Consider the following 72089-nt stretch of genomic DNA (forward strand, 5'->3'; position numbering starts at 1 on the left):
AATGTGAGCACTCAGTATCACACCGCAAGGAATTTACCGTTGGACTACACAAGGTAAGAGAAAATTTAGCAGATTGAATAATATCGTGCAAACACAACACCACAGACGCCGCACGAGACTTAGCGAGGAGTCAAACAAAAAAGAGAACTGTAGAGCGGATTCATAACGGCTAAAATTTAGAGAACGCATCTGGCGAGCCTCGTAGTTAAATTTTGAGAGAAAGCAATCACAGATTGTAAGGGGATGGTCACTGCTGATTCCATTTTCAATGGTCGCCGATGATGAGACAAGGACTCCAGATTTCAAAAAGGTCAGATCAAGAGCTGATGAGTACTGCCCGCGCAGGAAAGTGATGTCACCAGAATTGTTGCAATGAAGGCCATTGTCATCAACCCACCCACAACTCACTCCATCAAGGATCCTTTTAAGTTGACAGACCCCACGAATTATGCTCAATGTGTCAAGTTGAAATACCAAATAGGAGAAAAGTTTGAGGACAAGGAGCTTAAATGCAATCCAACTGACGAGGGCAACGAACGCCGTTTGCAAAGTATACTCGTTGGCCAATGTGAAAAGGGGCACAAGCGGGCTGCATTAACACCAAAATAAGAATTTGGCAGTCCGGACAAGCCAATTAAAATGAAGCAGGAACCATATGCTAATAGTTTAGACAACACTAAAGGCAAATAACCCACCGCCCTACCTAGGCGGTCTATCGATACGCAAGATTGCTGTTAAGGGATAAAAACCAAGACTGTTGAAGTAAAATAATGTCAAGTTAGAAGAACAGATAAGCGATGGTAGTAAGGGTAACAAATTGGATTCCATGGGAAGGCAAGCATAGCAGGGGGCGGAAAGTTGGGTGTCCAGATGAGTTTAAGAAGTTTTCAAGGGTCAAATGAATCAGCTAACACGGGAAAGAGTTAATTGGAGGGTCATGCCCCTGCAGTGCCCCTGACCTGCAGTGGTATAGTCCGGCTGATGATGATGATAATGCGATCATCGTAACCGGAATCTCGTACTTGAGCAAGCGACTTCGTAGTCATCGCGGTCCCAGGCTGCTCGCAAGAGTCGATACAAACGCGGGACACTGTAATCACTACGGTGACGACGGCATGCCGTACTAACCATGTGATCCTAATGCTTGGAAGCAAATGTTCTTGAGTGCTTCTGTTACGCAGAAGCCGCGTTACTACACCCTGCGAACTCCTCTATGGTAGTTCAGTGGTCAGGCCACTGGGCACGTGATCACAAAGATGCGGGTTCGATCACGGCCTGGGGGCCGCTTTTCAATGAAGGCGGAAAACAAGTCGTCCGTGCATTGCACGATGTGAGTGCAAGTTTTAAAAAAATGCTTAGAAGGTCCAAATTTCTGAAGGTCTTCACTACGGTGTCCATAATAGGCTGAGTCGCTTTGGGACGTTAACCCCATAAACCAAACCAAACTAAACAAACTATTTCCTACAACTACCTGATGAGGGAAACCAGAGTTACCTCTGCCAATCATCAACTGCATAACACAGAGTAACCACCTCCTCGCACACAAACGCTTGCAGAATGATCGGCTATCAGAATGCGCACTTCATGCCAATCAAAGTATCTACATTTAGTATAGAGCTTTTTTGTTCTGTTTACGCTCGAAAACGAAATGCATTCATAAAAAAGCTTCTTTTGGCAACCTGTACATTTCAAAAGAATTGGCTCTAGTGTTTTCAATGGGCTTAGTATTATTTGACCATAGCTGGAATATCACAGAAACTACCCGCCTCTGTTTAGCGAAAGTACCTAAACTTTAAATAGTTAGGCCATATTCCAGACGCTTATAGATTACTTATATTCAACGTTATTGCCTGAGAAGAGTCGCTGACTAAATTCATGGAAGCACCATCGGTAGTCTATGCGTGCTAGGGCACATACGCCGGCACGAATTGTACAGACCTTGAGAATAGCTGTATCAAACAGTTTAAACCATATAATGCGTGTTAAGACAAATGGAGCGATCGGGTAAGCACTATGCTGGACTTCGTAGTCATTCGCACCTTGCAACTTCGTGATCCCGTTGAAACGGCTTTAACCTTTACGTTGCCTCGCATTGATCGCGTGAGGCCGGTTGAGATATCCTCAGCGCACATGTGAACTCCGATTACATACAGCTAGGTAGAAATTTCAATACCAGGCACCATATATCTTTTCCTATCAGCAACTGGCTTGTGATGAGCTGTGGCAGGCAGCGAGCGCGTACAACGCCCTCTCCAGCTATTTAGGTGCGGTGTGCGCTCGCGAACTGTGTGAAAGATGAAATATGATCTGACGGCACCAGCCACACAGCGGGAGTTCATACACGCCGTAGGGTGCCTCGATGCGCGCGCGCTCACACGCCGCCGCTTGCCGCGCGACTGGTGCCGAAAAAGGGAGTCTTCATAAGGGAGCAGCGCAACTTCCGTGCTCGAGAGAGAACGAGTCGTTTACGGAGGAGAACTACAAGGTAACAAAGTAGTTTTCAAAGTTGTCACAGCTTTCTATCCGCGACGCCGCTGGCTTTAATGCAAAGAGGGTGGTTCGTTATTTCAAGTAAAAATGTTAATTCACCAGCAGCAAGAACCAACGCCAAGTACGCAGCCAAGTTAGAGTTTTCCGTCCCCGATCGTATTGCTCGTTGCGTGATTTCTAACAGCTGTTTGGTAAAGTAAAAGAAAAGGATCACCATTTGTATCTACGTACCTAGTGCGTTCGTGTTGCAGCCGTTTCCTGCATTATTTTGTTGGTCGACACCCGCCCTGCTTTTCTGGCTACCTGTCCTCAAAAGCCACTGCGAGTGATGCGATGATAAGGTTCACACCTTGGACAATTCCATGTTCCGTGAGCTTCTAGCGTGTCCCTTCCGATATTTGTGGATATTACTGATGCATTATTCCAATGCAACGAACTAGTAAATGGTCGTTTTTTATAGTGGTCATAGTGGTTAGTATTCATGCAGGCTACGACGCCACGCTTATTCCTACTGGTCGAATTCACATTTTTTTTTCAGAGCAAATCGTACGTGACTTGGGAAATGAGAAGTGATAATTGCAGCTTCGCTAATGCAGACAAGGGCATTTGGGGCAAAACATTAAACAACAGAAACATGCTTGAAAGCGGTGGAGCACGTGATGTATAAGAATATGCCAGAAATAAATATTGCCGTATACCACTAAGTGAATATGAAAACTTGCAGTCGTAGAAAGTTGCTGCCGTACAAAGAACCCATAAACTTCGCCTGTTCTTAGGTGTCATTAAGACCGATGAGCACCACAGCGGTTATAGACCGCCAGAGATCATCGGTCGTCCACATACTGGGTGGACAAGACGCAGTCTCGAAACCTGCTGCCTTCTTCATCGAGAGCTACCAGCCGTGCTGACAACCAAATATCACGCTCGCCTTATCCGCTCACCGCTGAATCTCACAGTTTAGTTGCTTACAGTTTTCCACCGCCTCCGCTGCCGTTCACTTCTATACGCCCACTCTGACGTTTCTCAAACTTTAACGTTGTCTGGTGGCTACGAAACTGCAGCGCTAGGAACCGTCGCGTTAGCCTATGTATCTTCTCGGTGTGTCTACTATTTTATTACATCTGCATTTTAGGTCGTTATACTTGAATCATGTTTTGGATAGATCGCGTTCGCATTCGCCCGCGGAGCAGGATTAGGAAGTCGATCCCACATGCTTGAAAACGTGACATTCTGTTTTGTATACAATCTCTATGAGAAACGTTAGAGGAAGTGGACGAATAAGTTCTCATAACAGCAACAGAACTGAAAGCATTTGCTGAACATGTCTTAGGTTATAAATATTTAAGCAATGAAATTGTGCAAAATGAATAGAAAGCTTTTTTTCTTATTTCTGGGAGCTGCCGAGTAGATGTTGAAGAAGTGCGGCCGTCCTTTACGCTTAGAAACGGTAATCTTCTGCTGTTGGGAATACTAAGGTGAGGAAGGTCCTCTCTGTCAGGCAGGATGTTTTCGAGTAAGCATACGTATGCCCAACGGGATTATGAATTACAATGCGGTTATTTACAAGATGCATGCCAGCCGTCTGGAAACTACAAGCGTCAATTAAATTGTGTTTGTAAATCATGGAGGCCGCTTAAATATATTAGTGTAGTGCGTTCTCCCCAATGCAAACATATCGTTCCTCCACGCATTGTAAGGAATGTTACTGCGGTACGACGCGCGAGGCTTGAGCAATCCGCAATAGACGGTCGACTAGAGCAAGCAGGTCATGTCATTGGGGTACTTTGCACGGTAATGCCACAGATCATAGGGGGGGGGGGGGGGGGATAATGTTTACTGTGACACTCATTAGGCCTCATTCTACATGTGCCAGCTGGTAACGAGCATGAATTGTGCAAATATGAAGACGACGTACTGCCGTGCCTCAAGCTAGTTAGCTTCCTCGAGTGGCAAAGGCCAGATGGTTGGTTCCCTCTCCCTTTGCTCTGCCTACTTTTGTTCTGCCGATACTCGAGACGACTCAGCATTTGAACCGCGCCCCTTCCTTTCCCAATTCACTGTGCTCGTTAATATTATCAGTTGCAAAACTTCTTTCAGGACCCATGTATAAATAAATGGCGGTCAGTATAGGTCAAAATTCGGGTATTTGCAGATTGTAGCCACACTCGCAGTCGTTAAATTAAACTGCCCACGTTGCAAATTGCAAACAAGAATTGGTTAAAAATATGCTTTAGAAAACATTCATAGATATAAGTCTAAAAGAATTAAGATGTAAGAAAAGAAACGTTATTGAGAAGGTAATGGCGACAATATTGGCAGTTTTTATTGGCCGCTTCTAGACAGCCTTACAATTCGTTAGCATCCGAAGAGTGCCTACTAAATCGAGTCACTTTTTCAAGCCGAATTCCTTGATTTATCCTCAAGCATCATACACTCTTACCCTAACAGGCATCCTCCCTGTGCAGGTACGCTCCCATCTCCACCTTGACCTCCTCCCACTCCACATGAAGCATGAATTGCAGGCTAGCCGACTTAAGGGCCACATTTGCTAACTTTGCAGACAGTACTGCAACAATGACACGGGGGTATATGGACGCTACCTCCTACCCTATCTCCTCTAAATACGCTTTCGCGTTTATTGATCACTTCTCTTCCCCCTACCTTGCTGGATCCTTTGAGGCCACTGACCTACTGCAGTGGAGGCTGTTGCCATCGTACTTGTCATCAAAGCACAGGAACAACAAATACGAAGCTGCTACATTACCCCTGACTCGCAGACTGCGTGTCTGGCCTTCGCCAAGGGCCAAGTCTCTAAACTGTCCTTCACATTTTAGGCGCCTCCTCCTCTCCCTCCCCATCCCCCTCCCGCATAAAATCATGTTATCACCTGGGACCTCAGTCACGAAGGTTTAGAAGTCGAAATCAAAGCTGATACCCTAGCTCGTGATTGCACCAACCATCTGAGACTCATAGGTCACGCATGTACCCCATTTCTACCCACTACTCTACGCACATTAGAAACTTGCGACTCAATCAACGCATCTGCGCTCTTCTCACAAGCACTTTTCATTGCCGGATGCCTACACACTCCGCCGAATATGGACTCACAATTTTTACACCTCCACCATCTGCAACGCCTCTATCCAGCATATATATAAGGATGCACGCTATGATGCAGCGACACCTCTACCTTTCTTCATATCACAGGGACGTGCACTTGTGCACCACATCATCTAAAGTCGTCCAATGCAGCCTTGGATCAGTGGAAGGGGCAGCTAATCAGCGCCACTCTGGAAGCCCAGGAGATACCCATCGCCATTTACACAGCGTCGGCTCGAACCACTATAGGTTCGTGAACTGAAAATTTAACCTTCGGCTCCAACCACTCTATTCATCCAGCAATAAATGTTTGTTCATTCTCTCCCAGCTGATAAGATCAAAGATCTACTCACACTCATTGACCAACTCAGACGTCGCCGAAGGTACGTTCATCCCGGAATCAATGGCCTTTCTAGAAGCAAGCATGGAGGATCCATGTTCAAGCTTTCGGCTGACTTTCAAATTTGAATCGAGATCTCGTCCATGGAGGCGTAACCTCACAGAATTTCATGAGCGCATCTTTGAGAGCAACAAAGACGAACAGTTGGACGCGGAGATGCCCTCAAGGTCAGATATCACCATAAGATCAGTTTAGTTGCTTTACACCTTCTCGCCGTGCAGCTTGTCTCACCAGCCGTTATTACCATCGAATCACCAACTAACGCTGAGCGCGCCACAAAGTCGGTGAACGCCCAAACGCAGTCCCTGAGCACTCTGGAGTTCTGCGGAGCCCTCGATCTACTGCGTCACCGAGATCTTCAATGTCAATGTTCTTCGAAGATTTCTGAACTGGGCAAAAAATTCTTTTTGAGAAGGAACTGCCAAGGAGTATTACAAATATCAGCAAGCCAGCCGCGTATCTTCTAGACGGCGCATTTGTAAAACAACAGCATTAAAAAATGTACACACACATAAATCGTCCTAAGAAGTAACACTAATGTCAGCATCTCCCGATGCTCTATAACTACAGCACTATAAAGCACTATACAGTACTATAATTATAACAAGCAAGAGAGCTGCGCGGCCAGAAACATTTCAGGAGTTCATTCCAGCAGCGCTCTCGTAATCACCAAACAGAACCGCGCCAGTCGTCAAAAATACTCGATGCACTACGTTAGCGAGAATATGACACAAAGTTATCGTGACTCAAAAAGAAATAGGCCCGAGAAAAGATTGGATGGCTCAGCGTCTCCAAGCAGCACCCAGGTAGACACTTGAGTCAATCTTCGTCACAAAAATATGCATACGACACATTATTTTGCCTTCCTAGCAACTTCAAGCAATTGTTATAAGTGGCTCGACTGGAAAAGAACAATTCCTTTATCAAGCACTGTAGACCCATCAAGGCAACTTCGCAACGTCAAGACCTGCAAGTGATTTCAGAGAGCTCCGAATCTCATTCGGCTATCTTCTTGGACACATTCTCGAAGGTCCCTAGCGCTGAACCGGTCACCCCAAAAAGTTAGGAGGACGCTTTAAGCTTATCCTAAAGATAAGACGCGATAGCGCCTTTAACACCACCTGTTCATTTCGCAAATTTTCTGAATTGGATTGCTGGTGCAAAGGGAAGGTACAATAGTGAACCGTCAAGGTAAGTCAATGTATAATCACTCACATCACACCGTTAAACGGTACCTGCTGCAATTTTCGTTCTGTGAAAGGAACAAAGCATACCAACTTTGTTGTTTCAAGTTCGCGCTGATTCTTTTTTTTTTTCTATTAACCATCGCCGCTACTAACTCCTTTCTTCGATGTAGTTCATTCTTGGCTCTTGAGAGAGCGCAGGTTTAGACAAAGGAGATTTCATAGATCACTGCCTTGTCGTGGCGGAGGGGCTTGCGAAACTCGGTGAAGTCGTGAGCTCTGCTGTGTAGGGCCACCCAAGATAGACCGGTCACGGCACAGAGTTCTGATAAAATGTGATTCACTGGAGAAGGTAATGGCAACCCACTCCAGTATTTCCTGCCAAGAAAACCCTATGGCCAGTCACAATACCATTAATGATATGGCGCCGGAAGATGAGCCCCCCAGGTTGGAAGGCGTCCCACATGTTACTGGGGATGAACAAAGGGCGATTCCTAGTAGCTCCAGGACGAATGAAGCGGCTGGGCTAAAACCAAAAGGACGCTCAGTTGTGGATGTGTCGGGAAGCCACCGGAAAGTCCGATGTTGCAAGGAGATATATCGCATAGCAACATGGAATGTAAGATCTATGACGCAAGGTAAACTGGATGTCGTCAAGCGAGAAATGAACAGATTGAACAATGATATCTTGGGTATCAGCGAGCTCAAGTGGACCGGAATGTGAGAATTTAACTCCGGCGACCATTATATCTTTTATTGTGGGCACGAATCCAAGAGAAGGAATGGGGTCGCTCTCATAGTAAACAGAAGAATGGGCAAAGCAGTGCTAGGGTACAACCCCAAAAACGACCGAATGATTTCACTTCGGATCCAAGGTCACCCTTTCAACATAACAGTTATCCAAGTCTATGCACCCACCACTACTGCTGAAGAAGCTGACGTTGAGAGATTTTATGCGGACCTACAATGCCTTTTAGACCGCACCCCGTCATCAGACGTCGTTTTTCTCATAGGAGACTGGAATGCTAAGGTCGGGAGTGAATAAATATCCGGAATTATAGGCAAGTTCGGTCTTGGCAAGCCAAATGAAGCTGGGCAGAAACTAGTAGAGTTTTGTCAAGAAAACAACCTGACCATAGCGAATACTCATTTTCAACAGCACAAGAGGCGCCAGTACACATGAACTTCACCAGACGGTCTGTACAGGAATCAGATCGATTATATTCTTTGCCGGCATAGATGGAGAAGCACTATATAAGCAGTAAAAACAAGGCCTGGGGCCGATTGTGGCACGGATCATCAGCTTCTTGTTGCCAAAATTAAGCTTCGATTGAGGAAAACGCAGAAAACTAGAAGGACTTTCAGGTATGATCTGGATCAAATTCCATTAGAATATGCTGTGCAAGTGAGGAATCGATTTCAAGAATTAGATCTAGAAGACAGAGAACCCGAAGAGATGTGGACTGATGTTCGTCATATAATACAAGTTGCTACTAAGGTAGTTCCAAAGCAAAACAAATGCAAGAAAGCAAACTGGTTATCTGAAGAGGCTTTGCAAATAGCTGAGGAAAGGAGGATGGCAAAAGTTATGGGGGAAAGAGAAAGATACAAGGTTCTCAATGCGGATTTTCAGAAAAAAGCAAGGAGAGATAAGAATGCCTTCCTGAACATACAGTGCCAAACAGTTGAGGACAAAAGCCAATTAAGGAACACAAGAGCTCTGTATAAGACAATCAGATATCAAAGGAAGCTTCTGTGCTAAGCTGGGCGTGATAAAGGACAAACGAGGCAAGGACCTCACTGAAGCCTCAGAGATAAAGAAGAGGTGGCAGGAATACACAGAAGATCTGTACAAGAAAGACCCGAATGTGCAAACCCAACATAAGACGGTTGTGATTACTGATCTCGAGCCGGGCATCCTGAAGAGTGAAGTTGAATGGGCCTTAGCTAGCCTTGCTAAGAACAAAGCTAGCGGAATTGATGGCATTCCAGCTGAGTTGCTTCAAAACCTCAACCATGACGCTGTTAACATTCTGCATACATTATGTCAGAAGATTTGGACAACCCTGCAGTGGCCACAGGATTGGAGGAGGTCAGTTTACATCCCCATTCCAAAGAAAGGCAGTGCCAAAGATTGTTCCAACTACCGCACGATCGCGCTTATTTCGCATGCTAGCAAGGTGATGTTGAAAATCCTCCAAGGTAGGCTGCAGCAGTATGTGGATCGGGAGCTTCGGGACGTGCAAGCTGGGTTTCACAAGGGCAGAGGAACTAGAGACCAAATTGCCAACCTTCACTGGATCATGGAAAAAGCAAGAGAGTTCCAGAAACCCATCTACTTCTGCTTTATTGATTATGCGAAAGCGTTTGACTGCGTAGATCACAGCAGATTGTGGCAAGCTTCCTAAGAGATGGGAGTTCCAATTCACCTCATCTGTCTACTCAGGAACCTGTATGAAGGGCAAGAGGCCACACTCAGAACTGAGCATGGTCTTACTGATTGATTTCCGATTGAGAAAAGAGTGAGGCAAGGCTGCATACTGTCGCCCTGCCTATTTAACCTATATGCAGAGTTCATCATGAGGAAGGCCGGCCTGGACAAGTCTTCAGCTGGAGTGAAGATTGCTGGAAAACGTATCAACAACCTTAGATATGCGGATGATACCACTTTAATGGCAGAAAGTGAAGTGGAACTCAAGAGACTTCTGATGCGCGTACAAGAAAAGAGTGAGAAGTTCGGGCTTAAACTGAACATTAAGAAGATAAAGATCATGGCGTCTTGCCCTATCAAGTCCTGGAGCATCAATGGACAGGTAGTGGAAGCTGTGACAGATTTTCTCTTCTTGGGCTCCAAGATTACCTCGGAAGGAGACTGCAGCCATGAAATTAGGAGACGCCTGTTTCTGGGAAAGAGAGCAATGGTTAGCCTTGACCGCCTAGTAAAGAGCAGAGACATTAGTCTGCCAACCAAGATCTGTATAACTCGTGCTATGGTCTTTCCAGTTGTGATGTATGGATGCGAGAGTTGGACTGTGAAAAAGGCCGACCGCCGAAGAATTGACGCGTTTGAATTGTGGTGCTGGCGAAGACTCTTGAGAGTTCCTTGGACTGCCAGAAGATCAAATCAGTCGATATTGTCGACCATAAACCCTGACTGCTCATTGGAGGGTCAAATTCTAAAGTTAAAGCTCAGCTACTTTGGTCATCTGATGAGAAGAGAGGAGTCGCTGGAGAAAGATTTGATGTTGGGAAAGGTTGAGGGTCGCCGGAGAAGGGGTAGGCAGCGAACGCGATGGTTAGATGGCATCTTCGAGGCACTGCAGATGAAGTTATGTAATGTTAGGAAGATAGTGAGAGACCGGAAAGCGTGGCGTGACATGGTCCATAGGGTCACGAAGAGTCGGACACGACTGAACGACTGAACTGATTTAAGGTATGGCAGCTCCCCCCCCCCTCCCCCGGTCTCATATTGTAGGATACCAATAATTTCCGCCCAACATTTATCAACACAACAATTGTGGCCCCTTAACTATTTACAGTCCTAGCAGCTATGTGAGCCTTTTAGATCCATTCTTCGCAGCGAATCTCGGTGTTATTTGCTTCGAAGAATCAACAAAGTACACAAACTCGTCAGTTGTTAGTCGTTCGCTGTCATAAACAGGCAAGTGTCGAAACGCGCCTGCAGGCCTTTGTTTTTCTTTAGATGCGTTCAACAGCATCGCCTTAAATAACGGTGTACTATATTTCCCGACACACGAGACACTTTTCCGGTCGACACATTTTCTCATCATGAAGCTGTTGAATCATTACTGTTCCTCAAAAGGGCAATAAGTAAGCACTGTACGCGTTCAATGCGCTTGACGCGCGCAGTATTCCCAAATCCTTACCGAATGTTAATATATCAGGGAGGTTGCTGCATTTTGCTGTGATATATTTACCCTCCCCTACCGATGCACTCAACTTTGCAAGAGCCCCATAGCAAGAAAAACAAAAAGAAAGACAACTCCCGAGAACTGTTTCCAACCTGCGTTATTGCTTCGATACTGCAGCGGCGGCGCGGCTCGTATCCAAGTTGGCAGGAAGCTGAGGAGGTCAGGTTGCGCCTTTAGGTCAATCAAAAAGGAAATTCCAAGCTCTTCAGAACATTAAATCTGCGATAAAAGCATTATGCACGAAATAGACAGCTGACAATCCGCTGATGGGCGCAGCCACGGCACGACGAGCGGCGTGCTCCGTCCTACGGACGTGGCCATCGCTGTTGGGCTTGGCAGCACAACAGCGATGGCCACGTCCGCTCATCTACGTCGACTTTTTGTTGCGCAGGTTCTGGTGCTTGCGTTTGCGCCGCTAGGTCCGACTGATGGTCTCAACACCGGCATCACAAGGGCCGTGGGCGCCTCGGTCCTCCAGGCGCAGGTGCCCGTAAGTGTCGCCGCTCGGATCCACGCCCATGCCCGGCTACAACCGCCTGACCTGGCTCAACGCGCCCAGTGCCCTCGGCCTTCCCAGTTGTCCGCGCGGCCTATCTTGGACCGTTGTATCAGCAACGACTCTGCTATCGGGCTGGATGTGGCGCATGCGCACCTCGAACTGCTCCCTCCCCTCTCGGCATCATTCTCCGGCGTACATGCTTCAACGTCACCAACCCGTGAATGGCATAAAAGGACCACACCACTACCCGTCACTTTTTATGGGCTTGGCAGCACAACAGCGATGGCCCCGTCCGCTCACCTACGTCGCCTTTTTGTTACGCAGGTAAATTACTGCTACCCACTGTTTACAAAGCGTACCGGTTACGCTGCGTTGCTTGTACTGCCAAGCCTACAATGTTGTTTAACAATTGCTTATGACTGTCTCAGTGTCATCCATCAATTACTAATCTTGGCAGGTGACGTCGAGCAAAATCTCGGGCCTCCTCATACCCGCTCTACTGATGAAATAATGGAAGCCTTGAACGAATTACGTTCTGGACAAACAGATTTGTTTGACGAAATGAAAGGCATTCGTTCGAAATTAACTGAGAATGATAAAACATTCGAAGAAATTAAAACAAGACATGTCAAAATTGAAGAAGATTGTGCATCATTTACCGCAATTCGGGACGATATTAGCGATGTACGAACACTTGCGGAGCAAAGCTCGGGTGAAATTGCAAATCTCTCTTGCAAAATGGCTCATTTTGAAGATAGATCACGCAGAAATAATTTATTATTTTTCGGCTTGTCAGACACTGACAAAGAAACATGGGCCGAATCTGAAAGGTTGATTTCAGAGTAATGTAGGCACAAGCTCGACGTCACAATCAGCCCAATGGATGTTGAAAGAGCGCACAGGCTTGGAAAGTTTCAAAGCGACAGGAAACGGCCGATTATCGTTAAATTCGCTCATTTTAAAACTACAGAGAATGTTCTTTCCTGTGCTAAGAAACTAAAAAACAGTGACTACAGAATCCCGGAAGACTACTCAAAACCTGCTCTCTTTCTCAGGAAACGATTACTAGAATTTGCAAAACTTCAACCAGAAACATGCAAACTCCGCCAAGATGAACTAATCATTGGTAACATAGTCTATATTTTCGACCATTCCGAACAGAAAGTCGTTCCCCGCCACCCTCCACGCCATAGCTACTGCGTAAACCCCCCGTCGGTCCGAAGCCCTGCTCCTTGTCCTTCCTTTACACTAATATCCGAAGTCTCCTGCCCAAACTTAACGCCCCTGTAAGTCTTGCGCGCACAATTGATAGCTCCCCCCCCCCCCCCAACATACCCATACTCATTGAAACCTGGCTAACATCATCCGTACATGATCCTGAAATACTTTCCGTTTTTCCTAACTACACTATTTGCCGTCGCGATAGAAAAGATAAACGGGGAGGAGGCGTGCTAATAGGAACCCATGATTCGCTTCTCTGTTCTGAAATTAAAATTCCATCCTCTCTAGAAATAATGTTCATTCAGTGCCATGCTTCATTTCCTCCCGTAATCAATGGTGTTTGCTATCGTCCACCAGATTTAACGGATTCTTTTGTTGCTAATTTCCACGAAGCACTTCGCGTGATAACCGCGGCTCACCAACATACTCCGATTGTTCTTTTCGGCGACTTTAACATCCGTCAATAAACTGGTCCGTGAAGATAATGTAAAGATAGCATTGAAAGCGATTTTGTTAACACGTCTAACCTTTGGTCTATCCCAGCTGGTGTCAAACCCGACAACACAAAGCAATCATTCCTCCGACATACTCGGCCTCGTCTTAACTTCCCACCCTGATAACGTTCCGCCACTTCTTCATTTGCCAGGACTCAGTGATCATTCCGTAACTCAAGCCACGTACTCCTGCCAGTTGTCATGCACAAAAACAAATACGAAAAACATTAACAGTGTAAGATAAAGGCAATTATGCCGCCATTCCGAACTAACTGATTTCTGCATGTGGTTTCTCCAACAATTTTCAGAGCGATCAATTTAAGATATCTGGTCCCGTTTAAGAAACAAGATGCATCAACTTATTGATAAACACGTATCTACTATCACCGTCACTGAAAACCCATCATCGTCATGGTTCAACAAAGAGCTGAAACGCCTCAGAAACAAAAAGAAAAGACTTTTTCGATCCGCAAACCGTTTTGACACCGCATATGCATGGGAAAGATATTATTCTGCAGAAAAAAACATTGTTATCCGTATCAGGCAAAACTAAACGTACATTTTTCTCTTCTGCTATACCTTCTATGTTGCGCACTAACCCCCGCAAGTTCTGGAAAACTATAAACCCATCACATTATAAGCCTCTAACATTACATCACGACTTCAACAACCTTATCCCTGAACGCGAGTCTAGCCATGCTCTTAACTTTTTTTTCTTCAGTTTTTACAAGTGAACCGGACGGTGACCTACCAGAATTCCCAGCTCTCGGTCACCCAGTTATGCCACTGATTACATTTGATTCTAATGGCATCATGAAACTCATTGAATCATTGAAACTTACTTCTTCATCTAGTGTCGATTGCATAAATCCTAAAATTCTAAAAAATACTAAAAGCATTAAAGTGTTATATTGTGCCACCTCTTTCAGCAGTCTATATCAACAGGTGTCCTTCCACAAGATTGGAAAGTTGGTAAGATCATTCCGGTCCCCAAAAAGGGCTCACCTATTTCATGTAAAAATTACCGCCCGATTACCCTCACAAGCGTTTGTTCGAAAAAAAATGGAACATATTATTTATTCGCACATAGTCAAATTCCTTGTCTCCGTAAATTTTTTTCATACTAACCAGTATGGCTTACTGAAAGGACGATCATATGACTCCCAATTGGCTCTCTTTATTAACGACCTAAGCTCAAATCTAGACCAAAATCTTCCTATTGCACACTCTCTTCCATGATTTCGAAAAAGCTTTCGAAAAGTACCACACAAAAGACTGCTACTAAAGCTATCGTGCCTAAATCTTAACCCGTTAGTATTGGAATGGCTGTCTAACTCCTTGACTAACAGAAAGTAATTTGTCTATGCTAACAATTGTTCTTCCCCTCGTAGCCCGGTCATTTCAGGTGTTTCACAGTCCTGGGACCCTCGCTTTTCCTGATATATATTAACGATCTTCCTTGCAATATTTCCTCTACTATCCGCTTATTTGCTGACGATTGTGTAATTTACCGCCCAATCACTAACAGTACTGACGTTGGCATTCTTCAACAAGATCTTAACCAAATCGAAGCTTGGTGCAAACGTTGGCTAATGTCTCTTAATATTCCCAAAACATGTTTGATTTAGTTCAATCGTCGGCAGATGCATACTCCTTCTGAATACGCTGTTTTTGGTTCTGAAGTGTCGTCCGTCTCTTCCTGTAAGCACTTGGGTATTACTGTAACGCAAAGCCTAACATGGTCATCTCATGTCATGAACATCGCTAACGAGGCTAATCGTACCCTTGGTTTCATACGGCTCAATCTACGTTTTGCCACCCCATCCATCAAGTCATTAGGATACATAACTTTTGTCCGTCCTAAACTAGAATATGCTTCATCAATATGGGATCCTCACCAGTCTAACCTTTCTTTAACATGAGAAAAAATACAAAATCGTGCTATCCGTTTCATTTATTCGGATTATTCATACTACACTAGTGCGCTAGGTCTCCTATTTCGATGCATGTTGGCAGAAGTTTAAGGAGAACAAATGTTATCTAAATCTGACTCCTCCCAGAGAAAACGTCAAATATATGGAGAGAAAGCGATAATAGAGAAAAATCAGGAAGCACCTGCAACGTGTGCCAGAGCCACGATCAGCTCACGACAGACGCGTTCTGTTATGGTGGTCTTTAAATATCACTTATGAGGAAGCACTCACAATATGTCCAGTTCTCCATCACTTTATGGGTAGAATAAGGAAGACATTGCCTGTGCAATCGAAATTGCTTATGCGTGATGCACAAGCGCTTTGTCACCTCATGATAATAACGCCGGCGTCTGGGTCTAATTTCATGCAGACCCACTATCACACATTTGCCTAGTTTCTATTACTGGTTAGGTTAGCACGCGAGTATTGTGTAGAGCTGTGCACGGGCTCGGGCTGGCCCGAAAGCCCGTACCCGGTCCTGCCCGCGGACTGGGCTCACGCCGCTCGAAAGCCCCCTACTTCGGTCTCGGTCCGGGCCCGGGACAGAGCATATTTGGTCTCGGGCGGGCGGGCTCGCCCGGGAAGACAGGACACCACAATCTCGAGCACAGCAACTTTTACGAAAACGTGAATATGACCATGGTGCGATAGGCGTCTAGAATGCAAACCATTTCCTCGCGTTTTTCCCATATGATGGCTTCCGAGTTCTCTTCTGATGTCGGCGCGCCTTTTCGCCATGCCTCCAGCGCAGATGTTCAAATATCCATTTCGAGATTTGCGTCATGATGTCGCATATTACGTGTGTCTGTTGTGACTGACGTGGCCTCGGCTGAAGTGGTACGTAGCTCAAAGCATCTGCAGTGCTTGAGTATCGTCTTGTATCTTGGGGCTGGCGTGAAGTGGCGACACCATGAGAGAGGCACACGTCAGGGAGACGAGCTCACCGAGTACCTCGCCTCAGAATCAACCGCTTGTTTAGATTTTGAGCTAGCGCCCTTTTGGGAAAGCAAAGGAGCCGCTTACCGAAAACTTACCTTCCTCGCTATGAACGCGTTAGTCATTTGAGACACAAGTTATAGCATCGAACGAAACTTCAGCGTTGCTAGATACATCAATTATTTGCGCCGCAAATTCCGCAAGCCTTCATTTATGTACTGCATGAGCTGTGCATGTATATAGCCGCGTTTATACGAATGCGACAAGAGTGGATCGCATTAACTTTCAGGCGTATCGCCCTCATGTAAACCGACACAATTCGCCAGGAAAGCGCATCGCATTAATTCGCCGGACTGGGCTAGATCGAGAGGGGGAAGTCGACTTTCGCGGGGCATGTAAACAGAGCGGCGCATCGTATTGCGAATGGTGGAAAGGCACGCCAGTGCTCCCTTCCGGTGAAATCCGGCCCGCGGCGTACAGACGAGCATATGGCACGCAGGATGTTGGAGGACGGGGCGTGCGCTGGACGTGTCATCTATCTCGCGAGGAAACAATATCGTTTCTTGCAATCGGAAGTAATATTAACATAGGTCAGCTACTCAATTCAAGACAGCAGCGCAATCAAGCGCATTTTCTAGTCATCTAAGAGAAAATGAAACAGTTCGGCTGCAGCGTTCCGGTTGGCGTACGTGCATCCCGTAACCTCCACAGCGCTTCTAACCACCTCTGTGGCTGCAAATTTTGGCTACGTGTACCCCGTTATTACTTGCTATCGCTGGCGCCGGTAAGCTGGCACGTTTGCCTTTACGGCTGGTGTATGCCAAACAGAACGCTACCGTGTGATGCAGAACGCGTGTGTCGATGGGCGGGCAGATACCGGCACATTTGTCCAGGGCTCTGAAGCGATGAACTGTCGGTCTAAGAGAAAATCTTTTTAAAGCAGGTATTGTTTTAACACTTAGCTTCCTTCACACAGCCGGGCATTATTCGAGCGCTCTGGGCACGCTTGTGCAAGCCTGCACTGTATTAAAATCCATTTTAAAATCCACTTCTTGTTTTAAAATCTATTCGTTGCCAGTCCACCCTGCAGCACGTCCAGTAGTACGCAAGGGCGCTTCACTGCAGGCTGTCGTATCCGACGGCAGCGCTGTAGTTGTTGTCTGTAGGACGCGGTGTATAGCTAGGACGTGAGCATTAGTCTATGCCACTAAAATAATCAAAATGGATAAACGAAATGCTGTGGTAGAATGCTCGACGCAGGTATATTCTAGGTAATATAACGCAGGTATCGCATGACCAAGAAGAAATGCCGTCCGCTTCAGCGGGATGCACCGTGGTGCCGTGGGAACGCAACCAGAAGAGTGCGATCAGTTTTGCGCTCACTCAAAAATGCGACGCTGAGCGGCGCCACCGACTTGACGCGGCACATGTAAACGATAACGCATCGTCTTATCGAGATGCGCTAAAAATACGATGCGCTACCTTCGCATTCATATAAACGCGGCTTATATTCTACAAATGTGTCACCTTAACATTGAGGAATCAACATTTCAAGATCGTAGGTAAGCTTATCATCCTGAAATTATTTTTCTGTGTCATATCCATTCAACGGCTTTTTTATCCGGTCAGTGCCGGGCCCGGTCATGGCCTTAAGACGGAGCACCGGGCCAGGCCGAGCCAAGCTCAGGCCCTTTCAGTGTCGGGCCGGGCTCGGGTGTCAAGTTGGCTGAACCTTCCAATGCAGTATTCGGTTTCACCTGTCTCCGATCACAGCGATTACCAAATTGGTGGAACCGCGAACGCACGGCGGACTCTCGGTGGCTGCTCTATTGATGCCGGCGGCACCCATCGCTGCAGATCGCTCGTTCCGCCCCATCTTGCCTTCCTACCATAGATGACCATTCCAGTGCGCAGCTTTGTGTAGTGTTATCGGTGTTGAATGTCATTTCTGTGGCCAGTGGACGTTTTTTATGTCTTCTCGTTTCGCTACGTGCGCGTCAGTGCACATGTGCATATAGCCTATTGTGAGGAAACAGGTGTACGGTGGCTAACGAGTGCGCGATAAGGCACCAATGGGTCGTTTCAGCTACGCGTGATCAGAAGAGGCGCCTGGTTAAGCTGCAGTTGGCACTAAGCGTTTGACCCATCAGCGACAGCTTTATTGTTTTTATATAAAGAACCTTGGGGGCGATTGTTTCCGCAGCATTTGTCCTGTATGCCCGTTGTCCGGAGACGAAACGTAGGGTAAGGCAGAGGTTTGGATTGAAGTCACTTCAGTGCTGTTTGTATGTTTGCTAGGGACCTCTAATTTTCCAAGTATTTGATTAGCCGATATCCTTTCCCCAATCCTTGGTTAGCTGACGGAAAGTTTTTTTTTTCCTTTGCCTAATCATCGATTGGCGCGAATTGTCTCCTAATGTTTTATTTGCAGCCGACCCCGCCAAGGGCGGATTCTAAGCGCTCTAAGCCATTGTTGATTTCGTCTAATCAGCGGTTCAGTGGTGTAAATTGTTTTTCTTTTTGCATTTTCTTCTTTTTTTAATATAAATAGGTAACCTTCCTTTCCTGTCTTGAAGTAATGTGAATGTTTTCGAGTCCGAACCATCAGTATATCAAGAACATCAATATCCTCATCAACAAGTGTTTTCCCAGCATCGCCACCTCGAAGGGGAAACTCATCTTCAGATCTGTAGCATAGGGCCCGGGGTGGGCTCGGGCTCAAAATTTTGGTCGGTCTGTCGGTCGGTCGGTCGGTCGGTCGGTCGGTCGGTCGGTCGGTCGGTCGGTCGGTCGGTCGGTCGGTCGGTCGGTCGGTCGGTCGGTCGGTCGGTCGGTCGGTCGGTCGGTCGGTCGGTCGGTCGGTCGGTCGGTCGGTCGGTCGGTCGGTCGGTCGGTCGGTCGGTCGGTCGGTCGGTCGGTCGGTCGGTCGGTCGGTCGGTCGGTCGGTCGGTCGGTCGGTCGGTCGGTCGGTCGGTCGGTCGGTCGGTCGGTCGGTCGGTCGGTCAAAACTCCTTGAAATCTGGCAGCGTCTAGAGCTAGACCGATTAGAGCTAGTTGGTCATCCAGGGTAGAGCTGCGTAGACGAGCCTCCCAGGTGCGTTGTGTGGGTGTTGGCATGTGTTGTCGTGGATGGTTCGTGCACACCTCTAGTAAAGTGTCTTCAATTGTCCTTTCATAGTGCAGCTGCCACAAGATTAAACAAACAAGGCCTACTTCCAGCGGGATGGCAGGGCATCTCAAACGTCCCTAGCGGGTATGTCAGCTTCAAGTGAGGCATCAGCAGGCAGCCAATTTTCTACAGAGCGGTTTTTCTGCAAACTCCCTGTGCCTTACTTACCCATTCAGTACTATGCACAAGCTATATCACCGAGTTATGCCCGCCTGACGATCAGAAGGCTCTCGTCACATACTATATTCAACGCTGTAAGGTTCTGTGTTGCATAACGCCTTTAAAATGACAAACCGGTGTAACACTTCTCTAAAGACTGATAGCATATACAATAAACTCCCCGCACCGTCACTATTTAGTACTCAGAAGTTTGAAAATCCGTTTCGTACAATGTTTTCTTCAGAGTTTCTAGGCGCCGAGAAACATTTGTTCCTCCTGTATAATTCCAAGCATTTCAATGTCGCACACAACATATGCCCTTGCTAACAACAGTTTAGTCCCTCTGTAATACCATGAGTCATTATGTCCATCATGGTTAGGATCGCATTAACATTTATTTTTAATACGTCATTATAGCTTATAAGCCCAATTAACTGCTTAGATGAAAAAGACGAAAGTTGAGTGATGAACAAGAATCTTCAAAACTTTTCGGTCCTCTCTGCATGAAAAATGTCACATCAACACGCATACTACCCAAAGCACGTAGCGTTAAAATCTGCGCAGCAGAGTTTGAGGAGCACTGGTTCAGCACAAAACGTTCGTTTCTTTTCTTTTTTTTTTTCGCCCAGTTATTAGAAATCTAAATTTTTCTCCTATACTACAGCATCAACTATGCAACGAATTTTTCCTTACGTTTACTCCAAAAACGAGTTTAATATTCACACCGTTCACATTACATTGCGCACACATTCCTTGCGTCCCATTCATCTTGGTTGAGAGATATTCTTGACTAAGAAATGATGCAAAGCACCCTTCTCTTCACATTAGGACGAATAAGGACAAAGTTTCGACTAGTGAACATTCAACGTAAGCACGATTGGTTGAGTGCATTTATCGTTGAACATCCTCGGTCTAAGGCCAAGGTACGCCCCGAGCTAAACTCGGGTGTTTCGGAACGGCTGTCTCGCGTACAGGACGTTTAGCGATCTGCACACTACAGTGAACCCGAAGAACACAGCTCGAAAGGAACATACGCGCTGAATTGAGCAAAAATATTACGGAGGGCGCTGACATCGCACAGCACACAGACGCCTCTTCGTTTCGCCTCCATCGAAACGCAGCTGCTGCGGTCGGGATCGAATCCGGGTACTCCGGCACAGTAGTCGGGCGTCTTACCACTGCACCACCCCGGCGGGGCACTCTTGTCTGTTCAAAAAATATAAAAAAAGCTCCTCTTTATGAAGCATGCAAACAATGACTGCTTTCCAAGTAGGAGTGAGAAGCATGGTTTTTGTTGTTTTTCTAGGCAGTTTTCTCCTGGATGAATGATCCAAAAATAATCAGCAAATTGTATAAAGAAACAATGATAATAGATTTGACTCTCTAGTTTCAACTAAGGAGGTGTTGTCGCTTATATTTCTTGGGCCTGTACACTCGCGAATGTGCTCACCCCTCTTCATGCACGGCAGGGACGACTGGCGGCGACACTTGATGCTTTGCGCTCGGGCGCGATTGAAGCACACTATACTGAGTGGATGCAATCATCCTCGCAAGTGCGTCGAAGACATAACTCTGCGGCTGCACTGAAGACGTGTTCAGAAAGGATTTCGCAAAATCGGATGCACTGCTAAAACTGTTACGACACACTGCCGAGAATAGCATTTTAAGAGAGCATCGTCTACAGGCCCAGCTTTATGGCTAGTTGTAAATTTGACACTGATGCCACCTGCTCACGCCTGGTAAGAAGATGTACCCTTCGCCTTCCAAGATTAATGATCCAAAATCTCTCACAGACATTTATTCACCGACAGCCATTTTAAATCTTTTGTCTCTAGCGTCGCACGCCTAAATCTCAGGATCGCATTTGAAATCAAGCCAGCTCGTCCCTGGACCCGCGTGGCTGCCTTACAAAACCGTTCTCAACGGAAAGACTAAGAACCCTTCTCGAAAAGATTATAAAACAAAGGTTTCTAACCTCTTCGCTCCGCAACATAGCAACGCAACTGGCTTCTTTATGCCGCAGTTCCTAAGATTTTGTCTGAAATTTTACTTGTTTGCAACAAAGGGAAAGCCATCTTTTTTGAGAACTGTTTCTCGACATACACATTTTCGTATTAAACAACGTGATGTCGCATTGCTAAGCTGCGTCCTTTATTTCTCTTGAAAGAGGGGAGTGTGAGAGGGGGGGGGGGGGGGGGTCTGCAAGGCATAAAGCTAAGGCAAGAAGAAACGGTCTTTGGGCTGTTAGCGTCATTAATAACCCTAAAACGCAATGCAGGCGCCAGCAGCGCATGCACCAAGATCCATTAATAACTTCTAGTCGGGAAGTCTTAGGCTAAGTGTAATTTACAGCACCGCCCAATAGATAAAGACAATACAATGGTACGGAGACCGAGCATTATCTCAAAAAATAGTAAAAAAATGCTCAAAAATTCAAAGAAGTCTTCATGACACGGTATGGTCCTTTTATGTGTGGAGGAAAAAAAATGGGGGCATTGAATTTCCGCAGAACGGTTCTTTTCAGCAGCTGTATTTAAGTGCATGCGCACCGCTTTAGCATGAACTTCAAGGACCTAGTGACAGCTAGTCTATAACGTTCATCTTTTTTCTGAGCGCTATGTGCGCCTGAACTACTGCTTTTTAACTGCGCAGTGGGCAATTAAAGCGATGCCTTTTTTTTTTTTTTATTGCAAACAATATCTGCATCTAAGAGCAAAACTTACTCTTCTGTCAGGTTTCCCGGTCTTGTGGGATAATGGTGACAAATGTTTCGGACGGTGATGATGTGTGGTGCCAAAACAAATAAAATAAAGATTTGCTAGTAAAAAAGAGCGTTAAAACTTAAAATCTCCGCAGTCAAACAGTGGTCCTTCAACTCAAGTAGTAGCCTGCCTTGCCACAAACAATGCACGAAGGAACGTTCAGGAATAAATTTAATTACGTTGATTATTATACTCGTTACCGAAAACGGTCGAAGAGACCCGATCTTTTATTTGTCAGCAATAAAGAATACGTACACGTCACGAATAAATTTCAGTCATTTGGCGAACAGCCTCCCAGAACTCTAATTTGTAGTTCTAATGCGGATCGAATTGCTTTAAAGGAGCACTGTACTGATTTTAATCGACTTCTTTTGTATCAATCGAAACCTGCTTGTCCAACACCTGGCTGTGGCGCTGAGCAACATGGGAGAGCGATTTAAAACCCTGATTTCCCCCAGATAGCCTAGTTTCTTCTTCAAGCACGCGATACATAGTTTCTATGGTGAATCTTCGAAACTCTATGAGCGAAACTGTAGCGCCTCCCAAGAAAGAAGCAGCGGCAGCATTGTGCGTGACATTAACCAAGATGCATGGTATATTGTCTCCAAGCACTCTAGGTGTATGATGTTAGCCGTACCAACACAACAAAGCTTGGTGCAATCATCCACCTAGCCTAGACGTTTTTGACCAATTTAAAACATGAATTCTAGTCCGAATCATGACTTCCAATCTCGTTCTTGCCACCACGCGGTGAAATAAGACAAAACATAGCAACATTTTTATAACCGTCTCCAAATGTGAACTACTACCTATAAGTGTACATTATTTGTGATGAAAGGCACAGCGTCCTAGTTCCTTTACCCCTTTACAAAAAGAGAAAAAAGGCCTTAAATTGGCTTCAGTGCACTTATACGTCTGGCGAATAGCGACACACAGTGTAGACTATTCCAACTCAAGCGCCATCACTGCATCACACTCGAGAATGGGTTTTTATGTTGATCCATTTTACGTTCTCTAATAATATGTCGATGGTTATCTTTCAAACGCGGGGGGGGGGGGGGGGGGGGGGGGGGGGGGAGCGATCAATCGCTAAAACAGCGCCTCGGATGCACTTTGCGATGGCTTGGCCACCAAACTTAGGATGGCGTCTCCCATGCATTTGAAACTAATATGGCCGGCTTGTTTGGAAGTCCACAACCGTCGTTCAGCTGCGATGTCAGTTAGAACTACAAAGCTCCCGAAATTGGGGTGGCTAGACGCACGCACCCTATTCAAAATTAAAACCCCTGAATAAACTGAAAGAAGCAGCATCTCTCCTTCTCCTACAGCAGCGCTCCTCTCGACCAGTCCTGGGAGCATAACGTAGCGGCCACCTCGGCCGGAGTAACAGCAGACGCTCCCAGAGCTCACCCTTCGGCGCGCAGCAGGCCGCATGCTCTAATGAATAGTTCATTATATTTTCGGCCTTCGCTTTCACTGAAAGCCGATCATAACGTGCGAGATTGAAAACTCAATTGCTTCAGTAACTTCCCCCATGCGCGCTGGACATGTTTTTTGAAAAATTTAGCGTTAAGGTCGCTCTGATTGCGCTGTACAAGTTGGATTGGGGGAAACACGCAAGCAAGCCGTTTTTTTTTTTTTTATTTAACGACGTCCCTTTGCCATATTGCTTGAAATTTAACGCTGCCAATCCCTTACAAAAATGAGTTTTGAAACTCTATTGTTGGACTATTGACCGCCTTTTGAATTTATTGAATTTCGATAGACATTCAACCCCAGCTGAGTGCAATCTTTACAGGGCCCACAGAATTTTCATTGTGTTCTACCCAATAGACTTTTTGTGCTATTTTTTCTATGTGCTTTTTGTTGTCAGTTTTCAACGTTCACGAACAATTAGCGTGTACTGTTCAAGCTGACCCATGTTTTTAAGTAGTTTTAGGCACAAATGATAAGAACATGATGTGACAATTTCGTTATGAATTTTTGGTCTCACTTGTAATCAACTATTGGCCACATTCTGCAAAGGGAAATATAAGAGCAGCATGCAGTTGCGTGCTCGTTCATGTTATATAAAAGTACATATTAACGGTGCACACTTAGCTCAAGCTTCGCAACACAGTGAAAATATGCCCTAAAAACTTCATGATGGCAAAGCCTCCACTAATAATGCAAATACATCGTTGAATGTCAGTCAGAATCCGTAATGAATCAGCTTCTGTATGTCGCAGAAGGTAACTTTAGTGGTAGGACATATTTTATATTTATCATAAAACAAGTTTAGTGAGTCATCATACTAACAAACAGGATCCTAGATTGAACCTACCATGTAGGGCAGGACAAAGCTTTTTTAAACCAGTTGCAAAGTTCACTATATGCTTCAGGGTCTGACATTCTGCCCAAGCCTAGGTATTTTTGCCCGTAGCTTTTGCCGCAAAATGAGGTGCAGTCTGTATTGGAATCCTGTATGTCTTTGGAGAATTTAACTGTTATTTTTTTCTTTTCCTTCCTTTCTTAAAGTGGACACCATGCTAAAATGAAGTCACTTTAAACATTGAGGGGTTCTAATAATGACGGATTGATCCCACGCATACTATAGAGTTAACACGCATAGCAAAAACATTCGCGTATGAAATAAAAAGAAAAAAAAAATAGGATTACACGCGTCTTCTATCCGCGACTCGTCTTTTCAAAGAAGCATTCGGCCACTGCCTTGCTACTGTCCACACCCATCTTTCCCCCGTGCCGCGAACGGCGCCAGCATGTCCGGAGGGTCGAGAGTTACTTCCTGTCGGCTGGGGGGAAAAAGGGGGAGGGGGGGAGGGGTTGCTCCCTCTGGGTCTCTGCTCTCTGCCTTCTCCGTGGTTTGTCTTCACGGAGATGACCTTGGCTGCAGCATAGCTCGCGCAGCGGGGGCGGCGGCTCCCCCTTTTCACCGAAGCTGTTCTTCCGCGCCCTGTTTTCTTTGCACGCGGACGCGGGTACGCTGAGTGCGGCGATGTGCCAGTTCAGTTGGCGTTTTCCCGCCACCGTGGTCGCATCTTGCACTGTGAGCGAAGCACCGTATGTAGGTTTTTCGCTGGTGATTATCACGAAGATCGTTTTGTTCAAATTTGAGCGCGAACGTACGCATTTAAGTCTTCGGAGGAATCCGCTCTTGGGTGGCAGCTTCTGCGCAAGGAGGACGTGTTTAAGAAGTTCAACAGTCGCAGGCGTTTTGGATTCTGGGCGAAAAGCCGGCACGGGCGGAGGGAGCGTCTGCACTTTGGTGAGAGTTTTACTTTTTCCTATTCGTGTTTGTGCCAGTCTTGTACAGTGTGTGCTACAAGGGGAAGCGAGCATGTAAATATTTCTAGCAGGCAAGCCAGCCTCGTCGGAAAAAAAGGAGGGAGAGAGAGAGAACCAGGCTTGTCTCTAACGCGGACGCTGGGGCCGATGGAACGCCAGTTGGGATGGCGACATTTTCTTTCTTTTACAAGGTGACCGTTTTTGACGGATTGTTCGGCACAGTGCTGTACTCTTTCGATACGCTACTCGCGCTGAGACGGACACATTATCGAGATCATAATATGCCTCTGTCACACATTGTGGATTATTGAATCTGTGCAGCTCCACCATTTTTGCAGTGTTTGTTTTTGTTTCCACTCATTTTGGTGCCTATAGTTGGTAATTCTGCTTCAAGTTTTCTGGGTAGTAATGCTTGTGACTTGCACTTTGCTATTTATATTCACAATAGGATCTTTGACGGCAGCATATATTGTTTATCAGGGAGAAATGAACGATGTGGCAGTGCTGCCGAGCTGTGGAAGCGGCGGTCGATGCCGTCTAAGCAGTGAAAGACAGTGACAACTCATTTTAGACAAGAAATTTCTTGAGCTATGACGTGGAGCAGCGCACAAATGCCTTTCCTCTATTTTTAAGTTAGTATATACCGCAACTTAATTATGATTTATATTGTTTATTTCAGCATCACATGCGAGGAGTTCCCGGACGTATCAGCGTTTTACGCAAAGAATAGCCTGGCGTCATACCTTGCATATGAATTGAAATAAAGCAAATAAACAGCCCAGCTCATGTTATGGGTTCACCAAAGATGCATATTTTTTCTTTCTCATTAACGCGCATTTTTTATTCTGTGTTCCCTTTCCGCTGCGGATTAACAGAAAATGCTGCGTGATCAACGGTTAGCCGGGAGCAGGCACGAGGTGGTTTACATTAATGCAAAAGTAGAACAGCACATATCCTTGCTGCGGTCAGTCAACACATTCTATGTTCTGCTCGATCAATCAACAATTTAGTCAGTTTAGTGTAGGTTAATGAGTGAGTAAGTATAATGGGGCTTAAAAGATCAAGATCTGTTTTGTTCTTTTATGCCTCACTATGCTTATCATTAACCAGCACTGATCAGACAGGATTGTTGATTGGTCGGGCAGAACATAGAATGTGGTGACTTATCGCAGCTAGGAGATGTACTGTACTACTTTTGCATTAATGAAAATCACCCCGTGTCTGCTCCTGGCAAACCGATGGTCGTGTACTATTTTCTGTTGTTCAGGAGTGGAAAGGTAGCAGAAAATCAAAAAGCGTCACTTGCAGAGTTTCTGAAGCATTTGAGCCTGAAATCAACAGAATTTCAGTTGCGCGAATTCCAAAAGCGCTCTTAAGAAACACATGGGCCACTATTTCATAAGCGCTCAACAAGAGGTCAACACTGCATCATCCAAGATGTTGCCGATTATCAACAGACTTTCAACAGCGTGTATTGACACAACGCTTTCGAATTTCTATAGAAACCCTACATGCATTTTTGTAAGGGATGGGTGTCACTAAATGTGCTTGGGTGTCGTAATTGGCTTTTGCCAGACAGACTTATCGTTTAATATCAACCGATGACTGGGTAACGCTTCTGAAAGAGTACTTAAATGACGCGTTTGTTCTTTCCGTCTGTTGTGGTATTTCCTGCGGAGTTGTGCATTCGTCTCAGTTTTTATTTCATTACTGTGGGGACGCCTGACATCTACTTTATATGTGGGTTTGGGTATGTCACAAGACAATAATACGAGGATCAATACGGCTGCAGTTACTTAATGTTTCTGTGTAGATCGCCGAATATCATGCCCACATTGTCCACTGTTCCACAGTTACGATAAAATATTGTGCAGTATTAAAAAACGTTATGCAGAATGAACCGAGTTGGTTGATGAATTGGGACCATGCCAACGCTTCACTTGACGCTACATCTCGAGGGTGGAATTATTTTCGCTTGTATAGATCTTCGATAATTTCGTTCACCAGGCATCAAACAGCATACGGGCGCCTTTCGTTCTGATTGCCTCGAAGCGCTGCCGCCACGGCTAGGATCGAAAACGTCTCTCTATGTCAGATAATTTTATATGGCATCACAGTATGCATTAATGGCTGATCAGAAGGCATTTAATCATATCCAGCGATTGTCGTGCTAAACGTACAGAAGGGTATACAGTCGCAGTAACTTAATCACTTTCGATCGTTCGCAGTAGCATCCAGAACAAATTCAAACGCTTTAAAACGACACATTGCATTTATTGAGTATTATCAAAGCAAAGGCGTTGGTTTCTTGAGGAGGTACCCGGAAGTGATTTTGAGTCTTCGGTGGTGATCCTAAGATTAAAAAAAAAGAGATTTGGTATGACATAATTTTATGATGAAAGATACAAGGTGCGGAAGAAAAATATCTCGTAACCTTCGTTAAATATCTTCAAAAGCATGAACAACTGTTATCATGTCCTTGTACCACATGCATAGCCTTAACGTCTTTAAGTGTCTTGAGTTCAAGAAGGCCTCGGTCAATGGGCCGACCTACGTAACAAATCGACTAAAACAAATGACCCAGACAAAATTAGACGTGCACCACGAGGAGTATGCATTAATGGCGGAAGCTCTAGCAAGGAGAACCGCCGCCTTTGTACTAGTTCATGAGCAAAGCCTAATTACGATGCCTGTCGCCCTCGCCCTCTCATTAATGCTATAGAGTTCATCTATATTATCAGCTATAAACTTATTCACAAGGAAGCCTGCTCCTAGTCCTCACCTTTCAGGTAAACCTCGATAACATCATACATGCCCATCCTTCAGTACAGTATATGCCTCATTCGGCCTCCTAACATCACTAAGCCCTATGACATCCCATTTTATACCCTCTATTTCCTCTAACAGCACTGTTAAACTAGCTTCACTAGCTAGGGTTCTAGCATTAAACGTTGCCAGGGTCAGTTTCTAATGGCGGCCTGTCCAGCGGAGCCTGAGATTCTTAGCACCCTCCACTGCGTCAGAGTTCTGACCGCCGCCGTGGTCAGATGCTCCGCAGTCGCAGGTAACTGTGGGACGGGGTTTTATAGGACCAATCATGGGAAGTTGCTTCCAATTACTGCACCAGGGAGGCCAACTCCTGTTCTGATGAGAGAGTACGTTGCCGGAAGTGTTCACATGCATCAGCTCGCAACCCAAACCAGTTTATGCAATTCCATCGACACGCGGATATTTTCTTTTATACAGTGGAGAATTGCGCGGCACCAGGATTCGAGCCACGTTCCTCTTGCATGCGAGGCGGATGCTCTACCTCTACGCCACCGCTGCACCTAGTCGCGAGTAATTGTTATTACATAGTATATAATTATTATATATTCGTCAGTCGTGAATAAAATATGGTTTAAAGATCCAATACCATCCTCTTTCCAAGACGAGGATCAAACTTGTGATTTCTCAGGGGCGTGCACAGAAAAAAGATGCTCAATGTCGCCACACTTTGCCTCAGAGCAGTGTCGGCAGCAGACACAACGGCGCTGAACTGTTTTGCGCTCCCTATAGCCTATCACAGTGCCAAGATTCCAGCATCTATTGTTAGAATGTGCTATAATCCACCGATACGGTCCCACTTCAGTTTGTCCCCAGCAAGGCTCGTCGTCCATCATCGTTGCCTTCGAGATGCATCACGTCCCATCCGCAATCTCCTTTGCCATGGTTGAACGGACCAACGTTGGAACAGACAGCAGCCGGCCTCTACATCTCCTTTCGCCAGTTCAGGCCCGTTTGGGGAAGACGCCCGAACGACACATGCAAGGACTTCATCGACATCTGAGTTCAGAGAAAAGCGGACGGGCAGCTGTTCGCTTGTTCCGATGGCACTGGTCGCTACCACGCAGGTACGCACAAGGACGACCATATGTGCCCGGCTGCTCTGCATGGTGGCGATGGCCGACACGGGCGCCGCGTGCTTCCCAAGCTTGATGGGTGGCGTCTGGCGCGAGTTGCGCAGGTCGTACAGGTACACCTGGCCCGAGCTGGCTCCGGCAACCACCAGCTGGCCGTCCGGCAGAAACGCCATCGATTCCAAGCACTCAGGAGCCCTAACACTCGCCTGCTCACTGTTTGTGTGTCGAGGCCCACAATGACCAATAGTGCCTCGTTGATGGGCGACAAGGAGAGGGCCTTGGTGGCCTGTCCGGGGTGTCTGCTCTTGAGCCGTCTAACACTGGCGTCTCACGCGGACAGCTGGCAGTCCGCCTAACAGGACAGCAGTTGGAAGCGGTTGTGAGGGGACCACTGGAGCCCCATCACAGCCTTGTCGGTCGGTTCACCCAGACTCTGGACCCGCTTGGTCTCTAGCCGGAACTGAGCCATGGAGCTATCAGATGCCCTGCTCGCCATAAAATCATCGTCCCGGCTGAAGGCCACGCAAGTTGCTTTCTTGTGCACCTTGTAAGAGTAAATAGCCTTCCCACTCTTGAACAGTTGTACCTTGCCATCTTACAGGCTGAGGCCCATGTAGTCACTGTCCCCGTGGCGAACTGGCCGCACATGCAGGCCCGCACAGCGTGCACCCGCGCGTATCGCGGCTGTCCGGTGCCGAACAATGTTAGCAGAACAACGTCTTGGTCCCGCGCCACAGATGCCAGTTGCCTTCCATCCGCGGCACCAGGAGACGCTCAAATCTTTCGGCGCCTTCACGACGTCGAACTGGAAGCATTTCTGAAGTGATGCCGAGTACCAGACGCGGACGACTTCGGCCGCGATGGCGAACACGGTTATTAGTAACCGACGCGTAATTCCGTTTCCTGAACGGTATGGTCCCACAACTTCTTTCTCCTCACTGGTTGCCTCTCAGCGGGTTAAACGGCGATTGTTATCGAGAGCTGTCTCTGAATGCAACCTAAAGGTAACATACACTGACTGAAGGCAGGAAATGAGTACGGTGAAGCTAATGGAATAGTGTTACCGTTGTCATGCCGTCACCTCGTGGCTCTGTTTACGGCTGGTTTTGTTGCTATTAAGAATTAAAAACATCACATATTGCAACCTAAACAGGAACACCCCCCCCCCTTTCTCTCTCTCCCGCCGGGGTGGCGTAGTGGTTACGGCGCTCGACTACTGTTCCCAAGGACGCGGGATCGAATCCCGGCCTCGGCGGCAGCTTTTCGATGGAGGCGAAAAGCAAGGCGCCCGTGTGCTGTGCGATGTCAGTGCACGTTAAAGAACCCCAGGTGGTCCAAATTTCCGGAGTCCTCCACTACGGCGTCTCTCATAGCCTGAGTTGCTTTGGGACGTTAAACCCTACAAACCAACCAACCTTTCTCTCTCTCTCTCTGGAAAGATATTGGTAGCTGATTTTAATGTTGCAATTTAAAAAAAACCTTCAGAAAAAAGTTGCACGTTCAGGATTCGAACATGTATTATTAGCTCAGCACTCAGGTAAGTAGAGTTAGTCCATTGCGCCGCTGAGGCAACGGGTACGCCGAGCTTAAAATGCACTCTTATTCATTTTTACAATATTTCCGCTATCTGCGTGAGGTGACACTGCTCAGAGGACCCTACCATTAAGAGAACGGAATCACGCATAACCAACACTACCGGCACGATGCACCAAACGTCTGCAGCACAGCGCACAGTACACCACAGTTTGCCTTCTTTTTTTTTTTTTTTTTTTTTGCTCGACCACGCTCTCGCGCTTACTCTAACCGCTCGTTCCTATAAGGAGAGGTGTTAGGCAAGAAGACACGATGTCTTCAGTACTATTCACAGCTTGCTTAGAGGAAGTATTCAGAGACTTGGAATGTGAGAAGTTAGGGATAAGATTAGATAAAGAATACCTCAGTAATCTTCGATTGGCTGATGACATTGCCTTGCTAAGTAACTCAGGTGATGAACTGCAAATAATGATTGATGACCTAGACAGGAAAAGTATAAAGGTGGGCTTGAAAATCAGTATGAAAAGACTGACGTATTGCTCAACCCCTCGGGAAAGGACAGCAGTTTACACTAGGTAGCGAAGCACTGGAAGTAGTAGGCGAATAGTTAGGACAGGTAGTAACCGCAGATACGCACCATGAAAGGGAAATAACAAATTGGGAAGGAGTGCATTTGGCAAGCACTCGCAGGTTGTGACTAGCAGCATACCGGTATCGCTCAAGAGGAAAGTATACAACAGTCCATTTTACCTATACTCACCTATGGGGCTGAAACGTGGAGGTTAACGGAGAGGGTTCTACTTAAGTTAAGGGCAACACAGAGGGCCATGGAACGAAAAATGGTAGGGGTATAACATTAAGAGATAGGAAACGTGCAGAGTGGGTCAGAGAAATATCTCCAGTTACGGACATTCTAGTGGATATCAAGAAGAAACGGGCATCGGCAGGAAATGTAGTGCAAAGAGAGGAGAACCGACGGTCGCTTATGGAAACAGCCTGGATTCCAAGCGAAGGAAAGCTAGCAGGGGGCGGCAGAAAGTTAGTTGAGCGGATGAGGTCAAGAAGTTCGCAGTGGTCACGTGGATGTAGCTAGCACAGGAACTGTTTAATTGCAAAAATATGGGAGATGCATTCTCTCTGCAGTCGGTATAGTCAGGCTGATGATGATGATGATGATGATGATGATGATGATGATGATGATGATGATGATGATGATGATGATGATGATGATGATGATTATGATGATGATGATGATGATGATGATGATGATGATGATGAGCAAAGCAGTCGCAGTTCATCAAAACGAACATCTCCTGAAATGCGCGCAGCGTTAAATATAGACCTGCATGTCCAACGAGCGGCATGAACAGCGTAGCTCCAGCACACTGATATAGAACTTTTTGGTCGCGAACGAATCCAACCACCACAATACCGATACACCTGGCATTACGTACTAAACGTGCACAGCGAGCAGATAGCGTGAATGGCGGGACATAAACCACGTAGACATTCGAGTCGCATCTTTCGAGTCGAGCCCACAATCGAACACCCATATTATTACACGCCGGGCAATTCGTACAATATTAAAGTTGCCCAACCATGGCGAGCATCGTCAGCAGCACAATTTCTAAGTCGATCCCCCCAATCGAACGCGTTGTCCGCGAATGAACGTGTCCAGCTAGAATTAATGGTAATTTACTGCTAAGAACGACTTCGGTCGCTCGCGCATCGCATAGAATATTAAAAAAAAAAAAAGAGAGATATTTAAGAACTGAAGAATGGCCGCTTTTTCCTCAGAGTTGCGTACCCTGCAGTTTACCTGCCAATCCTGTGTACCCAAACCTTTCGGCTGGTCCGTGGCGGTCGCCGCCACGGAGAGCTCGCTGCCCCAGCAGCGGAGCTGGTTATTACAGGGACAACGCCAACACCGACGACAACGCGAAACGCAGGAACGAGCGCCAAGGAGCTGCGCTCTAAAAATATCCCGCCTACCCGACTGTTGTAGCCAAAACAAACAGAAGCTTGGCATCACTGCGACACAGAAACGCTACCTGCCAAAACGTCTCCGCACTTGAACAAAGCGACAGCTCCGGCAATGGCGCCGACGTCTGCTGCGAGCACGGTGGAAGAAAGATCCACGTGGCTGGGAGATTAAAAAAATAGCGGGCTATCACATGTACAGGACTCCAGGGCCAACGGAAGGCTTCGTCTTCACGGGGCGCGCGAGTAGGAAGAAGCCTGAGAGTTCAAATGAGTTTTATTCAAAATTACTCTTAATCAAAATGGCAGATAGAAATTGATCCCCCGCAACTCTGGCGACATGAAAGAGAAACAAGTAAAATGACCGTTAATATGTTCTCCGAAAATGCCCGACATAGTTGATGTTAACCCGTTGCTACTCATTTTGGTGCCTGCATATCATTCCAAAATATGCCCTTAAATCCTCAACTTCGCTGATAATATGGCGTATACCAGTTACAAACCCTCCATTTTAAGAAGAAAATTATATATGAACAGCGTTTCCTTTCCTCGAGTGCGCGCTGTTGTTATCACAAGCAGCGTATTTAGTACAATAAATTGCTTTTTGAAGGAATTGAGACATCGAGAAAAATCAATATATTGACAATGTCGATTAGAACAGAAATTGTGATGGTTTAAGCATAGCTTGAACCTATTTATACTAGCGAAAGTCCTACTAATCATGGTTCTGATTGGTTTAGCATGATAGTACACGGTTTGAAGGTTTGCATAGGGGGATGCTCGAGCTTCGCCTTCACAGTAGACGTGATAGCACCTTTAACACCACCGCCTTTACATTCCGCTTTTTTTACATATGTATTGAAGTTTGTTTTTGTTGAAAGGAAGGTGGACCATCTGCATCAGTTATTGGTGAACATCTTCGGTTAATTAGGTCAAGGTCATTCGGTTACAACTAGGCGAAGTCCAAAGTTGTGGTACGAGTAGTAGAGCTTACGCTGTAAAATTTCGAGAGACAGGCGCTGCTTGAGAGTTGACGCCATAGCGCTCATGTGTTTCTGACATGTTCGGCGAATGTTGGCGCGATGACAGATCCCTACAACGGAGCTCTTTGGGTGGAACGAGTTGTATACGTTGTAAAATTGCCGGGGGTTTTACTTAGCAAATTAAAAAGTGCGAAAGCCCTGCTTGGCATGACTTGGCATAGTTTTGCTTGGCGGTTTGGCATTGAGCGACTGGCACTGAGATTACCACTGCGTTAAACGTCATTGACAGCAACATTGGTTAGACCTTTGAGGAAAAGAAAAAGCACAGCTTTTTCACTTCTCGGCAGACATGGCACACCTATGTTTAAAATAACGGCTAACAACTAGAAGTGCGCAACTTGTTTCGATTTCTTACGACAGACGAGCCTACAACTTGATTCGCAGATGAATGCTATATGTGGAGCGGTAGGATACGACACTACCTTGAACGCTGAAGAAAAGAACGGCTGCGTAAAACGTTTGACTTCATTTCACGTGTCTGTTTCTCCCTACCCATTTTTCTGAATTTTTGGTTACGGCGACCACTACGCCTTTTTGACCGAACTTGTTAAAACCTGTCGCTGAGATGTCCTCGTTGTTTTCGTGTGCGGGGGAAAGGGGTGGGAGGAAAGAGAAGACAATTCGCATAAGTGATGCCATTCGCGGAGAGTCGGCACATCATGTTAATTTTAAGGCGAAAGTCTTTAATGACTCATACTGTCGTGGAGAAAGTGTGTCTCGTTTTTGCGGTGCCTGTCGCGTGGCGTTCCTTGGCGCGCGTTCAAGTGTGGGATTGCAGATGGCAGGAACGCTAGACAAGATGAGACTTCTCAGGCTTTCGCCTTTCACTACTTCAGTAGCTAAAGTCCCTCGTAATTTTTTCCCCTTGCACTGCTCGATTCAACGATTTTTATAACGACGGATCAATGGAAGCTTCCACCGATACACTTCGTTTTCGTCAGCTTGGTCGCGCCTCCAAGTCATCTAGCGGACGCACACTGATTCGGGAGTAGCGCGATTAGCGCTTGAACGCTTTCCAACCAGTACCGCTTTTCTTCCACTGTGAAAACAAATTAGCTGTGATTTAGCTTGTGGTTAAACCTGGAGTTACGCGAAAGCTATTTGCATGGCTACGCTTAGGTTCGGCTTGAATGTAAAGAGATGGCTTTTGCACATAACGTGAATGCAAGGGTTTTGGCAGGCTGATTTGATATCACCCTCCCATAGAACAGAAGGGACCCGAGTTGGCAACTCCTGCCAAACATAATGTCAGGAAGCCCTACGTCCAGTTAGTGCCCGGCCATGTCAGCTGCGAGCTACCGCCTCCCACGACTTCTTCTTCTTCTAAATCTTCTTCTTCTTCTTCTTCTTCTTCTTCTTCTTCTTCTTCTTCTTCTTCTTCTTCTTCTTCTTCTTCTTCTTCTTCTTCTTCTTCTTCTTCTTCTTCTTCTTCTTCTTCTTCTTCTTCTTCTTCTTCTTCTTCTTCTTCTTCTTCTCCTTATTCTTCTTCTTCTTCTTCTTCTTCTTCTTCGGACAGGCACAAACAGGCACGGTAAAATGGCGAGATTGTGGCCAACGCAGCTCTCGGTAAAAATAAATGAGGTTGGTTGTTGTAGATGTATTTTCAATCATTAAAAATGCGCCTTAATAAAAAATGCAGCAACGAGTCGCTATCATTCCCTTCATCTGCGTTGTGCACGATTTGCTAACACTAGCGGCAGACATAACATGGTGTTTCAGACGTTTGTCGAGAATTAAGGAACTTATTGCGCACGGGCTCATGTGCCTTAGAAAGGAACATTGTCCTGCCTTAGAAAAGAAATGTGTTTTGCTCCAACCCTTTCCGAGACGATGTCTATCGTCGAACACTGGTCTAGATGCGGGCACGTTTGAGTACAAATAAACCAGTGCGACGGAAGTTCGGTTTTCCTGTCATTGTTCTTGCACCTACGAAGGTATACATTTTTCTGAACTGGCCATTACGCCAACAGATATTACCGCTGCTCGTGTGGCCATTGAAAAAAAAAAACTTTTTGATATCTATTGGTGACAGCATCTTTTTGACAAATACATAGTTATCACGGTTACCAAATTACTCGACTATATCTTATGCAAATAATTTTGAAATGAAAACAAAATTGCCGACAAATACGATACCTTTTTATGCAAACTTTGACCGCAGCTCATTAGTTTTGTTTTAGCTTTTCGATAGATTGAGGCAAAACATTTGAGCAAGACATGTATGTACAATTAGACACCTTTTTTAATTTTCATGCATATTCCTTCTTCAAGACGCACTCCACTAACAGTTATTGATTGTCTCGCTGGTTACCTCGCTCCTGGTTGAGAAAGAACTGGCAGAGCAGAAACTGTTTATATAGGCAGGCGGTTCGTAGTGGCGAACGGCGGTGACTATGCGTTTCGGCTAGGGTGGTGCGGGCTACCCAGCGTTGCATCGAATGCAACCAGCATGCCGTTGAATGCATCAACGTTCACCGGAGTTCTCGGCAGAATCCACTTTTAAGCAGGCAGCTGCGATGCCAGTAGACAGTTTCCTGCTCCACTCGATCAGACCTCTGCGGCGGCGACGCATACGAAGTGCCGATCTGTACCCTTCGACTCTGCAACAACAGCGACGACGCGAAGCACAGGAACGAGCGCCAAAGAGCTGCGCTCAAAAATTCTGAGAGCACTGTGGACTCTACACTGCAGAAATGCGAAAGCCGAAGCGTTGCTGGAGCATGCGGTGCATCACGTTTGCTCTCATTATATTTATCAAATAAATGCACCGTAATTATCATCGTTAATATCCTCACTGTCATTATCACTAATTGCAGCATCATTGTCATCGCTACTGTCATCCGCACGGTCAGTGCCTCCATAAGTTATCCGTGCTTGCAGCGTTGGGGGTTTTGCTCTTCGTCTAAACCTCTCCTGTTTTTATTTTTATTTCCGATGGATGGATGGATGGATGGATGGATGGATGGATGGATGGATGGACGGACGGACGGACGGACGGACGGACGGACGGACGGACGGACGGACGGACGGACGGACGGACGGACGGACGGACGGACGGACGGACGGACGGATGGATGGATGGATGGATGGATGGATGGACGGACGGACGGACGGACGGACGGACGGACGGACGGACGGATGGATGGATGGATGGATGGATGGATGGATGGATGGATGGATGGATGGATGGATGGATGGATGGATGGATGGATGGATGGATGGATGGATGGATGGATGGATGGATGGATGGATGGATGGATGGATGGAAACGGGGTGGTAGCAGTAGCTATCATGCTCATTTTTCTCCCTATATCTTAATTGTTGTTTTAGATTGGTTAACTATACCATCATTCTATTTATTAAATTTTTGTTTCTACATTACTAACGTTATGTCACTTCTCTGTTCTTAAGCCACCAATCTTCCAGTCGTTTTTTGCCAGCTTGCACCGCCGGTTTATTCACCCGGCCACTGGCATTTCTGAACCCCAGAGCTTCAGGAACACTGACTGCACCTGCATCAACTTCCTGACGGATACCATTACATTCGAGTATAATATGGTCAATTGTTTCACTGGAGCTACCACATACAGCCCATGTGTCATCTTCATTGTTAAATTTCTTTTTGTAGCTGCGTGTTGGGGCGTACGTGTGGCGCCGCCTCGCGGACACCCCGCAAAGTCATTCGCTTGGAGACGCTCCTGGCGCCAGCGGAGCAGCCGCTTGCAGACAACTTCCGCACGTTTTCTATCGTCTGCTAGCAGATTTTTTTTCTATTAACCAATAAGGAATATTAATAACCGGTATAATTGCTAAAAGTTAAATATATATGCGCATGATGAAAGTGCTGATATGTATACGTGATATGCTCTTGAGCATCGGTATGACATTTCCTTCGACACATTTGCGACTAACGCGATGTGAAAAACGCTGATACGGACATCACCTGGCTATCACATTCACGCACAGCGATGGGAACAACCACGTCGAAGAGAAATTAATCGGTACATTTTATTTTTTTTTTTTCGTCGAAGGTAACTCACAGCGCCGTGACAAACCCGAGGTAAGAATGTGCTTGCGCGGCCGTCCCTTAGGCATTCAAGCGTGGTTCAGATATCTATAGATGTCGATAAAGAAAAGCATTCGTGTTTTCAGCTGTTTAAATGCATAACACGTTAATCGGCACTCCTACTTAAAAGAAAACTGACTGACAGGGAGTGTATACATCAGAGCGAATGGACACATTTTTTCCCGTGGAAATCATTTGATTACGAGAAGCTCGTTGAACTACAGCCACAAGTGACATCTGCATACTATGTTCGTTTTACATTCATCAGCTGCTTGTTTATTTATTTCATCACGCTTGCTCTACAGCTGTCATGCACTTGTTCATTTAGCACTCAACGCACAATGAACCGTGCACTTCCAGGCCGATGCGATCAGCGGATTTAACTACGAAGCATAATTGTAATGATTTTGAAGATGCTTCGCACCAACAAAAATAAGAAGGGCTACGCACGTAAAAGCGCTGCTGCAGTGGTATGGATAGATAGATGGATGGAATAAAGGAACGTCCCCTTTGAAGCGGGTTGGTAGCAGTTATTATAATGCTTGTTTTTTTTTTTTTTTTTTTTTCATATATCTTATTGTTGTTACTATTGTTTTAGATTAGTTATAGGGCGTAACGCTAGCGCCACCTCGCGGTCGTTTAGAGAAACAGACCGGCAATCCCAAAACTGTGGAGACGGGCGCGACGCGACGCTCAGGCACTGTTCTCCAGGACGCACTGGCACGGTAGACAAGGAGAATTATGATGTTCGTATCACGATACTTGGCGTGGCGCAATCACGGAAAAAAAAAAAAAAGAAACTCGATTGTTCACATCCGATATAAGAGCATTACTACAAGTTAATTTCATGAATTTCCATCCCAACTTAGTGGTTTCTTCAAATTTTACTGACCGCGCACATTTACTATGATTTAGGCAGGAAGTTTATGCTTCAGTGCGGTTTTTGCCAGCATGGTTCTCGAATGAGTACTTATATTCTGTTTCGCGCAAGTGTCTATACAAATAATTGATAACAATGCTTTTTCCGCCACCATTGTATCGTTCTTTATACTTTGGTCTCAAGGGTCATGATGTGCTGAAGAGAGTGCGCGAAATGCCTATTTCTACTTGCACGAACACATTTTTCTTTAAATTACACATCGAAGTTCTACCTGTGAACGCATGGCTTCATAGGAAATATATTTTTGTACCTTCTGTAAACTGCCGTCTGTGTGATGTGTCTGAAACAATTAAGCAGTGTTTCATGCATTGCAAGGGCGCAATTCTCTTTTGGGACATGCCGCAAAGAACTCTATAACGAAAGATTTTGTTCTAATTTCGCACAGTTTGCGGTATCCTGCTGTTACACAATCTGATTACGAACCATATGATATGTTTTTTCCTTATTGGACTTCATGGCTTATGGAAGACACGCATCAGTGACCGCAACACTTAACCTGTTATTCCACCTAGAATCCATTCTAGCAAAATGATGCTGCAATTTAAGGACATTCATAACGAAAACGACTTTCAACCTTACTTGTTTCCGCTGGTGACACGGTATTTATGAGTGCCTGCCTATTAGCTGTGTTTCCTCTTGAGCAGCTCAGCAACGGCTGAGTGCTTTGTAAATAGTCTGTGTACATAACCCTTTCTGTACATAACCACGTGTGAAAAATACCATATCTGAAAAAAAAAAAAAAAAAAGATACTGGGCGTGGCGCAGTTAGTTCAAGCGCTTGGCTGGGGATCCAAGGGTGATGGTTCGATTCTCCGTGAAGACAATATTTATTGATTTATTTATTTATGGGAGCTCATTACGAGGACAAACGCCGAAGGCGACACACGGCGCAAAATTCAGGTACGGGCGCCAAAGAACTGCGCTCTAAAAAAAAAAAATGTGTTCTTTTTTACAATGTCTAGCCACCAGGAAAATGCTATCACTACTATCGCCCGTCAGAAACGTAACATTGACCCCTAAAAAGTGAGAACTTTAAGAACAACGTATAGCTTAGAGGCACTACAAAACAACTCGTCAAGGTTAGTAAACAGGTCACATCAAAGACGTTTACAGGTTCAAAATACCCCATTCAAAGAACCTCGACAGCCTTTTAAAAAAGTTCTAGGCGGTTTTCTTTCCTTTTCCGCTCTTCAGAATTAACACCTCGATATTTCTAATAGTGTTGGACGTTATTGAAAACTCTCCGTCAGCCCTAGCTTCAAATCATTAAGTATTTTCCTTCTAGTACTTAGTTCAGCATTATTGCATGTATTTATATAATTTTTGCTGGATGTCTGCAACTGCATTTTTTTTTCTTTTTCCAGAGAAGCGCTGGGTATTTCTTCTTGCATGAGTAAATATTTTTGTCTTATTGCACCAAGTGTCTTGTACGTTACATTTACTTTCAGATAATGCATTTCCGATTGTGAACGTATATTGTACTTCCTTTTATTTTTCTCTGTAAAATAAATTTGGAGGACGCTTAAGCTTCGCCTTTAAGAATGGAACACGATAGGACAAGAGACACCGTAGTGCACCCGGCACTGGTATACGCAACCGCTTTCATTACACGTCTCTCAAGAGCGAGCTCATGTTCCGACGCATCATGCCCTAGCGGTGACGTCGAGAACCTTTCGGCTCCAGTTCGCGAGTATAAGCGTTCCTTCGCTTACAATGCGGCTGAGGCGTGCGCTGAGAAGGGAGTCTCTGTTTCGAATTCCTACATAGAGTACCTTGATATACTCATTTTTACTTATTAATCCTTCCGGGACGTAGAAACGCTGCCAGCCACCTTGCCGAAACGCGCGGGCCTCAATTTGCAGTCGTATAGTTCGTCGGCAACATCGTGCCGATTCGAGCCGGCGCGATGAAGATCTCGAAGGCTATGCCCTATCTATCTTATTCCGTGCGCCACACGCATGATGGCGCTACGTGCACGCCAAGCGAAGAGGAACTAGAGCGGAAAAGTAACTTGCCACTCGCTTAAGTGCGTGTTCTGTAGTTCTGTAATTTACATGCTCATAAATATTATTATACGCCACAATACACTTCTCTAAGGGACATTTCTGAGACAACACCGCAATCTATAGACGCGCCTTTGTCCATTTCAAACCATCTAGCTGGCGTGATGGAGGGGTTAGCGTGCTCGTCTCGCACCCCGGAGGCCTACGTTAGATTTCTCAGGTCGGCGATTTTTCCTACTCGTTTTTATTTATTAATGTTTCTCTGATTTTTCGCTCACGGCCAACGCCGGACGATGCGGGACGGCGGCCGCCGACGACAACACTGACTTGTCTGCGACACGGAGCCCTTAACGCTGCCGCGTTAATATGCCGCAACGACGCTGTTGAGTGTATACGGAGACGGCATGACGAGCCTCCGACATACTGCCTTACATGATAGCTTTTCCCACAGGCCTCCTGTGTCAAGCATCCTCTATGGGACACAAATGAAGGCATGACTACTGGCATTCGAGAGATTCATGCTTCGTCAGGTCTGTCTGCTTTGCAGTCCAGCCGCGATCCGTGACAAGCTCATAAAACTTCGCATTCTTTCGCAGTTCTATAACGCCATTGAATATATTTAGGTACACCACATAAATACCTGAACAAATAATAAGTGATGCTGTTTTTCTCATGAGATTCATGCAAACTTGTTGATAATTTTGTGATTTAAATTCGATGATCTCGAGAGACAGTACGAGAAGTGCTTGTTTTCCCGTAGTCACGCGTGTACAATACTGTTTTCATATGATATTTTTTTCTTCTACCTCATTTCACGTGATACGCAAACCAAATGTACTTACGTAATCAAATTTCCATTACAGCGACTTCATGTTGACTTTTGGCTCCTTGCCTTGGGTCGATATTAGGTTGATTTCTGGAGAAGTTGATCACTCAAACGTGCAGCGCGGTAAGAGCAACACATCTAAATTACTCATGCTTACAGAAATAAAGTTATCAAGGCAACTGAAGCAACGACAACCGAGCAAACTTTCGGTGCTTCCAGTATATTTCCAGTGGACGTCGTCGGGGTGGTCCTGGACTGTCACGGAGAGCGGCGGTGTTTGCTCGGGGAACTGTTTCTGAAGGAATTTTTCTCCGAATATGGTTTTGCGTACCACCAGATATTCTAGCTAAGCAAGCTATAGTACAGAAACTACCGCGAAACATGAACTTTCTTGCCATGAGTGTGCCAGCCCTTCTTTGAAAGTGTAGCTGTACAAAAATTTATACGTAAGAAAAATATCCCATATGGGGCACGTGGTATTGAGGCGCCACGATACCGTCAAAACTGCCTCCTGTGGGCAACACGCTTCAATGCGCTGGCACGTTAGTGGTGACGTTCCATATCGAGCTAACCTTTTTTTTTTCTTTGCATTGTCGACTTTACTGACTTCAGTTGCACATTCCTTTAAAATACCTAAACAATTTACGCGGTATCTGAAAGTGCCGTGAACCACACTGTTATTACTATCAGCAGGAATACGTAGATTATTTGCAGGACAAAAGCATATCGCATGATGCTTGAAAGTACTCCGCCTTCCACCAGTTGCAGACAAATTACCGCCGCCAATTTAGTATCCTGTTCAGTTGACGCCATCCGCTGACACTTCTTAGTGCTGGTTGGTTACTCAAATACACCTTGTTGCTCTGAATTAATATCAGCTGCCTATCCAAGCAAGCAAAGAAATGGCATAGCCAGCTATATGCTCATTGACAAGGAACCCTGCTCTTATTTCTCGTCTCTGCGGTAAATCTCGATAACACATTACATATCCACTCTTCAGTACGGTATATGCCCCATTTGGCCTCCTAACCTCACTAAGGCCTATGATATCCCATTTCATGCCGGCTTCTACCTCAAGTTCAGTTCAGTTCAGTCGTTCAGTCGTGTCCGACTATTCGTGACCCTATGGACCATGTCACGCCACGCTTTCCGGTCTCTCACTATCTTCCTAAAATCGCATAACTTCATCTGCAGCGCCTCGAGGATGCCATCTAACCATCGAGTTCGCTGCCTACCCCTGCTCCGGCGACCCTCAACCTTTCCCAACATCAAATCTTTCTCCAGCGACTCCTCTCTTCTCATCAGATGACCAAAGCAGCTGAGCTTTAACTTTAGAATTTGACCCTCCAATGAGAAGTCAGGGTTTATGGTCGACAATATCGTCTGATTTGATCTTCTGGCAGCCCAAGGAACTCTCAAGAGTCTCCGCCAGCACCACAATTCAAAAGCGTCAATTCTTCGGCGGTCAGCCTTCTTCACAGTCCAACTCTCGCATCCATACATCACAACTGGAAAGACCATAGCACGAGTTATACGGATCTTGGCTGGAAGACTAATATATCTGCTCTTTACTAGGCAGTCAAGGCTAACCATGGCTCTCTTTCCCAGAAGCAGGCGTCTCTTAATTTCATGGCTGCAGTCTCCTTCCGGGGTAATTTTGGAGCCCAAGAAGAGAAAATCTGTCACAGCATCAACTTCTTGTCCCTTGATGTTCCAGGACTTGATAGGGCAAGACGCCATGATCTTTGTCTTTTTAATGTTCAATTTAAGTCCAAACTTCTCACTCTCTTCTCGTACGCGCATCAGAAGTCTCTTGAGTTCCACTTCACTTTCTGCCATTAAAGTGGTATCATCCGCATATCTAAGGTTGTTGATACGTTTTCCAGCAATCTTCACTCCAGCTGAAGACTCGTCCAGATCGGCCTTCCTCATGATGCACTCTGCATATAGGTTAAATAGGCAGGGCAACAGTATGCAGCCTTGTCTCACTCCTTTCTCAATTGGAAACCAATCAGTAAGACCATGCCCAGTTCTGACTGTGGCCTCTTGCCCTTCATAAAGGTTCCTGAGGAGACAGATGAGGTGAATTGGAACTCCCAACTCTTGAAGAGCTTGCCACAATCTGCTGTGATCTACGCAGTCAAACGCTTTCGCATAATCATTCCATGCATTCCCAGTGGCTGCATGGACCAACGGATGGACGTACCATGCAGTTCAAAGTTTCTACGAAAACGTACAATCGGCAGGGCGGAAAGGAAAGACGCAGTATACTGTATTAATGGGTGACTTCAATGCCAAGGTAGGAAAAAAGCAGGCAGTAGACCAGGCAGTGGGTGACTATGGCATTGGCCCCAGGAATAGCAGAGGAGAGTTACATTTGAGTTTGCAGAGCGCAATAACTTAAGAATCATGAACACCTTCTTCACAAAGTGGAAGAACCGGAAATGGACGAGGAAAATTCCTAACCGGGAGACTAAAAATGAAATGAATTCATGCTGTGTTCTAAACCCCCAATAGGCAGGATGTAGAGGTAATCGGAAAAGTGCGATGCAGTGAGCACAGGATGGCAAGGTCTCGAATTTGTCTAAATCTGAGGAGAGAACTAAACAGATTAGTGAGAAATAGGTCGATTAACGAATTACCGGTGAGAGGGAGAGCGGAAAAGTTCAGGAGTTCGCTACAGAATAGACATCACATCCAACTGAGGACGACGACATTAGCCTAGAAGCAATGAACAATCATTTTATAGATATCATTACTGCGTGCGCTGTAGAAGTGTGCGAGCATAGTTAGAATACCGATAAGCTCTCTAAGGATTCGAGACTTTACCATCCTGTGGTCACTGCATCACACCCTTCCGATTACCTCTACATCGTGCATAATGCCTGGGTTAGAACACAGTATGATGTCAATTTCATTGTTAGTCTCGCCAGTAGGGATTTTCCCTGTCCACTTCCGGTTCTTCTGTTTGCTGAAGAAGGTACTCCTGATTCTTAAGTTATTGCGTCCTGCAAACTCAACTAGTACCTCTCCCCTGCTATTACGTAGCAATGCCATAGTCACCCACTGCCTGGTGTCCTGCCTGCTTTTCCCCTACCTTGGCATTCCGAAAGTCAAAAAACGTAAAATGTCAAGGCAATAAATGGTTACGATTATCAGAAAGTTTGTGCTTTCAGCCATATTCAGCCATCGGTGGCTTATTGAAGTGTTTCTAGAAATGGAAAAAAAGTGCGACGAAGCTTCAAAACGGGCAAGCGCAGCAGCGACGACACTGTTTTACTGGTAACTAAATCTTATTTGTCTGCAAACATTTCGGGAAGCGTTGCGATGACCGGTTTGTTTATACGCAGAGCAAAAAAGGAGCGCAAAGGCTTGAGTATTGTGCATTACAAGTTCTCAGTTTTTTTTTTCTCCCTTTATGGGTCCATCGCTCCGTAAATTACTCTCTTCATCGTTTTATATATTTCGGCTGTGGCCGTCACTAATTGTGAGCCGATGGTCGATTGCGAGCACGCTGTTGCCATGTTGGCCCCTGAGGGACGCGACACCGCGGGCCGCGCCGGCTCCCTAGCAGTCACGGAGTCTCCGCTTACGTCGTAGTGTGCGTCACTCTACCCCGACTACGTAGTCGGAGGAAACAGTTTGAATTCGAGCGGCGGGAACAAAAAAAAAAAAACTCAACTTTTTATCGCAATCTCTCAGCAATTATTCGATTTTTTGCTGCCGGTTATGCGGCGATGGAAAGGCCGCCATTGGAAACTGACCCTGGCAACATTTAATGCTAGAACCCTAGCTAGAGAAGCTAGTTTAGCAGTGCTGTTAGAGGAACGAGAGGGCATGAAACGGGATGTCATAGGGCTTAGTGAGGTTAGGAGGCCAAATGAGGCATATACTGTACTGAAGGATGGGCAGGTACTGTGTTATCGAGGTTTACCAGAGAGGTGACAACTAGGAGTAGGTTTCCTTGTCAATAAGTATATAGCGGGTAATTATAGACCCCTTCATGGATCACTGCCTTGTCGTGGCGGAGGGGCTTGCGAAACTCGATGAAGTCGTGAGCTCTGCTGTGTAGGGCCACCCAAGATAGACAGGTCACGGCAGAGAGTTCTGAAAAAATGTGATTCACTGGAGAAGGTAATGGCAACCACTCCAGTATTTCCTGCCAAGAAAACCCTATGGCCAGTCACAATACCATTAATGATATGACGCCGGAAGATGAGCCCCCCAGGTTGGAAGGCGTACCACATGTTACTGGGGATGAACAAAGGGCGATTCCTAGTAGCTCCAGGACGAATGAAGCGGCTGGGCTAAAGCCAAAAGGACGCTCAGTTGTGGATGTGTCGGGAAGCGACCGGAAAGTCCGATGTTGCAAGGAGATATATCACATAGCAACATGGAATGTAAGATCTATGACGCAAGGTAAACTGGATGTCGTCAAGCGAGAAATTAACCGATTGAACATTGATATCTTGGGTATCAGCGAGCTCAAGTGGACCGGAATGGGAGAATTTAACTCCGGCGACCATTATGTCTTTTATTGTGGGCACGAATCCAAGAGAAGGAATGGGGTCGCTCTCATAGTAAACAGAAGAATGGGTAAAGCAGTGCTAGGGTACAACCCCAAAAACGACCGAATGATTTCACTTCGGATCCAAGGTCACCCTCTCAACATAACAGTTATCCAAGTCTATGCACCGACCACTACTGCTGAAGAAGCTGACATTGAGAGATTTTATGCGGACCTACAATGCCTTTTAGACCGCACCCCATCATCAGACGTCGTTTTTCTCGTAGGAGACTGGAATGCCAAGGTCGGGAGTGAAGAAATATCCGGAATTGTAGGCAAGTTCGGTCTTGGCGAGTCAAATGAAGCTGGACAGAGGCTAGTAGAGTTTTGTCAAGAAAACAACCTGACCATAGCGAATACTCGTTTTCAACAGCACAAGAGGCGCCTGTACACATGGACTTCACCGGACGGTCTGTACAGGAATCAGATCGATTATATTCTTTGCCGGCAGAGATGGAGAAGCGCTATACAAGCAGTAAAAACAAGGCCTGGGGCCGATTGTGGCACCGATCATCAGCTTCTTGTTGCCAAAATTAAGCTTCGATTGAGGAAAACTCAGAAAACTAGAAGGCCTTTCAGGTATGATCTGGATCAAATTCCATTAGAATATGCTGTGGAAGTGAGCAATCGATTTCAAGAATTAGATCTAGAAGACAGAGAGCCCGAAGAGATGTGGACTGATGTTCGTGATATAATACAAGAAGTTGCTACTAAGGTAGTTCCAAAGCAAAAGAAATGCAAGAAAGCAAACTGGTTATCTGAAGAGGCTTTGCAAATAGCTGAGGAAAGGAGGATGGCAAAAGTTATGGGGGAAAGAGAAAGATACAAGGTTCTCAATGCGGATTTTCAGAAAATAGCAAGGAGAGATAAGAATGCCTTCCTGAACATACAGTGCCAAGCAGTTGAGGACAACAGCCAATTAAGGAACACAAGAGTTCTGTACAAGACAATCAAAGATATCAAAGGAAGCTTCTGTGCTAAGATGGGCGTGATAAAGGACAAACGAGGCAAGGACCTCACTGACGCCTCAGAGATAAAGAAGAGGTGGCAGGAATACACAGAAGAACTGCACAAGAAGGACCCGAATGTGCAAACCCAACATAAGACGGTTGTGATTACTGATCTCGAGCCGGGCATCCTGAAGAGTGAAGTTGAATGGGCCTTAGCCAGTCTTGCTAAGAAGAAAGCCAGCGGAAGTGATGGCATTCCAGCTGAGTTGCTTCAAAACCTCAACCATGACGCTGTTAGCTTCTTCATACATTATGTCAGAAGATTTGGACAACTCTGCAGTGGCCACAGGATTGGAAGAGGTCAGTTTACATCCCCATTCCAAAGAAAGGCAGTGCCAAAGATTGTTTCAACTACCGCACGATCGCACTTATTTCGCATGCTAGCAAGGTGATGTTGAAAATCCTCCAAGGTAGGCTGCAGCAGTATGTGGATCGGGAGCTTCCAGACGTGCAAGCTGGGTTTCGCAAGGGCAGAGGAACTAGAGACCAAATTGCCAACCTCCGCTGGATCATGGAAAAAGCAAGAGAGTTCCAGAAACCCATCTACTTCTGCTTTATTGATTATGCGAAAGCGTTTGATTGCGTAGATCACAGCAGATTGTGGCAAGCTCTCCAAGAGATGGGAGTTCCGATTCACCTCATCTGTCTCCTCAGGAACATGTATGAAGGACAAGAGGCCACAGTCAGAACTGGGCATGGTCTTACCGATTGGTTTCCGATTGAGAAAGGAGTGAGGCAAGGCTGCATACTGTCGCCCTGCCTATTTAACCTATATGCAGAGTGCATCATGAGGAAGGCCGGTCTGGACGAGTCTTCATATGGAGTGAAGATTGCTGGAAAACGTATCAACAACCTTAGATTTGCGGATGATACCACTTTAATGGCAGAAAGTGAAGTGGAACTCAAGAGACTTCTGATGCGCGTAGAAGAAGAGAGTGAGACGTTTGGGCTTAAAATGAACATTAAAAAGACAAAGATCATGGCGTCTTGCCCTATCAAGTCCTGGAGCATCAAGGGACAAGAAGTGGAAGCTGTGACAGATTTTCCCTTCTTGGGCTCCAAGAGAACCACGGAAGGAGACTGCAGCCATGAAATTAGGAGACACCAGCTGTTTCTGGGAAAGAGAGCCATGGCTGGCCTTGACCGCCTAGTAAAGAGCAGAGACATTAGTCTGCCAACCAAGATCCGTATAACTCGTGCTATGGTCTTTCCAGTTGTGATGTATGGATGCGAGAGTTGGACTGTGAAAAAGGCTGGCCGCCGAAGAATTGACGCGTTTGAATTGTGGTGCTGGCGAAGACTCTTGAGAGTTCCTTGGACTGCCAGAAGATCAAATCAGTCGATATTGTCGACCATAAACCCTGACTGCTCATTGGAGGGTCAAATTCTAAAGTTAAAACTCAGCTACTTTGGTCATCTGATGAGAAGAGAGGAGTCGCTGGAGAAAGATTTGATGTTGGGAAAGGTTGACGGTCGCCGGAGAAGGGGTAGGCAGCGAACGCGATGGTTAGATGGCATCCTCGAGGCACTGCAGATGAAGTTATGTGATGTTAGGAAGATAGTGAGAGACCGGAAAGCGTGGCGTGAAATGGTCCATAGGGTCACGAAGAGTCGGACACGACTGAACGACTGAACTGAACTGGGTAATATAGATGAATTCTATAGTATTAACGAGAGGGTTGCAGGCATCGTAATTAGGCTTAATAAGCGGTATAAACTGAAGGTTGTACAGGCCTATGCACCTACATGTAGTTATGATGACCAGGCAGTTGAAAGCTTCTACGAAGATGTAGAATCGCTCTTGTTCATTCCGTCTGTTGTGGTATCTACTGCGGCGTTGCGCATTCGTGTCAGTTTTTATTTCATTACTGTGGAGACGCTTCGCGACTACTTTATATGTCGCTTTGGCTAGGTCTAAAGCTAACAATACCAGGCTTAAAACAACTACAGTCACTTGATATTTCCGTGTAGATCGCCGAATATGATGCCCGCGTTGACCACTGTTCCGCAGTTATGGTAAAAAATTATGCAGAATTAAAACTTATGCAGAATGAACTGAATTGTTTGATGAATAAGGACCATGCCAGCGCTTCACTTGACGCTACATCTGGAGGGTAGAATAATTTTCGCTTGTACAGATCTTTGATAATTTCGGCCACCGTGCATCAAATAGTAGACGGGTGCCTTTCGCTTTGACTGCCTCGAAACGCTGCCTCCGCAGCTGGTATCGAAACCGTCTTTTTGAGTTACATGATTTTATATGGCGTCACACTACGCATTATTGGCTGATAAGAGGACAATTCCTCATATCCTGCAATTGTCGTGCTTACCGTACAAGAAGGGTATAGAGCCGCAGTTAATCACTTTCGTTCGCAGTAGCATGTAGAACAAATTCAAGCGCTGTAAAACGAAACATTGCATTTATTGAGTATTATCAAAGCAAACGCGCTGGCTTCTTGAGGAAGTGGCTGGAAGTGATTTGGAGTCTTCGGTGGTAGTACGAAGATGAAAAAAAAAGAGATTTAGTATAGCATCATTTTATGAGAAAAGATACAAGGTGCGGAAGAAAAATTATATCGTAATCTTCCATAAGTAACTTAAAAAGCATGCACAACTGTTATTATGTCATTATACCCCATACATAGCCATAACGCCTTTAAGTGTCTTGAGTTCAAGGTGGCCTCAGTCAATGGGCCGACCTATGTAACAACTTGGCTAGAACAAATGCGACCCACACAAAATTAGACCTGCACCCCAAGGAGTATGCATGAATGGCAGAAGCTCTAGCAACGGAAACCGCCGCTTTTGTACTTGATCATGAGCAAAGCTTAATTACGATGCCTTCCACTCTCTGATTAATGCCATAGAAGTCATCTATATTGCCAGCCATATACTTATTGACAAGGAAACCCACTCCTATTTCTCGCCTCTCCGGCAAACCTCAATAACACAGTACATACCCGTCCTTTAGTGCAGTATATGCCTCATTCGGCCTCCTAACCTCACTAGGCCCTATGACAACAAGGGTTTTATAGCGTTAAACGTTGATGAGGACAACTTCCAGTGCCTGCCTGTCCAGCGGAGCCAGAGATTCTTAGCACCCCCCTCTGCGCCACAGGTATGACCGCGCCATTCATTATTGTCTTCACCTGGCCTCCAAATATTTGCAGAAGCACCTTTCCTCATTGACTTTATCAGACCCCCTAAGGCTACCCAACTCTGAAGCCCTTGCTGGATTCCTCAAAGAGCACAACAAAAGTAAGTTTGTTGGCTTCAGCATAAACTTCAAGGATTTATATTACAGCTTCCCCCCTGACTGCCTGGTTAGGCGTGTTCAAATGTGAATCACTTAGGACAATAATGAACGTGACTTCATTGACGCCTCGGGTGTAAGTGTTGGAAGTTTCATCGAAATTTTGAAATTCTACCTGTAGTCCACCTTCATAGGCTGGAAGGACAAGCTGTATACGCAAAAGGCCGGAGTCTGCATTGGATCGTGCGTTGCACCTGACCTGAGTGACATCTTCTTAATGCACGTGGACACAGACCTGAAAGAGAACTTGAGGGGTCTCCATCATTTCACCTTCAGGTATGTGGAATGACTTTTAAGTATTCACAGACCGTGGGGGATTCAATCAACGAATGAGGAACATTATTGAAGTTTTTACTGAGTGTGGATCTGGGCTGGATTTTACTGTTGAAGAACCAGTGGACGATTGGTTACAGTTTTTAGATTTATTGTTTCAGTTCAGTGAGGATCATGTTTGTTGGCAATACAACCCGAGATCAGTGAAGCCCTTGCTGAGTTCCAGTTCGGGCATACCAAATTAGTGAAAAATTGGATGATAAACACATGCTTGTTAAATGCGTTGAAGAAATATTGCTACCACGGTATAGGCAACAGCTTTGAACGGCAATTGACAAGAATTGCAAAGGCCGGTTATCGGAATTCTGTTAATAATGAGGCCTGTTGTCGGTTACTGAACAGCCTTAAAAGAACAGTCAGGCAGAAACCAACACGAGTCCGGTACCTGAGCATAGCTAGCCTTTCAGCAACCAATCCTGCCTCATACGTCACTTGGACGCAGGGACCTCATCATCGCTCCCTTCTGGACTTCATAAAATCAGCCAACCTTTTTCAATTCATTTAATCATTCATTCATCCTTCATCTCATATCCTACTGATGCCCTGAGGCAATAAATATCGACTAATAAAAAAAAAGAAATCGCTGCCTTGCACGGGTGATAAGAAGAGGAAGGTTGCGGGGGTACCGTATGTGCATAGGATTTCTCATGGCCTAAAGAATGTTGGCAAGAGATATGGTGTTGATGTTGCATTGACAACCCGGCTCAAGATTAATACTTGCCCGGCTATTCAAAGGGAACGAGAATGATAGAAGCAGGAGTGTGGGGTTAAACATAAAGACCCATTTGTCAGCTGCAAGACTGGTGTCGTGTATAGGTTTCCACTCTCTTGTGGAGCCTGTTATATAGGACAAACAGGGCGGTGTATTAACAAGAGGCTACAGGAACACCGAAACAACTTGGAAAGTGGCAAGGATAAAACCTTTCTTGTCTCCTATTGCCGTTCCTGTGAGACATACATGGCAAAATTACTTTTGAAAAGGAATTAAATTACATTACTAATTACTTTGCTGAAAATCGCAGAAAAGTAATTAAATTACATTACTCATTACTGCTCCCAAAAAGTAATGAAATTACATTACAATTACTTCTACTGAGTAATTAAATTACTTTTAAATTACTTTCTAGTTTCTATCCATGCAAAAACTAAGCAAAGCTAGTAAACAAAACAACAATTGTTCTCCAGACGCGAAGCACACACGATCTTTCGTCTTCCCGCCAAATTCCGTCCCAGAGAGCTATTCCTTCTCTCTGTTCTACAGTACGTGCCATTACAAAAACAAGTCTACCGCAAAAAACACACACACACACACAGTCGAACGGTCCTGAAATGACCGGAAAACCTAGCGTCTTGCTGGCCCGGAGCTGTCTCCGCCATTTAAAGGGCCCGAAGAAGCTAGCTTATTTATTGCTTCCGCAGTCCCAAGAATCGATGTCAGCACATTTGTGCTCACTGCTCAGTAATGCTCAAGCCCCGGTGCCTCACGTCACGGACCCTTCTGCCTATCCCCCCCAACCCCAATCCTCCTTCGCCCCGTGGTGTTGAGTGTAACCAGGCACCACTGTGCCCTAGCCGACGCAACAGGGAGTGGCGCTACGCCGCACTCCAAACTAGTTTTCAGCTCCAGCCTTCTTGCACCATCTTGCAGCATTCCCTTGACGCCTTGTATCCTGCTGCTTGGAAAACTCTGTCCCCCTTTGCCGATCCGTTACGCTGACTTCGCTTGCCGCACGCCGTTCCTGCTTTCGCGGCACTCTACTTCGTCATCTATTGAAGGAGTAGTGGCGCATTTTAGTAAAAGTAATTTCGAAAGGAATTAATTACTTTTGCTGCGAAATTACTGCCAAAAAGTAATTCATTACATTACTAAATTACCAACCCGAAAAAGGAATTCATTACATTACAAATTACGAAGAAAAGTAATTAAATTACAGTAATTCCATTCAGTTCAGTTCAGGCGTTCAGTCGTGTCCGACTCTTCGTGACCCTATGGACCATGTCACGCCACGCTTTCCGGTCTCTCACTATCTTCTTAACATCACATAGCTTCATCTACAATGCCTCGAGAATGCCATCTAACCATCGCGTTCGCTGCCTACCCCTTCTCCGGCGACCCTCAACCTTTCCCAACATCAAATCTTTCTCCAGCGACTCCTCTCTTCTCATCAGATGACCAAAGTAGCTGAGCTTTAACTTTAGAATTTGACCCTCCAATGAGCAGTCAGGGTTTATGGTCGACAATATCGACTGATTTGATCTTCTGGCAGTCCAAGGAACTCTTAAGAGTCTTCGCCAGCACCACAATTCAAACGCGTCAATTCTTCGGCGGTCAGCCTTTTTCACAGTCCAACTCTCGCATCCATACATCACAACTGGAAAGACCATAGCACGGGTTATACGGATCTTGGTTGGCAGACTAATGTCTCTGCTCTTTACTAGGCGGTCAAGGCTAACCATTGCTCTCTTTCCCAGAAGCAGGCGTCTCCTAATTTCATGGCTGCAGTCTCCTTCCGAGGTAATCTTGGCGCCCAAGAACAGAAAATCTGTCACAGCTTCCACTTCTTGTCCATTGATGCTCCAGGACTTGATAGGGCAAGACGCCATGATCTTCGTCTTTTTAATGTTCAGTTTAAGCCCAAACTTCTCACTCTCTTCTTGTACGCGCATCAGAAGTCTCTTGAGTTCCACTTCACTTTCTGCCATTAAAGTGGTATCATCCGCATATCTAAGGTTGTTGATACGTTTTCCAGCAATCCTCACTCCAGCTGAAGACTCGTCCAGACCGTGTAATTAAATTACTGCCATGTATGCTGTGAGACAGTGAAGAAGAAGAAGAAGAAGTGTGCCCCCCTATTTGACCAGGTTAGAAGTCTATATCGGCACAAAGAAAAGCTGACGAGACAACTGGTTGAAGCATATTTTATTTCAAGGGACATTAAGCGCGTCAGCAAGACTTCTCTTGCTGTTACAAGCAAAGAGGATTCTTTTTTTGAGTGACTTTTTGTTTAGCAGATGAACCCAGGGGTGATTTACGCGAAAGCTTCGTTTTCGTCACATTTGCTTTTGTCTGGGCCTTGGATTAAAGGCTGAGACTGAGTTGTGAGTCAGCACTTGTCCTGTAGCTTCCTTATATCTTGTCTTGTGTCTTCCTGTTCCCGCTGTTTTTGTTAACAATGGATGTTTACCAACTCGCCCAACAAGGTATCTTGGCGTGCTCTTGAGGCGCCCAACACTGGCGTCCCACACGGATAGCTGGCCGTCCGTCGAACAGAACAGCAGTTAAAAGCGGTTGTTAGGGGGCCACTGGAGCGCCATCACCGCCTTGGCAGCTTGTGCTCTCGGACTCTGGGCCCGCTTGGTCTCCAGCCACAACAGAGCCATGGAGCCATCAGATGCCTCGCTCGCCACAAAGTAATCGTCCCGGCTGAAGTCCACGCAAGTTGCCTCCTTGTGCACCTTGCAAGAGTAGTCAGCCTTCCCACTCTTGGAACAGTTGTACCGTGCCGTCGTACAGGCCAAGGCCCATGTAGTCACTGTCCCGGTGGCTGAACTGGCCACACATGCAGGCCCCCACAGCGTGCACCCGCGTCTGTCGCGGCTGTGCTGTGCCAAACAATGTTAGCAGAACAACGTCTTGGTCCCACACAACAGATGCCAGCTGCTTTCCATCCGCGCTCCAAGAGACGCTCGAAACGTTTGGCGCTTTCACGACGTCGAACTGGAAGCATTGCTGAAGTGATGCCGAGGACCAGACGCGGACGTCTTCGGCCGCGATGGCAAACATGATTATTAGTAACCGACACTAACGGCACGATGCACCGAGCGTCTTCTTCTTTTTCTACCTTGATAAATTGCACATACCCACAAAGGGGGATTGGCCAGGGTTCAGTGAGGACTGCGAAATGTCCTACAGATACTCATTTAGTGTAATAAATTAATTGTCAACTAAACAAAAGACCTAAGATTTATGATCCCCAAATTGAATGAAAAGGCAGCACAGCGCTCAGTACAGCACGGTTTGCTTTTTTTTTTTTTTTTTGGACTGCGCTCTCACGCTTCTTCTAACCGCTCGTGCGTTCGCGCCCCAAGCATTCCCAGTGGCTGCATGGACCAACGGAGGGACGGACCAGGCAGCTGAAAGCTTCAAAGAAGACGTATAATCGAAAATACGGAAAGGAAAGACGCAGTATACTTTACTAATGCGTGACTTTAATGCCAAGGTAGGAAAATGTGGCTATGGCATTGGCTCTAGGAAGAGCAAATGAGAGTTACTAGTCGAGTTTGTAGAGCGCAATAACATAAGAATCATGAACACCTTCTTCAGAAAGCGGAAGAACCGGAAGTAGACATGGAAAAGTTCTAACGTGGAGACTAAAAATGAAATTGACTTCATACTGTGTTCCAACCCCGCCATTATGCAGGATGTAGAGGTAATCGGGAAAATGCGATGCAGTGACCACAGAATTGTAAGGTCTCAAATTTGTCTAAATCTGAGGAGGGAACGAAACAGATTAGTAAGAAACAAGTGCATAAACGAATTAGCCCTAAGGGAGAGGGCAGAAGAGATCAGGATCTTGCTACAGAAAGATATTCGGGCCTAACTGAGGATGACGACATTAAATACCTAGAAGCAATGTACAATAATTTCAGAGATATCATAACTGAGTGCGCTGTACAAGTAGGCGGTAGCATAGACAGGTTAACGGTCAGCGGTCAAAAGAGACGACAGATTTGATTAAGAAACGCGAAAGTATCGAAGCATCCAATTCAACAGACCATATAGAATTGGCAGAGATATCAAAGCTAATCAATAAGCGCAAAGAGGCCGATATAAAGAAGTATAAAGTGGAGAAAATTGAACATGCTGTAAAGAACAGAGGAAGGCTTAAAGCGGTGAATATGGAATTGGTCATCGACAAATATTCAGATGTATGCGCTAAAGGACAACACGGGCAACGTCATCACGAATATGGACATGATAGTCAAAATAGCCGAGGTTTTTTGTACTGATCTCTACAGTAGCCAAAGTAGTCAGGACAATAATGAGATCGAGTAGGGAAAGCAGTCAGACGTTCCGCCAGTGACGAAGGACGAGGTTAAGAAAGCGTTAGAAACTATGAAAAGGGGGAAAGCACCTGGAGAAGACCAGGTAACTGTAGATTTCTTGAAGGACGAGGGGAATATCGTCCTAGGAAAACAAGCCACCTGTATACGCAGTGCGTGGTATCATCGATGGTTCCGCAGTCATGGAAGAACGCAAACATTATCTTAATTCATATGAAAAGGGACGCTATGGACATGAAAAAGTATAGACCAACCAGCTGGCTGTCTGTTACGTATAAAGTATTTACTAGGTCGTTCAGTCGTTCAGTCGTGTCCGACTCTTCGTGACCATATGGACCATCTCACGCCACGCTTTCCCGTCTCTCACTATCTTCCTAACATCACATAACTTCATCTGCAGTGCCTCGAGGATGCCATCTAACCATCGCGTTCGCTGCCTACCCCTTCTCCGGCGACCGTCAACCTTTCCCAACATCAAATTTTTCTCCAGCGACTCCTCTCTTCTCATCAAATTACCAAAGTAGCTGAGCTTTAACTTTAGAATTTGACCCTCCAATGAGCAGTCAGGGTTTATGGTCGACAATATCGACTGATTTGATCTTCTGGCCGTCCAAGGAACTCTCAAGAGTCTTCGCCAGCACCACAATTCAAACGCGTCAATTCTTCGGCGGTCAGCCTTTTTCACAGTCCAACTCTCGCATCCATACATCACAACTGGAAAGACCATAGCACGAGTTATACGGATCTTGGTTGGCAGACTAATGTCTCTGCTCTTTACTGGGCGGTCAAGGCTAACCATTGCTCTCTTTCCCAGAAGCAGGCGTCTCCTAATTTCATGGCTGCAGTCTCCTTCCGAGGTAATCTTGGAGCCCAAGAACAGAACATCTCTCACGGCTTCCACTTCTTGTCCATTGATTCTCCAGGACTTGATAGGGCAAGACGCCATGATCTTTGTCTTTTTAATGTTCAGTTTAAGCCCAAACTTCTCATTCTTTTTTTTTTTTTGCGCGCATCAGAAGTCTCTTGAGTTCCACTTCACTTTCTGCCATTAAAGTGGTATCATCCGCATATCTAAGGTTGTTGATACGTTTTCCAGCAATCTTCACTCCAGCTGAAGACTCGTCCAGACCGGCCTTCCTCGTGATGCACTCTGCATATAGCTTAAATAGGCAGGGCGACAGTATGCAGCCTTGCCTGTATTTACTAAGTATTTACCAAGGTAATCGCTAATAGAATCAGGACAACCTTAGACTGCAATCGAGCAAAAGATCAAGCAGGATTTCGGAAAGGGTACTCTACTAGCGATCACACCCATACAATTGACAAGGTGATAGAAGAATACTCATAATAAAATCAGCCCTTATACATAGCATTCATTGATTACGAAAAAGCATTTGACTCAGCAGAAGCCAAGACGGTCATGCAGGCACTGCGAAATCAAGGTGTAGGCGAGCCGTATGTGAAAGTACCGGAATATATATATAACGGCTGTGCAGCAACCATAATTCTGCATAAAGAATAACAAAATTCCTATGAGGAAAGGCGTTACGCAAGGAGATACCACCTCCCCAGTACTATACTCACAGCTTGCTTAGAGGAAGTATTCAGAGCCTTGGAATGGGAGCATTTAGGGATAAGGGTAGATGGAGAATACCTCTGTAATCTACGATTTGCTGAGGACACTGCCGTGCTAAGTAACTCAGGTGATGAACTGCAAAGAATGATTGATGACTTAGACAGGAAAAGTAGAAACGTAGACTTGAAAATCAATATGCGAAAGACTAAGGTAATGTTCAAGACCCTCGGGAAGGAACTGCAATTTCCGCTAGGTAGCGAAGCTCTAGAAGTAGTAAGCGAATATGTCTACTTATGACAGGTAATAACCGCAGATCCGGTTCATGAAAGGGAAATAACAAGGAGAATATGGTTGGGATGGAGTGCATTTGGCAAGCACTCGCGGATTGTGACTTGCCACTCAAGAGGAAAATATACAACATTTGCATCCTACCCGTACTAACCTATGAGGCTGAAACGTGGAAGCCAACGAAGAGGGTTCTACTGAAGTTAAGGACAACACAGAGGGCTATGGAACGAAACGTGGTAAGGGTAACATTAAGAGATAGTAAACGGCAGATTGGGTCAGAGAAATTGCTCAATGTACTGACATTCAAGTGGAAATCAAGAAGAAGAAGAAATGGGCATCGGCAAGACATGCAGTGCGAAGAGAGGATAACTTAGGGTAACAAACTGGATTCCAAGGGAAGGAGAGCGTAGCAGGGGGCGGCAGGAAGTTAGGTGGGTGGATGAGGTTAAGAAGTTCGAAGGGGTCAAGTGGATGCAGCTAGAAGAGGACCGGGTATATTGTAGGGATATGGGAGAGGCGTTCGAACTGCAGTGGGTACAATAAGGCTGCCGGTGATGATAATGATGAGCAAAGCAGCTACAGTTCATCAAAACGAACATCTCCTTAAATGCGAAAACATTAAATATAGACCGCCATTCGCAACGTGCGGCTTCGACGGCGTAGCTGAAGCACAGTGAAATGGAACTTTTTGGTCACGAACGAAGCCAACCAAAACAAAACCGATACACCCCGCAACTAGCACAATGTAAAATCTGAACGTGCACAGCGACAAGCTAGCGTGAATGGCGGGACATAAACCACGTAAACATTCGAGGCGCAACTTCTGAGTCGACCTCGCGATCGAACACCCATAAGATTACACGCCAGGCAATTCGTACAATATAAACGTGCACAACCACGGCGAGCATCGTGAAGAGTGGAGCTTAAGCAGATGAAGCACAACTTCTCATTCGAGCCCCCGATCGTACGCATTGTCCGCTAATGATCGAGTCCAGCTTGAATTAATCGTTATCTACAGCGAAGAACGACTTCAATCACTCGCGCTTCGCATAGAATCTTCTAAAAAAACATATTTAAGGACTGAAGAAGGGCCTCTTGCCTCAAAGTCGCGACCCCTGCAGTTTACCTGCCAATCCTGTGTACCCAAATCTTTCGCCGGATAGCGTTTTGTTTTGCGTTGGGAACAACAAAAAATATCAAACCTACCTGATTGTTGTAGTCGAAACAAACGGAAGCTTGTCATCCCTGCGACACGGAAACGCTTCCCGCCAAAACGTCTCCGCACGTGAACAAAGCGAGAGCCCCGGCAATGGCGCCGGCGGCTGCTGCGAGTAGGGTGGAAGAAAGATCCACCGTGGCTGGTAGATAAAAATAAAAAAAAAAAAATCGCGCAATCAGGTGAGCAGGGCGTCACGGCCAATGTGAGGCTTCGTCTTCGCGGAGCGCGCGAGTAGGAAGACGACTGAGAGGTCAAATGAGTTTTATTCAAACTTCGGCTTACTCTAAATGGCGGTGTGCGATTTATCTTCCGTGCTTTTATGTGCAATGTATGGGAAAATGTAAAGTGACCATTTAAAGGTACTCAGAAAAATGTGGAACTACTGTCTGTTCGCTTAGATGCCATTCACTTTGGTGCCTGTATACCATTCCAAAATACGCCCTTAAATGCGTAGACTGAGTGTCAATATGACGTCTGTCAGTTATAAATTGTTCGTTCTCCAAAGATAATTATATATGAACAACATTTCGTTTGTGCGACCGAGCGCTGTTGTTATCATAAAGGGCGTATACATTACAATAAAATGTTTATTGAAGGAATTGAGACATCCTGATAAATCAATTTATTGATAACGTCGATTAGAACAAAAAGTAGTGGTGGTTTAACCATAACTTGAAGATATAGTTATATGAGCGAAAGCCATGCTAATGATGTTTTTTGCTTGCTTTAGCGTGGTTGCACACTGTTTGATGGTTTGAATAGGAGGAGGCTCAAGCTTCCTCTTAAGAGTACACATGAAGCACCCTTAACACCATCGCCTTTACATTGCGCAATTTTTGTATATTTATTGAAGTTTGTTTTTGTGGAAAGGAAGGGACACTATCTCCATCAGTTATCGGTGGACAGTTTTGGATTATTAGGTCAAGGTCAATCGGTCACAGCAAGGTGAAATCTGAAGTTGCGCTACGAGTAGTAGAGCTTACGCTGTACAATTTTAAGACACTTAGGCGTTGCTTCAGAGTTGACGCTATAACGCTCATGTTTTTCCAACATGTTCGGCGAATGCTGGCGCGATGCTAGGTAAATACAACGAAGCTCTTTGGGCGGAATGAGCTGTATACACTATTGCGTAAAATTGCCCACGGTTTTACTTAAACCAATTAAGATGGGCGAAAGCCCAGATTAGTATTGCTTTGTATAGTTTTGCTTAGCGGTCGGGCATTGACACACTGCCACTGAGATTACCACTGTGTTAAACGTCGTTGGCAGCAACATTGGTTAGGTCTTTGAGGAAAAGAAAGGCACAGCTGTTTCACTTCTCGGCAGACATGGTGCACCTACGTTTACAATAACGGCCAACAACTGGATGTGTAAAACTCGTTGTTTCGATTCCTTATCACAGACCAGCCTATAACTGGACTAGCAGATGAATGCTACATTGGGAGCGGTTGAGTACGACACTTCATTGAACGCTGAAGAAAATAACGGCTGCGTAAAACGTTGGACTTCATTTCGCGTGTCTGTTTCTTCCTACCCATTTTTTCTGAATGCCTGGTTACGGCGACCACGACGTCTCTTTGAGCGAACGAGCTCTATAGGTTATCGGTATGGGCCAAGGTCAGTTGCTAAAACCCGCCGCTGAGATGTCCTAGTTGATTTCGGGAGCGGATGGGGGGGGGGGGTAAGAGAGGACAATTCACATAAGTAATGCCATCCGCGGGAAGTCGGCACATCATACGAAATTGTTCGCTTGCTCTGCTCTATTCCGCGATTTGTAACAATGAATCAAAGCAATCTTCCACCAATACACTTGTTTTCATCAATTTGGTCCAGCGTCCAAGTCATCCAGCAGACACACATTGATTCGGGAGTAGCGCGATTAGCGCTTGAACGCTTTCCAACCAGTACCACTTTTACTGAAGTATGAAAAAAAAAATGAAAAAAGAGAGATTGGTTGTTGTAAATGTATTTCTCTGTCATTAAAAAATGCGCTTTCAGAGTACGTGCAACTACGAGTGGCTATCATGCCCTCGATTTGCGTAGTGCATAATTTGCGAACACTGGCGGCGGAGATGACATGGTATTTCAGACGTTGGTCGAGAATTAAGGAATTTATTGCGCACTGGCTGTTGTGCCCTGGAAAAGACCAGTTTCATGCCTTAGAAAAGATAGGTATTTTGCTCCAACCCTTTACGTGAGGATGGCTATAATCGAACATTGGTAGAGATGCGGGCACGTTTGAGTACAAATAAATCAGTGCGATGGAAGTCCGGTCTCTTCCTGTCATTGTTCTAGCACCTACAAAAGTAACAGCTTTTCGAATTAGCCATTACGTTAGCCGCCGTTAGCGCTGCTTGTACGACCACCGTACAAAAAAAAAAGTTTATATCTATTGTTGACAGCACCTTTTTGACAAATACATTGTTATTATGGTTACCAAATTGCTTGAGTATATCATATGCAAAACACTTAAAATTGAAAAAAAAAAAAACGAAAAGATGAATGTGCTCTATTTTACACTGCTTAGGAAACACGAGAATACTATCACCCGTCAGACACGTAATATTGACCCCTGAAAAGTAAAAACTTTCCTGACAAAGTATGCCTTGGAGACAATACAAAACAACTCGTCCAGGTTAGTAAACAGGTCACATGAAAAAAATTCACAAGTTCAAGATACCCCATTCAAATAACCGCGACAGCATATTAAAAATGTTCTAGATGGTTTTCTTTCCTTTTCCGCCCTTCAGATTTAACCCTCCGCTATTTCTAACAGTGTGCCATGTTAATGAAAGGTCTCCTTCAGCCTTAGCTTCAAATCAATAAAGGGGTCATGGCTGCTATAAGGTTTGAGCTTAAACTGATTATTGTATTTCCTTCCAATCACGAGAAATTAAAACGTATAAACATTTGAGCTCGTTCAGTGCAGTAGAAATTTTTGAAATGATTTTTTTTTTTTATTGTTGCGAAAGCAGGTTTCTTCTCTGGCAACCATTGAGCACTGACGTCACCACGACATATAATCCCCATGTCGTCTGCTATTCGCAGTATCGGCAGCACTCCTGCATGTGCCGTGGATGGTGGTCGCTGAGTTTTTTTTTTTTTTTCTTTTTTTTTCAGAAAAAAAAAGATTTTATCTGCATATTCTCTTTTTTTTTTTGAGAACCCTTGATTATAATATGCGACCTTAGTGACCCTCGGAGAACTTAGCTTGTTTTGGGCTACCGTCTAGAGATTTTTCAGGAGTCTGAAACCAATGGGCTCATAATCTGTTATTTCAGCATACAATCAGAAACATATTATTTGTATGTTATGAGAGGTAGCTTGTTTTAGCAACAAGCGCTCCTGCATATAAAAAGCTACGTCCAATGTTTCCTTCCTTCATGTGCGCCGCGAAAGGGGGAAGAGGTTAGCGTTGGGTCGCTGATATCTGAGCTAATGCCCGCCGCTCTTTCAGTCCAAAAACTAAGAGCAAAACTCAAACAAGCAAGCGTTGACGCTAGAGCACACCATTCGATATTAGAGGAGCAGACAAAGCTTCTGAACGAAGCGGCACCTCTTGAGATGCTGTTCGTCAAACTGAATTATTTTCGGTTGGTAAAGCCTTTTGCAAAACTATGTTCAGTCTTGTCACAGCCAGAGCATGAAAGCATGCAGCGCCGGGGCCGCTTCATCCCATCATCGCAAAATCCAACGCGATTCGAATGCGCTTCACTGCCCTCGCCGAACATGGAGCCTCCCAGCCACCGCCGTCTCAGTCCCGCCGCCCCCGCATGCCGCGCGCGCGCGACTGCGATACGACTCCCGACGTTTTTCTCCCCCTTGTCCAGCAAATGACTCGAGCGTGCTTCAACGAAAATATACACTATTTATATTTAGTGTGTGAACCCTAATATCCCGCAAGAATGTGCCGATTTACGGATTACGGCTTCGCCAACAGCGTGTTTGTTTACACAGTTTTTGGATATAACTGGATGTAAATGGCGCTCGTTCGCACGGCATAATATGCAAGCTGAGCTAGCGGTGCCAATAATATTGTGTTCTTTTCCCTCCAGTTGCACCTTTATTTGTTTACGAACTACAAGAGCGCTGCAAGAAGCGCCGAGGATGCTGCGTTCTCTGCCCGCGCCGGGTACCCACAAGCGGCGCTGACAGCAGCCGGTTGCCCTCAGTATTGCTCTCCACACAGGTTCACATCGAAGCTTCCTGCTCACTGCATACGCGCTTTGCAATGTAAGCAGTCGTCGATTTGTGGTCACTACTACCAGAACTATACCCGATGTCCACATGCGACCGCTAATGCTTGTGAATGTGCGCTCCATAATCGCCGAAATTGCAGACGCGAACCCCTCGTACTCTAGGCCTACTCGACGCGAAACGGGCCGCCGGTTCGGCGCTGACTTAATTTTTGGTCAAGGCCATTAAGGGCTGGCAAGCAGTGGTTTCTTTTTTCTACCACGGTGAAGATACAGACATGCGCAGCTGTTGAGACCGTTACCTCATCGGGCGTCAAGTTCTCGCTCGGCCTCCGATTTGACCAAAAAAGATCGGGCGACGGCCTCGAGATCGAGCAGAGTCGCCACCTTGCGGCTCAGCGGCGAAACCTAGTCAGTGTGGATGCGTTTTCGCGTCGCGTGCCAGCCCTCAGTGATTTACGCGCGCGCATGCGGCGTGTACAGGAGTGTTTTTGTTTGTTTCGCAGTTCCTGTGAGCTTTTGCTTACCTATATGCCTCTTGCAAAATAAATATGAACACTATAACCCTACGCTTCATTAAAAAAAATATATACTTGTCCGTATCGAGCATGTCATGCTTGGATAAGGACATCATCCATCGCGGTCTTGTAGTGGTCTTCGGCGCTTGAGATCCTTTGACATGCAATGTCTCAAACGAAGTGGTACTGTCGTTACCGCCGTGTCAAAGCAAAACAGGTCGCTGCTGTCAATAAAAGTTAATGCAAAATTTGCTCAGAAATCGCATATTCCCGTTTCTGTTTGGAATACCACAGCTACTAAAACATATGCCACCGCAGACTGCTTCATATAGCAAAATGCAGTTTGAACAGGCCACTCTATGCCTGCTATGCCGTCTGCATGCACGATAGAGTTGTGTGAGTACTTTGGTCCTTTTTTTTTTTTTTTTTTTTTTTTGCTTTTAAACCTCTGTCGCGGTGTCTCAGTGGTAAGGGCGCTCGACTGCTGTTTTCTAGAATGGGGGATTAAATCACATCCGTTTCGAAAGGCGCTCCTCTGCTGTGGGATTTGACTGCACAATAAACAATCCCACATGGTAAATGTGGTGTTAATAATGAAAAAAAAAAAACGACGCCAAAACCAGCCTCGGCAATCATCCGTCAGAATATGCCGCTTTCATGCGTTAAACCTGGGCCAATATGCATTTCTTTTCTTTCTTTCTTTCTTTTTTTTTTTTTGTTGTTGTTGAAGGCTTCTGTGCATCCGTAAAAGTTTTAGTGAGCACATTTTGCTTTAGAGAAATGCTCGAATGTTTGGGAAACATATTCACTGCACCCAATTGTTACCCTAAATATTGCATAATACACCTAGATTAATTTACTTTACTGGTAGCCTATTATAATCATTATAATCCCTTTTCGTCCAAGTGCTGTCTTCCGAGCAAAATCTTCGTTTCTGACAAGGGGAGTAAAACAGCTTCATGCGGGCTTAAATATCAGTGTTTAGTTCGGGAATAAATACATCTTTATAGTCGCATGATAAGATGACCTCCATTTTTTTTTTTGGAATAGTTTTATATCCGGCATCTGTTTTGGAAGCAACCCTAATATGTTTTGCTTCGCATAAGATTTATTCACTGATAAATAATTAGTGATAAACAAATTTTCAGCCTGTAAAAGTGCTTCCCAGAACATGACAGTGCCCATGCGCAGTTTATAACGATGTCTTCGCAGCGAGTAATTCCTAGCTTGCACTTTAACGTTACTGAAAATTAATCGCTGATTATTGTAAATTCTGTCAAGTGTGTAAAAGTTGTCTCACACGGTGAAATTTATTGGCATTGCAAAACAAAATAATTAGACTACTAATTTACCGTTATATATTAACATCACACACATCAGAAATCCCTTACACTTTCCTCGGTTTCAGGAAATCATTTACAGTTAGTGGCGCATGCAGTAATACACTATCACATTCTATGAAAGTGGCCGCAAAAAGCATCTCGGCAAATTCAATCTCCTCAGCGCTGTACACGTGAACAATCAGCTTTCCTGTGCGGCGAGGTTTCCTGTATAGTGTCGGTGTGATCTCATTTTTGGGGAATACTTGCGCGTGGCTGTCTGGCCAAGAGTTGATGTGCACTCAGTCTAAAGCAACTCGCCATGCAGTGCGCTGCCAGTGCTACATTTAACCTGCTTAATCCTCGAGTCAAGTACGATATAATGAACCAGGCTTTCTCGATTCAATTTAAAGTACTGCAGGTATCTGCATGGGCTTGACACTAAATTCGCCGGTCTCAGTTGCATGAGACACGCGCAAACTGTTTAAAAGTCGATAAGAAAAACAAAGCTGCCATTAGGCAGGCCCAAGCATTAGGCACGTGAGCGCGGTACAGCGCAAGAAACGTGCAAAGTAAATCTAGAAGTCTGGTGGTTGCGTGCTTTGTTTTCCTAAAATCCGCTCTTCTGCTGCATTGGCAAAATCCATCGATTTTTTTCTGCAATATTGCAGAAATACTGCAGAATACACGTTTTCATCGCCAACAAACCGGCCGTAAACTCGGAAGCAGACCTACGCAGCGTGCGTTTCTGCGAGCGCCGCCGGCCGCCGATCCACACTACCGGAGTGACGGTGGCGCCACCTCTAGGTCGATCTCGCGGCGAATAGATTTCGTCGCTGTCGCGAGTCCGCAAACCTCGCACTACGGCGATAGGTGACCGTTGGCCATGCTGGCGTCGTCGCCGTTGTAATGCGACAAATCAGTGCATCGATAAGCTATAGGGAACCTAACCGCGCAGTCTGTGACTGTGACCGTGCCTTAACTATGCCGCAGAAAACAGACCTTACTATATATCGTTTTTGTGCAGTAACATGTTATCATGCACTTCTATATGAGGGACGAGCACTGTGTCAATCGTCCAGGAAAGAAAAAGAGACATGTCCTTTGATATTCAGCCTGCTTTGCAGACGACGCTCCGCCGTCTTTTCCCTTGTGACATCACAGGAGCATTTCAAAATGACGGTCGCTCTCGATGGGAGGAGCTTCCCGATTCCGATTTATATCGCTTTTTTTCAATATGCGCTGCGCACTAGGCACTAAACCTTGCGAGTTGGATCACAGACTTGTATACTATTCACAGAAGTATAAAACGGCAATACATCGAACGACCCTATCATCGTCCCTTTAAGTATTTTCATTCTATAACTTACTTTACCATTAGTGCATCTATTTCAACGATTTTAGCTGGATGATTAAAACTGCTTTTTTTTTTTTTTTCCCCAGAGAAGCGCTGGGTATTTCTGCTTGCATGAGTAATTATTTATTGTCTTATACTGCACCAAGTGTCTTGTACGTTACATTTACTTTCACAGGATGCATATCCAGTTGTGAACGTATATTGTACATCATTTTTTCCTTTAGAAACAATGCCGCTACGATGCTGTACTGTGTATCGAGGCCCGCGGCTCGTCATGCTGTCTAACATGATAGGTTTTCCTGCAGGCCTCTAGTGCCGCGCATCATTTATGTGACACAAATAAAGGCATGATTATTGATTTAGAGGACTGTCATTATTTGCATTCTTCATCGCCAGATAGTGGCTGACGATGGCAATAGAGTATAGAATTGAGGATAATTTTTTTGTGTCGAGTCGATAGAGCACAAATTCTTTCGAGCCCCGGAATGCACACATCTGCCACAAACATTCCTCGAAGCTTAGCTGCTCCTTTGCTGTGGGTTTGACATGTTGCACTGACAGCATCGTAATGCTTCAATAAAAGTTGTTCCGAGTTATGCGATGAAAATGCAAAACAGTATACGCAGGGGCAAGTGTAATATGTTATGGTTAAAGCGGAGCGGGAACACACGATGAAGGAACAACGCATTCGAGAGCTTCATGCTTCGCTGGGTCTCTCTGGTTTGCAGTCCAGCCACACTTCATGACAAGCTCACCAAACTTTGAATTCTTTCGCAGTTCTAAAATACCTTTGAATATAATTAGGGGAATCACCTAAATAACTGAACATATAATAAGGGACGTTGCTTTAGCTAAAGCGATTCGTGCGAACTTGCAGATAATTTCATGATTTAGATTCCATAATAGCAAGAGGCGGTACAAGAAGTGCTTATTTTTCGTAGTCACGAGTGTGTAATATTGTTTCCATATGACATTTTTTCTTCCACCTCATTTGACGCGTGACGCCCGACTACTATGCCGGAGTGCCCGGGTTCGATCCCGACCTCGGCGGCTGCGTTTCGATGGAGGCGAAACGAAGAGGCGTCCGTGTGCTGTGCGATGTCAGCGCACGTTAAAGATCTCCAGGCGGTGGAAATTACTCCGTAGCCCTCCACTAGGGCTTCTCTTTCTCTCTTTATACTTTGAATCCAACCCTCTTCTCTTCCCTTACTGCGTGGTTCAGGCGTCCACAGATACAAGTTTAACAGATACTGCGCCTTTCCCTTCCTGTGAAGCAGTTTATTATTATTATTATTATTATTATTATTATTATTATTATTATTATTATTATTATTATTATTATTATTATTATTATTATTATTATTATTATTATTATTATTATTATTATTATTATTATTATTATTATTATTATTGATAGATTGATTATGGCGCCCAGTAAGGACGCATGTGCGCTGTGCTCCCGCCCGTTTTTTGGCAAGCAGCAGTTTTTACGATGTGCCGACTGTGCGAAACGTGTTCACACGAAGTGCGTCACCTGGGCGGATGACGAGCTGCAACTTCTGAAGTCCGGCTCTCGGCCATTCTTATGTAATTTGTGTGCGTCGTCGTCGTCTGACGGTGTTAGTCTTAGCGACGGTGGTGCTAGAGTCCCTGGTGCCCCGCTCCTGCCCAGCCACCCGACCGGTTTTCCCCCTTCAGCCGCGACCGGCGAACATGGCGGTGAGTTTGCCTCGCTACGGGCTCTCCTCCTCGACGCGCTTGAGGGAATCTCTTTTCTGAGCGATGAGGTTGCCCAGCTACGGGAAGAGAACGAGCGCCTTCGTGTAGAGAACTCGCGGGCTTTCGTACAACAAGCCGAGGTTATCGCCTCTTTACGTGCCGATGTTCGCGGCCTACGCCAGGAGCTTGTGCGGTGCGCTGCTTCGCAGTGTGAGCGTCCTCTCGTCGAGCGTCCTCTCGTTGTCTCCGTGGGCAATCCTACCCGTGAGGAGCAGCCATCTGTGGACTACTCCGCCGCTCTTCATCGAGGGATGACTCCTGGAGATATTCCCTGTTCATCTTCTGCCTCTGCTCCTCGCCGTGCGGTTGACTTACCCAGTGAGATGAAGAAGCACCGAAGTCGAGCCATTACTGGCGCATCGAGCTCATCTGTCCTGAACGTTGCCATTTACCAGAAGAAGCGTCCGAAGACTATTTTCGTCTCTAAACTCAGTCCCGATACTACATCGGTAGACCTTACCAACCATCTAAAATCAGTGAATATTACTCCCATTTCCTGCCGGCAGCTGAAAACAAGGTACGACTCCTACTCGTCCTTCCATATTGAAGTTGATGAAGAATCCTACAGTAAGCTTGTTGAGCCTTCGATGTGGCCGATGGGTTGCATATACAAGGACTTTCGTGGGAAGCTTTACGACGATATGCTTCATCCCTCTGAACTGACGCAAAATTGCAGTGGCCCCTAATTTGGATATCTATTATCAAAACGCCCGAGGTCTTCGGACTAAGGGATCAGAATTTTTTTCTAGCGTCTTGTCCTCTTGTTATACCGCTGTTGTGGTTACCGAAACCTGGCTGTCAAGTGATATTCCTTCCAATGATTTCTTTCCAAATAATTACTCTGTTTTTCGTAGCGACCGCCCTGAAACAGGTCCCAAATCAAGAGGAGGTGGAGTGCTCATTGCTATTGACAGTTTTGTGAAGTGTGTTCGACGTTCCGATCTGGAAACTGTTGAAGAATGTGTGTGGCTCGAGCTCACTTTAAATCGACATGAAAAACTTTTACTTGCAGCTTTCTACATTCCTCCGAATCTACCTCCTTCAGCCTATGATGATGTTCTGCTCTCAATCGAACATGTTATAACCCGTCATAGCAAACACAAACTTCTTATTTTAGGTGATTTTAATACTCCTGGTATCAACTGGAACTCACTTATTTCTTCTCACAACAATCATTACATATTAAGTAAGTGTAACTCTCTACTTGATTTCATAGCCTTTAACTCTTTGCAGCAACACAATTTCATTGAAAACTGTTGCGGTAATATTCTTGACATCTGTCTATCGAATTTTGAAAGTGTTCGAGTCTCGAGTTCGGACATACCGCTGACTCGCTGTGACAAATTTCACCCTCCGCTTCTAGTTACTACTGCTGTCTCTGCCTCACCTTCTACTAACTCAGATCGGGTGGGGAATTCGCCCCGTTTCGCGTATGCACGTGGTGATTATGTCGGTCTTTTCAATTTCTTCTCTTCCGTCGACTGGTCCCTTTTAAATGACATTAATGATTCAGATGGACAAGTCAGTCGCTTTACAGAAATAGTTCTTGATGGTATGCGTCGGTACATACCTTTGCATACTCCTACGCGTAGGAAGTTCCCTTCCTGGTTTTCAAGGGAACTAATAACGGCGTTAAAGCTCAAGGAACGGGCCCATCGTAAAGCGAAACGCCCTGGGTTTCACAATTGGGCAGATGAGTTTCGCCGTGTGCGTTCTCTTTGCAAACGCTTATACAAGCGGGACTACGACTCCTATCTTGAGTCTTTAGAGAGGTATGCCTCAAATCGTCCTAGTCAGTTCTGGCGTTACGTTCGCAAGCGTTCCATTAAATCAGATTTAAGTATCAGCTTAGTTGACTCTCAGGGTTCGGAAATTCGGGATGTTGCCGACAGTTTTGCACAACATTTTTCCTCCGTTTACAAACATCCACATTGTGATTCCGTTTGCCTCCCATCTGGTGCACTATCTAATTCCATTCTCTTTGACGAGGAGTTGATAACTGAGAGTCTTAAGCGTCTGAGACCATCTTTGTCTCCTGGACCTGATGGCATTCCAGCTGCCATAATAAAAGCCTTCAGTTATATCTTCGTACCAGTACTGACTGCCATATTTAATAACTGTTTAAAAAATGCTGCCTTTCCTCGCGTGTGGAAAATGGCACGCGTGTTTCCTGTCTTCAAGTCTGGAAACAAAACTGATGTTTCCAATTATCGTCCGATTTCTCTTCTATGTGCAACCTCTAAGCTTTTCGAATTAGCTTTGCACAGCGTACTTTCCTTCCATCTCAAACATATCATAGTACCGAATCAACATGGCTTCATGTCGGGTCGCTCTACTTCCACCAACCTAGTCACGTTTATGACGTATGCCTCTGCAGCAGTCCTTCAGAGGGGTCAGGTTGACACTGTGTACTGTGATATGAGCAAAGCTTTCGACGTTGTTACTCACTCACTACTTCTTGAAAAACTTCTACTCTCTAGCGTTGAAGTCTCACTCGTAGCCCTCCTACGCAACTATCTCCTTGATCGCTTCTGCTTTGTCAGTGTCAATGGACAGACTTCTTTCGTTTACCCTGCAACGAGTGGAGTTCCTCAAGGTTCAGTACTAGGCCCGCTTCTCTTCTCCGTTTTTATTAATGATGTTTCCTCGGCGATAAAGAACTCCTCGTTTCTTCTTTATGCTGATGATATAAAAATATTCAAGGTAATACATTCTTTTCAAGATTGCGTGTTGTTGCAATCGGACATATCTGCTTTTTCTGATTGGTGTGCGATGAATCGACTTACCCTCAATTCTTCCAAAACTAGGGTTGTGTCCTTTACTCGTAAAACACATAGCTTTCTCTACCATTATTCTGTCAATTCTGTGCTGTTGGATAGGGTTGATGAAATTAATGACCTTGGTGTACTTTTTGACCGCACCCTCAGCTTCTCCTCTCACACTAAACGCATTGCTCAGCGGGCTATGCGCACACTCGGATTCGTTTGCAGACTTTCGAGAGAGTTCCATACTCCACTTCCGTTCCTAAAACTGTACCTGTCCATATGCCTCCCGGTCTTGGAGTATGCGTCGGTTGTTTGGAATGGCACTTGCAAATCGAACTTGGACAAGGTTGACAGAGTACAAAAAAAATTTTTACGGATATTTCATTATCGCTTTCCTTTTGCAACTTCCCCCTCTCGCTCCACGAGGAGCGCCCAACTGAATCTTCCTTCCCTTCACTGCCGTCGTATCAGACTTGATATCATATTTCTGTACAAACTCCTTCATGGCCACATTATGTGCCCTCAGCTCTTAGAGTACATCCTACTGCGCGTTCCGCGAAAGAGCATGAGGGAATTCAGACCATTTCAGGTTTCTCCTCTTCATTCCCACTCCCCTCTGGACAGGATGCAGTGGTTATTTAACTCTTTTTGTCCTCACCTTGACATCTTCCAAAACTCGCTCTGTTCATTTACATTGGATGTTCGTAGCGTTGTATTCTAAATAGTACTTTATCACATATAACTCCCACTTTCTAGCCTTAAATTGTATTTACTTCACTTTTTGCTTTTTCTCCTGTTCAATGCTGTCTGTATCTTGAACTACTTTTTATCCGTTTCTTGCTTATATTTCAACTTTAAACTTTATATTCGAATCTTACTGTCCCTTGTT

General features: G+C 45.5%; 1 long non-coding RNA gene and 1 pseudogene across 1 annotated transcript; one reads left to right on the forward strand and one right to left on the reverse strand.

Annotated features, from left to right (window-relative positions):
* The first annotated feature begins 24695 nt into the window (after positions 1 to 24695).
* Positions 24696 to 26407, forward strand: LOC146204262 (uncharacterized). The gene is made up of 2 exons (XR_014702783.1): positions 24696 to 25794; positions 26283 to 26407. It is a non-coding gene; the product is annotated as an uncharacterized LOC146204262 (long non-coding RNA).
* A 2854-nt stretch (positions 26408 to 29261) lies between these two features.
* Positions 29262 to 54903, reverse strand: LOC146204263 (protein NEDD1-like; annotated as a pseudogene).
* Between the last annotated feature and the right edge of the window lie 17186 nt (positions 54904 to 72089).

Source organism: Amblyomma maculatum, chromosome 1, assembly GCF_055883805.1.
Source record: "Amblyomma maculatum isolate TAMU_Amacu chromosome 1, ASM5588380v1, whole genome shotgun sequence".
NCBI lineage: Eukaryota > Metazoa > Arthropoda > Arachnida > Ixodida > Ixodidae > Amblyomma > Amblyomma maculatum.